This window comes from Aulonocara stuartgranti (assembly GCF_965226115.1).
Source record: "Aulonocara stuartgranti genome assembly, chromosome: 12".
NCBI lineage: Eukaryota > Metazoa > Chordata > Actinopteri > Cichliformes > Cichlidae > Aulonocara > Aulonocara stuartgranti.
This window is the reverse complement of record NC_138948.1, coordinates 35,328,812-35,391,005: the sequence shown is the minus strand read 5'-3', so window position 1 is coordinate 35,391,005 and position 62,194 is coordinate 35,328,812. Positions and strand designations below refer to the sequence as shown.

The window sequence follows — 62,194 nt, the reverse complement described above, 5'->3', positions numbered from 1 at the left end:
TTAAGTTCCTTGTAATGAAAGGAGCAGTTCAAGACCATTCTATTTTTGCCATTGCGCTGGACCATGTGATGAAGTATTTACCATCTCTCTTTGCTCTTGGGAGGTAACATCCGGTTGCAGTTTGGCTACAACACCACAGCTTACCAGTTTTTCAATTTCTGCATTGTTTGCAGCACCCATTGCTTAGATGTTTCTCTATACTCTTATAGTTTGGCAATATTGCCTCTTGGGTTGCTTGGAAAAATGGCATATCCTTTCTCCTCAACAAGGGTTTGGCATACCGGTACAGTATCTAAAGGGCTTTCTGATCCTCCTTGGACATTGTTACCTCCTTTTCACTTTTTTATGGTAGAATGTCAACTTGCCACTGTTTTTCAACACGCCTCTGAAGCTCAACAGATAGGGGGCTGCAGGAGGCACAGTTGCAGCTCTAGCTGTGACTCAAGAGTCTTTGCTGTGTCTTGCAGTGTCCAACCCTTGCAGCTGTCCCCCCTAGTGATTCAAAGTGCACAGGTTCTGCAGGGTTTATAAGGTGCAGCTGCGAAACTTGGCTGAAGGTTTGTAGGCGTAAATACTCGAGAAGTCTGTAGATTGCTTGAGGAAAGTAGCTGGATATGAATGTTGAGCTAAATCAAAACGCTAAGTAGTGAAGGCATGAAATATTTGCTAGTTCTCATGGAAAGGTCCTCAGGAGTGCCTGTTAATCCTAGCTGCTAAGCTGAAGATGAACGTAGCATGGTGCAGTCAGAGCCATCATGCAAGACAGCATAAGTGTCCAGTGTCATGTCTCCATGTTTCAGTAGGACTTTGATCACTTTAAGCAGAACACAGGAGAGGTCTGAAGGTTTGTCTAGTTGGAGGACTTCGGTGGCAGAGCTCACCAGGAAAGTACCTTCCTTCACACTCTTGATGTTGACCTCCTGTAGGATCCCGAGATGTTTGACTTGATGTATGGTGCACACTTTCTTCAGGTTGCACTGTACTGCTAGATGTGATCTTTCACATCACCAGCAATGTTGGTTTGTCTTAACCCAGTCTATGATTTGAACCTTATCAAAGGATTTGAATGTTAGTCCTCTGTATTGCAGTATGGACAGTAGGCTTTCAGTGGGCCTTTCTTGCTCTGAGCAGACGATTTGCAGTTCAGTAGCTCAATAGACTGCTTTGCCAGCAGATTCTCTGTGCCATGGAGTATAGTGGCTGTGCGTGTTACTGGCTTTGACTCTTTCAGGTGCTGATTTATGGATGGTCCTCTCTCTGTCCTTTTGCTATAAACTTACCAAGTATCTAAATGTTTCCATGTTTTCAGCTTCAACCAGTCACATGTGTCTCCAAAACTCAAACCTCATTTCAGCTGGCACCTTACGAAGGAGTCATGACATGTGAGAACCGCAAATCAGTTTCACTTAACCATCCAGACCAAGGGTCTTCAGTATACCAACAAGAGCACAAATCTGCAGCACAAAATTCTCAAAAGTCCCCACATCCCCACGACGGATATCTGGTGCATCCATGACACTTGCAATCTTTCTGTGAGTTTAACTGGTGGGGCTGGAATAGAAGGAGTTTTACATTCTCTTTTGTGCAGTTATGTATGATGGCTGGTATGCAAGGGAGGAATGAGGTTTATACTTGTTTTGTTTTGTTCTTTTGTTTGTTTGTTTTGTTTTACTCTTTTGCTTCGAGCTCTATCTACATGAGCTGCATGCTAAATGATCTTTTGTTAAAAGGCTTGGCATAATAAGCATGTGCTTCAGCCAGTACCTTTTTGATTAGCCTCATCTCGTGCATTCTTACTTTGTGGTAGATCTTTATTCTGTATTCATTGAGAGATTTGAATGCTAATCAAATAAATAAATTTAAAAAAAAAAATACTGGAATGATGTTATGATGGGTTTTTGTGCTGCTAAAGAATGGTGCTGGTCCCAGATGGTTGGTGGGTGCTTGAGTCTGATAATTGGGATGGACACTGGCAGCTAACTGCCCATACAGGCGAGACTTCTAACTCTACTGGATGATAGGTGGATGGATGAATGCTCACACTGTTGGGCATCACCTCAAATCTCTTGGAACCCTGACGGAGTAGGTACTAAAAAAGTACCAGGTATCAGGTACTATCACCTGGCTGGTGGCTGGTGTTTTTAGAGACACGGCTGCAGCCTTTCAGCTTGCAGCCGAACATACACACTACTAACAACAACACTCAAGACCCAATACAGCCTTTTAATACAGATGATCACTGATGCTACTCAGGTGTGTCCACCTTGCCGCAGCTGCACCACTGACCACACCCCGCCACATAAATATTAATGGAAGTGACTTGAGCCACATGCCTCTATGTCAAAGTTGCTAATGGTAACATTACGTCCAGCAGTTCATGCAGCAAGTCCTCCGGCAGGCCAGGCAGCAAATCCTCCGGCGGAGGTGGCAGGTGATTGGTTGCAGTTGGTGAGTGAAGATGCAAAGTGTTAAGGAGAAAATCCTGTATAAGCGGATGAAGGGAACTCAGTAGCCAGGGGAGACCGGAAACCAAGCAATACTTCTCCTCAGGATGATCCAGCCACTTTTGGGTCCATTGTTTGGTCACATTGTTCTGTCATGATACGGCTGTGTGGCAGGCAGGATGTAGACCCAAATGCAGGACTCGAACTCAAAGTGTTAACCAAAGGAGGCTGCTTTATTGCACTTGCAAAACACCATGAAAAAACACTTGCAAAAAACAAACCAAAACTCGAAACTAAATGCTAACAGAGCTAGGGAACTCGGAAGGAAAAACGCATACACATAGGAGTGGTGAGGGGACGACGCGACACTGATAGAGAGAAACCCAGGGCTAGGAGCACCGCTGGGAGTAATAAGACATAACATTCAAGGGAAAACAAAACTAGACACGCTGACATGAGACACGGGACCGTCAAAGTAAAATGAGATGAACACAAGAAACACAAAGGAAGCACAGAGAACACCTAAACACTGGAAAAAACAACAACAAACCTGAAAACTCTAAATATTAATAAACACAAAACATGAACATGGAGTCACCAGACTCCAGACCATGACACTTTGAGCTCTACTTTCTACTGTCCTCTACAGTCATTTCATCATTGTTCATTAGCACGTCTTTGAAATTACCAGGTTTTATATCATGACAGACATCACAATTTCGGCATCATTAAACTGTTCTTTGAGACCCTCTTCAATCTGGTGACAGATGCTGTTATAACTGATGTCTGATCCCTGGTGTCCAATCTGGTGACTATCGCCCTGTAGCCCTCACCTCAGTAGTGATGAAGTGTTTTGAACGCCTGGTCAGAGACTTCATCATTTCTTCACTACCAGACACACTGGACCCACTACAGTTCGCTTACCGTCCAAATCGTTCCACAGACGATGCCATCTCTCATCTCCTCCACACATCACTCACTCACTTGGACATTAGAAGGGGGAATTATGTTAAAATGCTCTTCATAGACTACAGCTCTGCATTTAACACCATAATTCCCTCCACACTCACCACCAAGCTGGAGCATCTGGGACTCAGCTCATCTATGTGTCAGTGGATCTCCAACTTCCTAACTGGCAGACCACAGGCAGTAAGGATGGGCGGACATGTCTCAGCCTCCAGAGGTGTGGACTCGAGTCACATGACTTGGACTCGAGTCAGACTCGAGTCATTAATTTTATGACTTTAGACTTGACTTGAAAAAATGTTCTAAGACTTGTGACTTGACTTGGACTTTTACACCAATGACTTGGGACTTGAATTGGACTTGAACCGGTTTACTTGAAAAGACTTGATATTTTACCCCAAATATAAAATTTAACATGCATATTATATAGAGATTGAAAATGTGACGTCATTCACGGGTAGAACCGCAAAGGATTCTGGGAACTCGTGGCAAGCGGTACTAGCGCACGCAGGCTTTCAATTAAAATCAGTCACACAGCGATAAAAAGAAACACAAAAATGTCAAGAAGCCGTTGTATTATTAACTGCAATAGCCGGTCGCATGACAGCCACGGGAAGCCGACGGGTAAAGAGATCGGTTGTTATCGGATTACGTCGTTGAAGAGAAATTGTTCGAGCCATGTTTCCGAAGTAACAAAGACGGCCTGGATTGCAGCCATTCAAAGATCAAATATAACGTCCCAGAACCCTCCAGCTCACAGGTTAGTCTGCTCCAAGCATTTACACAAAGGTCAGTGTTTTTTAGTAGTTAATACGTCACTTTCATAACATAACTGGTGATATAGGTTACAAGCAAGTCTGGCGCTGAACAGAAATTGTCACGCTATGCTCCTTTATTTATTGTGCATAAATAGTGAATTGTCCTGACACAATATTGCGTTTCGCTTCTGTTATTATGGTACATTGACAAAAACATATACTTTTATTCACAGGATAAAACAGGGTTTTTGTATCACTAATTGCCCAGTACGATTACAGCATACAATATTGTTGTCACTGCTACATTTCTGTGATGGGTACCAGAAATTATTTCCACTACTAATTAATTACCATTGAGCTCAAAGGTCCTATTAATAAACGGTTAAGGAATGTGTATTTATGGGGACAATTTGTGAGACTGGTAAACTTATGATACGTACGATGGTCTTTCGTTCTACACGGTGTATTTCAAGGTCCTGCACCCATCCGTCGGTAAACTGTACCTGGGCTTGTTGCAGTGACCTGAAGTTACTAAACTTCATGAGTGTATGCACTCACTTCAAGAACCGTATGATTATAAATATGCATATAAATATGCTACAATGAGATAGCTGACTTCATCTAACTAGCAAATGTTGTCCAGGCTACGTTGGTGATACAGTTTTTTTTAATGTGTATGATATTTTTGTCATGCGATTTTAAAGCTGGTCCTACAACCGCATCCAAGAATAACATGCAGCTTATCTCAGAACTGTCGGTGAAAATTATTCTTGGAGCTAGGTTTAATTGAGCTGCATTTTAAAGAGGTGCAATTTCACAATTTGTGTATATTTTCTAAGTTCACTATTTTGTCATGTGTTGAGAAAAACACAGATTTTAAAATTACATGGTCTAATATTTACATTTAGCATATAACTGCAACATTATTTTTTCGTTTTTTTTTTTTAAAGACTCGAAAGGACTTGAAATTCAAAGTTTCAGACTTGTGACTTGACTCGGACTTTTACACCAGTGACTTGAGACTCGACTCTGACTTGCCTGACATTACTTGAGACTTGACTTGAGACTTGAGGATAAAGACTTGAGACTTACTTGAGACTTGCAAAACAATGACTTGGTCCCACCTCTGTCAGCCTCCACCACTCTCAGCACTGGAGCCCCCCAGGGGTGTGTTCTGAGCCCCCTGCTGTACTCTTTGTACACATATGACTGTGTGGCCACTACCAGCTCCACCACCATCATCAAGTTTGCTGACGACACTGTCGTGGTGGGCCTGATCTCTGATAACAACGAGACGGCCTACCTGAAGGAGATTAGGAATCTGGAGAACTGGTGCCAGAGGAACAACCTCCTTCTAAACGTCAGTAAGACAAAGGAGCTGATAGTGGACTTCAGCACTAAGCAGGAGAGGAACTACCAGACCCCCGTCATCAACGAGTGCCCAGTGGAGAGAGTGGACAGCTTCAAATACCTCGGAGTTCACATCACGCAGGACCTGTCATGGTCCTGTCACATCAACTCCGTGGTGAAAAAGGCCCGACAGCGTCTCTACCACCTCAGACGCTTGAGAGACTTCCAACTGCCCTCCAAGGTGCTCAGGAACTTTTACTCGTGCACCATAGAGAGCATCCTGACGGGAAACATCTTAACCTGGTTCGGGAACAGCACCATGCAGGACAGACGAGCTCTACAGAGGGTTGTGCGGTCAGCTGAGCGCACCATCCGCTCCGAGCTCCCTGACCTGCACTCAATCTACAGCAGGCGGTGCTGGACCAAGGCCAGGAAGATCGTGAAGGACCTCAGCCATCCCAACAACGGACTGTTCTCTCTGTTGAGGTCAGGAAAGCGATTCCGCTCCCTGAAGACCAACACAGAGAGACTGAGGAGGAGCTTCTTCCCGCAGGCGATACGGTCTCTCAATCACACCACCACACAGTACTGACCCACACATATAGTTCTTACACACACACTGGACATTCTGGACATTGTTTTCACTTCATCACTTAAATCACTGCTGCTGTTATTGTGTATATATTTATTTATACTTCTTGTGTATTTTGTTCATACATTCTTATATAGTTCTATATTGTGTATTTTGTTGTACAGTTATTTTATTTTCAATTTAATTTATATATTTTATCTTATTCTTTCCCAGTGTGTTGTACAGTTATTTCATTTTTAACCTTAATTTATATTTTATTCCTTCCTAGTTAAATTTACCCTTTTTAATTTTTCATATTTATTTCCTATCTTATTCATAGCCTTTTCCTTTTTTGTTTTCTTTAGGTCACGAGCAGTTGTCAAAGCATTTCACTACATATCGTACTGTGTATGACTGTGTACGTGACAAATAAAAATTTGAATTTGAATTTGAATTTGGTCCATGTGAATCTGAAGAAGAAACACTCAGTGCATCATGGGAATCCCTTAGCAGCCTACACCTATTGCAGCATAACTAAGGGAGGATTCAGGGTCACCTGATCCAGCTCTAACTATATGCTTCAGAAAGGAAAGTTTTAAGACTAATCTTAAAATAGAGATAGTGTCTGTCTCCCAAATCCAAACTGGAAGCTGGTTCCATGGAAGAGGGGCCTGAAAACTGAAGAACTCTCCCTCCCATTCTACTTTTAAATACTCTAGGAACAAAAAGTAAGCTTGCAATGCGAGAGGGAAGTGTTCTAATGGGGTGATTCGGTACTATAAGGTCATTAAGATAAGATGGGGCCTTATTATTTAAGACCTTGTATGCAAAAAGCAGGATTTTGAATTCAATTCTGGATTTAACAGGGAGTCAATGGAGGGAAGCCAATATCGGAGAAATTTGCTCTCTCTTTCTAGTCCCTGCCAGTACTCTTGCTGCAGCATTTTGGATTAACTGAAGGCTTGTCAGGGAGTTTTAGGACATCCTGATAATAATGAATTACAGTCGTCCAGCCTAGAAGTAATAAATGCATGAACTATGTAACCCACCTAAAATTGCATCATGAAATTAACTGCAGTTCCCAAAGAATGTCAGTAGGTGGCACTCTGAGATTGTGTAGTGCTTGTGAACTTGAATCGTTATCGCGAAGGAGAACAACGTTAAGGCTACAAATGCTGGTCGGAGCAACTCACCAGGAATTTTTCCCTATTTCTTGTAAAAAAAAATGGATTTTACTCTTCCGCTTGTTGGGAAATGCGGACATTTTTGGTTGATGCCGATGTACCTCTTTTATGATCCCTGTTCATTTCCGGTGAGTTGACTCACTACGTTAGCATAGCAAGCTAATCGTTAGTTAAGTGTAGTGTAAATTCTATGTGTTTTTTAAGTGCTGTATTATCTTTGATACTCTAAGCCAATCGGAGATGTTTTTTTCTGAAAGCTAGGAAGTAAGTTTTATTTCCTGTAAGGAGATGATAATCAGTCAATGATAATCAATGATATAAGTGACCATTTACCAGTCTTTGCATCTTATAATTGCCATTATAAAATTAACAGAAATGAACACAAGATTATTTACAAAAGAATTCGAACAGAGAAGACATTTAACTGTCTTAAAAATTAACTTTTAAAGCAAGAAACTTCTTCATGTTCATGTTTATGAACACGAAGAAGTTAATAAACCTTATGAAGCATTTTTAAGAACACATTAAACACACATTAGTAACACATTACTTGGTAAAAACTGCCAGGTGATTGAAATCAACAGGAAACACAACTATGCAGGAAGACCATGGATGACTAAAGGACTGCAAAATGCCAGGAAAAAAAGAACACCCTATATCTTATATATATATATATTTTATTAAAAGGTTAGAACACAATAAAGAAAACACAAAAGGTATATGGAATGTCATAAACAGTACAATCAAAAATGAATCAAGGAACAATGATTACCCTGGGTACTTTATAGAAGGGACAAAAAGCATTAACAAAATGAAAGAGAAAGCAAATTGTTTTAATGAATTCTTCGTAAATATGGGGCCAAAACTGGCAGAGGAAATAAAGGCCGATGGAATAGAAAGGAACACTGGTGAAAATATTGAAAGGAATAGAAGCTCAGTGTTTCTAAGAGCAGTGGAAGAGAATGAAATATATGACATCGTTAGAGGACTTAAGAACAAAACCAGTACAGATTGGAATGACATTGATGTTGTAACAGTAAGAGAGTTGCTGATTATTTATGGTATTGGAAAACCGTTAAAATACGTTTTCAACTTGTCTTTTCAAAAAGGTTTTTTTCCTGAAAAAATGAAAGTTGTTCAAGTTATTCCAATTTACAAAACAGGTAAAAAGCATCACTTTGCAAATTATAGACCAGTGACTATTTATAAAAAGTTTATAAAAATTTATAAAAAGATTTGACAGTTTTGTGGACAAATGTGAATTGCCTACATAATAAGAAGTACACACTTGGAGTTTTTTTAAATTAAAAAAACTGTTCAATACCAGGGCTGCCACGATTAGTCGACTAGTCACGATTACATCGACTATCAAAATCGTCGAAGACTAATTTAATAGTCGACGCGTCGTTTGAAGCTTTGTAAGATCCCAAAAGACACAGGAATAAGTAGTAGGATTTAAGAGTGTAATAACGGACTGAAACAGAAGATTCCAAAAATGGCAGCAGCTAGTTAGTTTTAATATTACTCTTATTATTCTTTCTGGGTCACAAAATAAATGTTTAACATATTTCAGGAGAGAATGTAGCTGTGTAAACCTCAAATATGTGCTCAGTTTATCAAGACACCACATATTTTCAAAAGCGCCCCGACATTTTCGGAGACGTCTGTTACCCACTAGCTCGATAGCTAGCCGGGGTTCAAGGCTCGCTAGAGCCGGTGAGAACACCAGACTCCTGGCAAACCATTTTCAAACCCACCGCCGTCTTTCGCTACTCAGGTTAAACATGATATCCAAGTCACTTAGATAACTTAAAAATGTTATTGTTTGGCTTTTTTCAGTATTTTATTTGTTCCTGAGTAAATTGGTTTGGCTGAGATTAAAGTTATAGTTTTTACACAGCTGAATAAACGTCAAGCAGACAGCTGATCATCAGAAGTGTGAGATGCTTGAGAATTTACTCCGGTGCCCTGTTATATTTTAGATAGCAAGGAGCAGACGGCTGAGTTTATTAAACTTCACCGAAACAATCTGCAAATTTAATTAAAATTTAATAAACTATCATCTTGTCTTTATTTTTTAGTTAGCACATACACTTAAAGCTGTAAGCTAATGATAGTTATATTAGAGCAGATGCATGCTGGTGCAGTAAGCTCTGTGTTGCATGATCTGATTAGTGGACTAATCGCAAAAATAATCGGTGACTAGTCGACTATCAAAATAAACGTTTGTGGCAGCCCTATTCGATACTGTCAGTCATGAAATTCTAATAAAAAAAATGGAAAGTATGGGTTTAGGGGAGTGGTTTTGGACTGATAAAAAGCTATGTAGTGAATATGCAACAATATGTACAAATAAATGAGTAGGAATCTAAATTGATGGATGTTGCATGTGACATACCTCAAAGATCAGTATTAGGTTCAAAAGAATTCATGGATTCTTTATTGTCATTCGCATCACATGTTTACATGAGGTGTAACGAAAATTACGTGCACGTGGTCCCGGAGCGAAAGAAACAGAATAAAAAGAAAACAGAATAACAAGTAATAAGTATTTCAAATAAATTAAGTGCAGCAACCTGAGTATTATAAATGCAAGTATTAAAATAATACAAATAAAATAAATAGAGTGCAACAACCTGAGTACCAGTATGGAGTATAGATATAGAAATGTAGGTATAAATACTTTAGCAGCAAATGGCATGATGTCTAGCATTGATAAAGTGACGATGTCAGTAGTGATTAGGTGCTACAATAACAGTTCTTGTCCATTATTGACTGAGAAGTCTCACAGTTTCTGGAATGAAGCTGTTTCTCTGTCTGGTGGTTTTGCATTTAATGCTCCTGAGCCTCCTGCCTGGGGGGCAGAAGGTTTATTATGTATAAAAATTATATTTGCCAAGTATCGAAGATTCTAAAGTTTGTAATATTTGCAGATGACACAAATATATTTTGTTCAGGTGTGGAATTGCCACAGGTTTTGGAGGTGATCACACAGGGATTAAAGATATTAAAGAAGTGGTTTGATATAAATAAATTATCATTAAATCTAGATAAAAGCAAATTTATGTTATTTGGAAACCATAAGAAAAATATCGAAGTAGAAATATGTGTTGACAATGTATATTTAGAAAGAGTAAATGAAATAAAATTTCTTGGTGTGATCATTGACCACCATCATTGTTAGGGGGAAATTGGAAAGGAGGCATTGCCGTTCTGGGGAAAACAAAGCAAATCTTGGATCAGAAAGCACTTCACTTATTATACTGTGCTTCACTACTACCATATATGAGCTATTGTGTAGAGGTCTGGGGAAACACATGCAGAAGTAATACACAAACAATAACTATAATGCAGAAAAGGGCCATTAGAATAATAAATAATGCAGGGTACAGGGAACATACAAATGCACTCTTTATCAAAATGCATGAAATTCCAAGACTTGGTGAAGTTTGAAACAACGCAAATAATATATAAAGCAAGAAATAAAATGCTTCCAAAAGACATCTGTAAATTGTTTATAGAAAGAGAAGGGGGGTATAACTTAAGAGGAAAATGGAATTTAAAAATACAAAGTCCTAGAACGACAAAGTATGTCTATCTCAATAGCGGGAGTTAAATTACGGAACAGTCAGACCAGAACAAATAAAAGAAAGTAACAACATAAACTAGGGCTGGGCGATATGGCCTAAAATTCATATCGCGATATAATTTGAAGCATGTGCAGTAACGATATATATCGCGATATATTCTTTTCTTCTGTATAACGTATTTTCCGCACTATAAGGCACTTAAAATCCTTTAATTTTCTCAAAAATCGAGAGTGTGCCTTATGTATGAATTCTGGTTGTGCTTACGGACCTCGAACCGATTTTGGCGTGCAGAAATCTGTTAAAAAATGTTTTAGTACAACTTTGTTAAGCCGCACTGCTTGATGGATTGTCAGAGCATTACAGCTGCCGTAGTGAGGAGCCTCGCGGAGTAATCTGGGTCCAAAACTCCGTCTGCTTCAGGTCCCAAAGTCAAAGGAACACTGAGAGTTAAAAACGGTCTAAATTCTTTCATCTTTAATAAAATTATCAGCGTTGCTGCTTTATCAGGTGTAACAATTAAGTTTAACATCCATGCGTCCATGAAAACAGAAGTTATTACATTTAACGGAGTTAGAAGTTAACAGGAAGTTAGCTCGCTAGTTTACACCTAAACATGACATACCATGTTCTGACTGAGAGATTTTTTAAACTAATTCAAACGTACAGCTCTGCTACCACTTCCAACATAAATGAAAACAGGAAACTAAACAGCAGTGGCGTTTGTAGGGTTACTGAAGTTGGACTACCTGGTATATAATGTTGTGCTACGTGATTGCTAGCGACACAGCTATTTAAGCATAACATTAGCACAGTGAAGGATGAAGGATGAACGCCAACTTTTTTTTATCACTCATTAAAACTTAGTGAGGGATTCTGGTGGTCAGGGACAAATGCAATCGCATAGCAGGATGCTATACACGGGCCAAACTTCAGTCAGGAGAACAACTAAGATTATTCATCCACAATACGAGGTTAGTTATTAATATACTGCAACAACATGAGAATAGAACAGCTGCGAGAGAATTCAACATTAATGAATCAATGTTACGGAAGTGGAGGAAGCGCAGTTTTTGGCTTTCCCCATATTTCAAAAGTGCTTCATCTCTTTGCTATGACTGTCGCCCAGCATAATTTGCAGATGATAATGGTTGTAGCCGCTGCGATGCTTTCAACCAAAACAGGCGCAGTTTGATGACATCATCAACATGCGCCATCGCGATAGAGTGATATAGTCAAAATCTCTATCGTTGGCCAAAATTATATCGTTTATCGTTTATATCACCCACCCCTAACATAAACCAGTTTAAAATAAAATATAAAAAACAAATCTTAAACAAATATAAGAATGAAGAAAACGGGGTAAACCCAGGACCGTAATTGAAGTGATGTTTTGGTTTGTTTGTTTCATTATTTGTGAATCTAATTTACGTATTCTGTCTTTATTTATATGAAAGAAATGATATTGTCATTTTTTTGTTTGTTTTGCTGTTGTTTCATTTGTTTGTTTGTTTAATTTAAGACTAAAAGAAAATGAAATGAATGAGATGTAAAATTTGAGGGGGTAGGGGCAAATAAGTGTATACTTCTGCCTACTCCTTTTCAAACAAAAGAATTGAATGATATTATGTAATGATGGTGAATGTACATGTTTGAAATAAAAATGAACTGAAGTGAAATAAATATGACCAGTCTTTGAATAAATAGTACTGCGACCACGTTTTGTACTTCTCTCGTGCATCGATGAGGTGCATTCTCACAATTCAGTAAGCGCTGGATTATTGTTACTGCTGTTCACAAAAGAGGAGATGTGAGTTAATTTTGTGTGATAAGTGCCTATGGAAACCGTTTTAAGGTTCTTTAATTCTGTTATTATCGATTGCATTAAGTTGTCATTTACGAAAATGAGAGGTGTATGGTCACTAGTGTTGATTAAGTTGTTTTATAATATTAATGCAAAATGTGTTCACTGCCCTGTGCAGGTTGGTCTTTTTGTTGGAGTGTGAAATTGTGCGAGTGAGACCAGTAAATTCACCTGCAGCGAGCCAGGATTCAGGATCCCAGCTGCGATGGAGGAAGGTTTGCAGCCTACTTAGAAGTGACAGACGCGTTACTTCCTGACAGATAAGCTTATGAGATCTCAAAACAATACACTGCCTGGGTAGTACTACTAACATTAACACTATCCACACACACTTCACACACCTGAACAGAAAAGACTGAAAAGAACTCTGAACTGAGTACACAGGCTGACAAACATGGACTATTGGAATTTTCTCATTGTGAATTGTTGAATGACTATTTATGGTTTTGTTTAAATAAATGTTAACTGTTCTTTTAGCTGTGTGTCACGTGCTCCTTAGTCGATTTCTAGAGAACATAAACCCAAGATCCTAACTTCCTCTACGTTCTGTAGTGGTAAAGTATCATGTGTTACAACTAGGTTTTTAGCGTCACGTTGAGACAGGATATTCCTCATTTCAGAGATATTGCACAAATGGAAGAAAGCAGTCCTACATATTTGTTTAATATGTGCATTGAAGGACATATCCTGGTCAAAAATTACTCCAAAATTACTTTCCTGCAACCAGGAAAGAAATTACTAGCCAGGGAGACGTGGCTAGTCGTTGCTCCATTATTTATTCCAATTCAAGCTCATGCAGTCTTTTGTTACTTTATAGTAGTACAACTGTGTATTTACTTTTTCCAAAAATAGCTCACATTATGATGATGATGATGAAGCTTTATTTGTCACTTGCAGTTGCCTGCAGCAAAATTGGACCCCTTCTGACCATACATACATTACACAAACATCACATTGGGGAGACAGGTCAGAACAGGGAGCTTACAGAAAAACAGTGAAATGTACAACACAATAGGGGAGTGGAGGAGGAAAAAAGAGAACTCTACTCAGACTGAGCTCCTGGTAGGGGATCAGTATGAGAACAGAAAACAAAAATTCCTCAGCACAAAAAGCACATGAATCTTCACACTGTAACACCATGAAAACACATGACAAGCAACAGGGATGGGTAAATGGGGTGAGAGGTTGCCGGTGTAGACAGCAGCATGATTCCACACTGGCCCGATCAATCGCCGTCTGCATCGGGTGGGTGCAACCATTGGAGGCGTTTGGAGGGGGGAGAGGGGTGAGTGTACATCTGCGTCAGTGTACGTGTGTGTGTGTCCTGTTCAACTTGAGAGAGAGTGTCCTTTTACCTGGTTAAGCAAAGTCAACAGTCCTGATCCGACGCAGGTGTCCTTGAAGGATACGATCAGAGAGAATTTCTTGTTCAGGAGCCAAATGAGTGAAGGAGATGATTGTTTGGGTTAATGTGAACAACTGCATGCAATTTCACAGTTGGTCTAATGTCCATCACTGGTCACTTGATCTGTCAATTTCCCATTGCAGAGCCGTGAGCTTCTCTAAGATCTTATCCATATTGCGTTCAATAAACGCAGTGTGAGTACTCAGAGATTGCCCATCGTCAATCACGTCGGCCAGCCTTGTGGGACCGCTTTCTTTGTTTTCGATAAGCCAGGTTCAAGCCAGCTCCGATCAGCCAGAACTCTGTTATCATGGTTCCAAATGGGTAGATCTCGTTCAACGTCCTCTATTGAGAGTGTCGCCAGACACACGACGCAACCGACCATCAAGTATCCGGCAGCAAGGGGCTCTGCAGGACAATCAGGCTCTCCCGAGCCCAGGCTTCTCATCAAAAATAGGGTGTCAATTTCGTTAAGGGACCAGTTGATCAAATTCATAATTCTTTAGGTCTTAGAGAACAAGACTGAGAGACTCTCTGAGGGTTAGAAAGTTACACGAGAATACACAAGGACATGAGAAGCCAAGCAGGAAAGATAAGGGAAGGGAGAGGGAAAAGATGCAACTGCTTCCGTCAAGAGCGAGATAGGATTTCACATATTCTCAATACGTGTTCCGTTATCAGATAGACAAAGAGAATGAACATATTCCACTGTCATAGACAAAGCCGATTTTCTTATGAAACTCGCTTCAAAATGAATGCTAAAAAGATAATCCATAAATTTCGAAAGATTCCGAAAGAATGGTGTAATCACTACCATCTTGATATGTGCACTGAATTTAAGTAAATACTTTATGGCAGAAAACAAACAACTAAAACAACACACTATAAAGGTGGAGCCGATCAGTAACATTACAGAACGTTGAATTTACTAGACTAAACAATGTTTCTGTGCTTTCAGTTTCTGACCTTAATAACTAATCTATGCAATATATCGGGTGTGACTGCTTTTATTTTCTGTTTCTGGTACAATACTAGCCTGCAAGCAGGAAAGAAATGATAAGGCAGGGAGTACATGTAACATTATGAGAAAACAGTGCTGAGCATGCTTCTGACTACTAACAACAGGCCAAACCATGGTCTCACACTGCCACCTACTGGTACAAAAATGGAGCATCAGCTACAAATATCCCAGACTAGTTACCAGGTCTATAGTTAAAACTAGTTAATTTAGAGGATTTTCAAAAGAAAATATCACTTACATTTAAAGTAAAATAGCTGAAATATAAGTTAATTCACATAAATGTGATTAGACGTTAGTGGCTATCACACACACACACGTTCATACTGTTGCTCTTTGATTAGATAACTCTATGGCTGCTGTCAATATACAGGCGAAGCTTACGGGTTATGCAGCCAACTTTGTAAGTTGGATCATTAAGTCTATGAATCACCCTGTTAAGCACAAAAAGGTGCTTACACAACTGAAAAAATCTGCTATGTCTTTTCCACAGGGGACTCACCTTTGTATAGCAGACCGATATAGATTGAAGACTGGTTGGGTTGGCCAAATAGTCCATTCCAACTTTAACTCTAAGACAGAGGGGTGGCCATCCTTATGGGTAAAAACGTCCCATTTCCTGTATCAACCATTTTATCTGATCCTATGGGTCCTTATTATGGGTCCGTATTACTGTGGTTGGCCAACATTATGGACTTTATGGACAACTTTATGAACTGATTTAAGCCAACATTTACGCCCCCAAATGGGATGATGAAACCTTAATTGTCTATTAATTCTCGTGAATTCTGGATATGACAACACACAATCTCATTTTAGCTGGAGGTACAAGCTGTGTGCTCTCTAACCTAGAAAGAAGCTCTAATAAGGATACTCATCCAGGGCATGCTCCGACTATATTCCTGTCCACAAAATGTTCTATTGGATAAATTCATTTGTCACTGATAAATGTCCTCTTCCACTTATTGAAACTTGCAATTATCAATCTATTGTTATTTCAGATCATACCCCCCTATTGATGAGATGGGGGTTGGATGCCTCACTGCCCTCCGCCTCTGGCAGTGGCCCTTTCTACTAAGGAGGCAAGAGTTCTGCATGTCCTGGTGACCCTCCACCTGTTTCACAGGTGGGTGCAGCCTGATCTATCTAGTGAAAGTCTAGACAGACCAGACCAGCTCAACCACACAGACACTTCCTACCCGATTTGAGGACAAAAGCAGAGTATGCAATATGTGGGACAAACAAACACACACACACACAAATGGCAAATGTGAGATCATGGGAATCTAAGCAGCTTGAACCGAAAGTGACTAAAAATTGTCAAGGCTGAGCAGGACTCAAGCGCAGACTACGAATCACAATAAACATTTTTTTTATTTACATGACACAGAGTGCACTATATACAAGTGGGGAGAAGGGGTCCAGCGAATCCAGAGGTCCATGGAGGGTGGGGGGCTCCACAGGCTCACTGCAACTGCCACACTCACGAACAGGGTCTCAAGGCGGGGCACGGAAAATCTATATACAAGGACAAAATGTTAAATGCCAAGCAAAGCACAAAGAGAAATCAAAATATTTCCAAAGCTAGAATTGCACTAACGAATGTTACACAGTAGTCCAGCGACAAAGGGCTCCAAGCAACTGCCTTCAGAAGTGGCTGGTAAACAGGATGATGAACCTCAGGTGAGAAATTGCTTGCAGGTGTGAGGACAGCAACCGGGAGCCCATGATTAGGTCCACCCAGGCATCGCGTTGTGAGCAGGGAAGCAAGAAAGAAAGTGAGAGAAACAAAAACAAATACATATACATGTAGCGTAACTGGACCATGACAGTAATATTTCAGTTTGATCAACCATCTCAACAAGTTCAATTACTTTCTTTTCAAGCTGCTTACACTACATTGACTTATGTTTTTACACAATCTCAGAAGAGGAGAGCCACTGAGGGAACGCCTTCCGCCCTCCAACGCCTCCACCATGACCTCCACTTCTGAGAGGAATTGCCCACAGATCAAGCATGGAGTGTGCCTGAATGGACATACAGAACTCCAAGGTTCGGCCCAGTGTTGAGGGTTTTCCCAAAGGAGAGGGCCCGGCGGGCGGTGCCTCACAGCCCTCTGCCTCTGGGAGTGGCCCCTTTCTACTAAGGAGGCAAGAGGTGGCCAGGAGTCTGTCAGCGAGTTCTGCATGTCCTGGTGACCCTCCACCTGTTTCACAGGTGGGTGCAGCCTGATCTATCTAGTGAAAGTCTAGACAGACCAGACCAGCTCAACCACACAGACACTTCCTACCTGATTTGAGGACAAAAGCAGAGTATGCAATATGTGGGACACACACACACACACACACACACACACACACACACACACACACACACACACACACTCACTCACAGATCAGTTGAAAGGGACAGAAGAAATGGCAAAAGTGAGAATATCTCACACACACACAACAGAGGGGGAAGAGATAGAGAAATTGGCAAATGTGAGATCATGCTAAGCAGCTTGAACTGAAAGTGACTGGAAATGTTTACGTTAGATCAGCCACCCATCCATTCTCTGCTGTGTTTCTTTTCCAGTGTCACAGGGCAGCTCGAGCCTATCCCAGCTATCTTAGGGCGAGAAGCAGGGTGCACCCTCGACAGGTCACCAGTCTGTTACAGGGCTAACACATAGACGCAGAAAACCATTCGCACCTATCACCAATTTACACTCTTCGATTACCTATTGCCACTAACTGCAGGTCGTTGGACTGTGGCAGGAAGCCGAAGTACTAGGAAAGAACCCACGCAAACACAGGAAGAACATGCAAACTCCACACAGAGCGACGGTAGAGCTGAACTCAAGACCTTCTTCCTGTGCGGTAACGGTGCTAACCACTGTGCCGCCCGCGTGTGAGCAACCGTCTCCCAGAAATTTAAAAAAGTTCAGTTACTTTCTTTCAAGCTGCTTACACTACATTAACTTTTGTTTTTACACAATCTCAGAAGAGGAGAGCCACTGAGGGAACGCCTTCCGCCCTCCGACGCCTCCACCGTGACCTCCACTTCTGAGAGGAATTGCCCACAGATCAAGCATGGAGTGTGCCTGAATGGACATACAGAACTCCAAGGTTCGGCCCAGTGTTGAGGGTTTTCCCAAAGGAGAGGGCCCGGCGGGCGGTGCCTCACAGCCCTCTGCCTCTGGGAGTGGCCCCTTTCTACTAAGGAGGCAAGAGGTGGCCAGGAGTCTGTCAGCGAGTTCTGCATGTCCTGGTGACCCTCCACCTGTTTCACAGGTGGGTGCAGCCTGATCTATCTAGTGAAAGTCTAGACAGACCAGACCAGCTCAACCACACAGACACTTCCTACCTGATTTGAGGACAAAAGCAGAGTATGCAATATGTGGGACACACACACACACACACACTCACACACACACACACACACACACACACACACACACACACTCACAGATCAGTTGAAAGGGACAGAAGAAATGGCAAAAGTGAGAATATCTCACACACACACAACAGAGGGGGAAGAGATAGAGAAATTGGCAAATGTGAGATCATGCTAAGCAGCTTGAACTGAAAGTGACTGGAAATGTTTACGTTTGATCAGCCACCCATCCATTCTCTGCTGTGTTTCTTTTTCAGTGTCACAGGGCAGCTCGAGCCTATCCCAGCTATCTTAGGGCGAGAAGCAGGGTGCACCCTCGACAGGTCACCAGTCTGTTACAGGGCTAACACAGATACAGACAACCCTAGACACTTAAGAGCATTTCAGAGTTTCTCCACAAACTAGGATTTTGGAAAGAGGCCGGAGCACGTGGAGTGAACCCCCACAAACACTTTGAGGACATGAGAAGTCCATACAGAAAGACCTCAGCCTGATAGTGGAGTTGAACTCAGGACCTTCTTGCTGTGCGGGCAACTATATTAACCACTGTGCCACCGTGTTGCCCTTGTTTGTTCACCCATCAATGAATTCATTTACTTCATTACTAAGCTTCTTACCTTTACACATGCACCCACACACAGGGGAAAGAGCTAGAGGAAATGGCAAATGTTAGATGATAATCTCTCTCTCACTCACACACACAAGACAAGAGGAGAGAGAAAGAAGAAATGACAAATGTGAGATCATCGCACGCACACACACACACTCTCACAAACACACAAGCACACAAACAGACACACACAGGGGATAGAGATAGAGGAAACGGCAAATGTGAGATCAAGCTAAGCAGGTTGAATCAAAAGTGACTGGACATATTTACGTTTGATCATCGGTCTCCAAAATGTGAGTGAAGTTGGCCCCCCCACCTTCTTCAAATCCAACAAAAGTGGTATCAAACGTTTGTGCTACGTTTGTGCTGCAAAAATTTTCGTTTGTGCTGCTATCATTTTAAAGATATTAATAAAAATTTATAGAGGTCATCAGAGGTCAACCAGCCCCCTCATATTAATGGAATCAAGCAAAATTGGTGTCAATCAGTTGTGCTATGTTTGTGCTGGTTTGTGCTCCTAAAATTGTTGTTTGTGCCGCTATCATTTTAAAAATATTAATAAAACAACGTCTTGATGCGTGCTTAATCATCCGGGTAAGTAAATTCCAAAAGGTTGATTCTGTTCATCTGGACACTTTCAGTGGGAGAAACGTTTCGTCACTCATCCAAGTGACTTCTTCAGTCTCAGCTGACTGCAGTTTTCCCCAATCTTATAAACAGTACATTTGACCTTTACATTTTCATTAATGTCTTTGAAAACAGAAGCAGCACAAACGACAACTTTAGCAGCACAAACCAGCACAAACATAGCACAACTGATTGACACCAATTTTGTTTGATTCCATTAATATGAGGGGGCTGGTTGACCTCTGATGACCTCTAGAAATTTTTATTAATATCTTTAAAATGATAGCAGCACAAACGAAAATTTTTGCAGCACAAACGTAGCACAAACGTTTGATACCACTTTTGTTGGATTTGAAGAGTGAGTGAAGTTGGCCCCCCCGCTCACGTCTCCAAGACATTTAAATGGATGTGCTGCAGGGATTGTCATAACATAACCTGATTAACATGTTATCTGCTGACTGTTAGGGGTCGACAAGCAAAACGAGCTCCTGGTACAAAATGCCTTACTGTTTCCCATTACCACAAATGATGCAAAGGTTGCTCTCCACAAATGTGGGCATAGTGTGCTATGAGTGCGTCATAAAACTGTAGAGATAGAGCTTATGTGAGATGTTTGTGTGATGCTATAACAGAGCCGCAACAAATTTTTTGAAGTGATCAGCAATAGCTGTGAAGCTATTCATTACTGAGTTCATGTTTGGAACTTTGATTTCTGTTTATTTTTCTGTTTGTTTTCAATAAATTGGATGCTCAAAAAATGCTTTTGTCCAATTTCTGCTTGTTGCATGTTGAAGCTCTACTTGGAACCTTGTTAAGATCCAACCATGCAAAATATGACTTTTTTATTTTTTTGTTGCAATTTTTCAAGAGGTCTTAAACTTTTGATCGGGACTGTATCTCTATTCAGACCAGCTTGATTGTGACATCACAGAACAGAACCTCCCTGCAGTCTGTTGTTTTTATTGTGTGTGTGTTTTTTTTAAAATCTGCCATTGCTTTAGATATTTCAACCTTTTTGAAAATTATTTTCTTTTGCAGTTAGGATCCTTATTTGCTTTAAATCCATCACAGTACAGCAAACTAACCTTTTTAAACACAACCGAGTATTTTCCTGCAGCCTTTAAGTAACACAGTCTACCTAAGTTTGATTTGTAGCACGTTTCACACTATGTAAAAAACATAATGTTACCTGTACAGACCCAGTATGTGATTTAAAAACACGAGGACTTACACGTGATCTTTAAATGAGGAGTCCTTACCTTTAAATGTAACGTCTCTTCTTCCTCTCCTGTCTTGTCTTTCTAAACCTTCTTCTTGTCTCAGCTTGATTTCTTGTTTCTTCGTGTCAAACACCGCAGCCGGCGATTTGGCTACCAACGCACTGTGCTACACACTACACACAGTTTGTGTGTGCTGACATTTGTTGAGCTGATAGAAACGCTGCATTTGAAATTATCTGCCAATTAAAAAAAAAAAAAAGTCACTCCCTTTATGCGTCTTCCTCTTCGGATAGGTAGATCCCAACGTACCGAAGCCGCAACTTAGGGACACATGCCGTTTTTCCGGTCTTGTGGCAAAAAGAAAAAGAAAAAAAGAAGAAAAAACCCCAAGTGTCCCACTCTTAACTCCTGACCTTTTCAAATGTCCACAAAGTCCGCATTGACTCTACAACTTCCTTTATCTTCGTTCCCATGGTAACGAAGGGATACACATATTTATAAAGGAGAATGCGCTTCTATCTGATTCTATCTGAAAAACCGTTGAGAAGTGCTGTGGTTTTTAGCCCCACTTATTTGCGCTCTTCCTCTCCTTCATCGGGTGCAGCTTCACCTAGGGATGGATGGACACACACACACACACACACACCCACTGCTCCACCCCTCCCCTGATGCTGCTCAGCCACAAACCACACCCCGCCACAGGCACGTGCAGAGGGGGGGCTAGAGGGGCTTGAGCACCCGCCCCTTTCCTGATGGGTGCCCAAAGTGCCCTTTTGTTGAGGCAACTTTTTTAAAAAAAATTATTATTTTTTTTATGTGTGTGTGTGTGCGTGCGGAGTCTTGTCTGTGCCCATCAACAATAATATTTAACTATTAATCACAGTTTTGCTAAATAAAAGGATCTGGCTTGCATCAGTCACATGATCACATTTAACCAATGATCGCCCTTGACGGCAGAACGCGCTGGTTACGAGCCGGGAACGAGCTCACAAAGAGCACGCGCATTTGTTGCGGTCCGGAGCTGCAGGAGAAACACAAGTTAACTCAGAGACACAGACTGATGCGACAAACCCAGTAAGTAGGTGCACAGCGTGCACTGTAGTGTATAGCACCCAGGAGTATTAGCTTATTACGTACACGTTGGTAAGTTGTCTTGTGGCAACTGACGAACTGAAACAAACGAGCGTGCTGTGTGTGCAACAGCGCGACAAACATTACCTGTCCTTTTATTAACTGCACAAGCAGTGCTGGTCACAGCTGCTGGCTACCTGTGTAAGGCTGTCATGGATCTGTAGCTCTGTCACCGTTTTAGGGAACATATTTAGTTTTAAAGTAAGTTTCCGGGCTTTTCCTGCCTTTCTGGAGGGATTATATTTCACTAAAAAACGATCTAATATGCATGTCCACATAATAATTATTATAATTATAATATATTAAAAACACACGCTGTATTTTAAAGAACATACATTAAGAAGCAGATTATATTAGATTTATATTTTAAATAAGACAAAAGTTGGATTTTACAGCAGTAAAATGATTGTATCTCTGCAGTTTAAAAATGTAATAAGCTTTGCCCCTGCACAGAGTGGATAGTGAAACAAATGGAATCATCATAAATACATTATTTCATATTTATTACTTCCCCCTCCTCATTGCGTTATTATTGTAGCTCTAGTAATAAATAATAATGTAAGGATTCTGGATCAGCACCGTGATGCCCATAGTATATACAGTATATACAGTATTCTGAAGAAGGTCTAAAATGTCACTGTGTGTGCGTGCATGTGTGTGTTTTATTTAGATGGATTTTTTTTAAAAATATTACTCATGATATAACATTGTCCAGACATGCCTGGTAAGGACATGAGGAGGAAACAGCAGGAGCTGTGTGAGGCTACTAAAGGCAGTGCTATAACATTTTTCTGTCATCATTTTATTATAGATTAAGTGCAAGAGTTGTTAGGTGTGGATAATTAGATTATAGTTTATTGCAATAGCAAGTTGTGCCTTCAAAGGAGCTTGCAAAGACTACGATGACCTGGATGACTGAGAACCTTCACAGACAAGTTGTGCCTTGTTCTCACATAGCAAGTGGAGAGTGATATATGAAATGATGGGATGGAAGGAAGAAGAGAAGCAAAGAGTGATTCACAGGCAGAGCCTAATTTATTTCTCACAGTTTTTTGTTGCCTTATGGTTCCAAGCGCTGTCACCAATCTTTGCATTTTGTTATTATCTCATGACACTTGTTTAATCAGCTACCATCTCTCCTGTGGACTTTTTAATGTCTACGGTCTCAGATCAACACAGCCCTTCTCTTCCCATATTAGATTCTTGATGAATGTGTGTTGTTGTTATTCAACCTGGTTCAATGTGCCCCTTTTTAACTTTGAGCACCCGTCCCTTTAAACCTCTCTGCACGGCCCTGCCCCGCCACAGTGCTTTTCAGATTTTTAAAATGTAGTTAATGAATTATTCAGTGTGCTTCAAACTAAACTGTTTATAAAACCAACAAAACCCCTAAAAATTAATCTTAACTACGTGTTTTGTCAGTTACTCAAAACATTTTTCTAAATGAGATAATATGTGGTTTGTGGCTCAGCTGCAGGGAGGGCTTTGGCTGGTGGGTTCAGGGTGTGGTGTCAGGGGATGCTGACCCACACGGCTGTTCTGCATCATCTGATCATGTTGGGACTGTGTGCTGCACGGGAAGAAGGTGGCTGGAAAACTGCACAAGCAGAAGAAACCAACGACAAACTGTAAATAAAAGCATCTACGTGCTTGTAACATGCATGCTTTACACCCTAACTGTTTATTAAGCATAACAAGGTTTTAATAAAATAGACATTGATTTCCTTAAACAATTTAGAAGAAAAAATAGCAGTCATCATAAAGCTAACAAAAAAAAACACGGAAAAAATGCCTGAATAGCACAAGTGATTAATGCCATCAAGCTAATGCTAAAGAAGCAGCAGACAATGACAGGTCAACATAAAATAACTAAATCTTAAGGAATGAGTAATAACATAATGTATGATTAACTATATTTCACATTTATGAATGAATTACATTTTTCAGGTTTATTATCATTATGATTCAGACATAATGCAGCTGTAAAGATCACATTTAGTAGCAAATTTCTCATCAATAGAACCCAACACTAATTATATTTGATTTGGAGAGAATTAGAGAGATAGAGAATTATAAAAAGGGAATTAAAAAACACAGCATGGTACATTATTACAAATAAGGCACTCCCACATCAAAAGTAAAACTTGGAAGCTTTGTGTCTCTGTCATTATTTCTTCTGCCATACAGCTACACCGCTGGAGCATGGTACACAGAAGTCGCTTTAAAAAAATACATTTAGTATAGCTCTTCAGGCATAGAAAACATAACTTTACCTTACATCGAGGACAAACAACAAATTTACAATTCCACTTGCTGTACTCAACCAGGAGGTGAGACAGGGACGGATAGAAGGACATCCGTGGACTTCCTCCAATGAACCAAAGGTTATCTGGGCAGGTTTGTAGTGTTTTTAGTGATTTTCACAGCAGTCTTTCCAAGGCCGTGGACTCTCCCATTCCCTCAAACACTGCAAGCAGAATTCAAACGGCTGTCCATTTACTGCTGTGCACACTTTACAGAGGACATTCAAATCTGATCCATTCTCTCTTATCACAATGGATCTGCATTCGGGACACTACAGGGAGACCTCCCTTATGGGGATGCTGCTGACATATTATAAATTGTTATATCTATATTTAGCCTAATGGTAAGGAGAAATATTACTTTTTTCCACCGTCGAGATCCTTTGAGATCAAAGTGGATCAACAGCTTCACCAAATGAAGCACTATAAAAACTGCACAGGAAAAATATCCCTAACTTCACCTGTGATCACACGGTAGTTTTCTGTTGCAAAGGGAGCAAAGAGAAAGACTTCACTGAGTGAAAAAGGATGAAGATACAAGCTGGTGATGATCCAGTGCACCTGGTCTCAGGACGTGAAGAAAAAGCCTGATCACCTTCTCCACAAAAACAAGGTGAGCTTAATGTTATGATTGATTTTAGCTTTTCAAGTTATGTATGTTACTTTCATAATAGTCACAGATTATATTGCAAACGCAGTGATTGCTGTTATGTGTATGATGACCAAAACGCTCTAAAAAACTGTTATTTCTTGCTGGCTTTCAATGGAAGATTATACCCATCCATTCAATTGAATTTGTTTTGAAGTCTTTTTCTGCTTTGATTGAGCTTGAAAGTCAAAAACACCACCAACAAAAAACTTTTAAAACTGCTTTTTGTTTCCTTTTTTCCTTTGAAGAAATCCTGAGCAGGAGGAACCAAACAGCTAAGAGCATCTTGACCACAGTGGGGGAAAAGGTGTGCACTGAGGATGATTTTGAAATATTAACTTTGTTGTCACTGCTAAGGAGTTTTGGACACAGGAGTGTGTTTAAAATGTGTGCATCTTCAGTGGTGTTCAGGGAACCTGACATAATAGTTTTTGACATGTTTAAATATTTTGTGAGGTTCATCTCTGTCCTCTGTTGTGTGTGTAGGATATCTTATGGCTGAAGTCCGGCTGACTGTTGCTGGGAAGCTATTGGTGAACGACTCTGCATCTCTATCTGAATATGGGCTCAAGCCCTCGTGCGTGGTGCAGATGGTGGTGAAGGTCCACAGAGGCTGACAGAGACCAGCAATATGATACATCCAAAGGACAAAATGCATCATCTTTGCTAACTGGCACTGAACTGTGTCGTCTTTGATCTTTGGTTTTCTTCTACACTTAAACATACAGCTCAATGAAGCATTAAATGTAAGCGACTGTATAACTTACTTGTTATAATAGTCTTACAGAGTAGGCCTTGAGATGGAGAGGATAGATGCAGCTTCAGTAAAAGACATTTTCAGGGAAAGAACATTTTCCAGTTCCTCTTTGGAAATTTGAATATTGTGAAAAATGACTTGAAAAAACATGTTTTTAATAAGGCTTGGAGCTAAATGTGGAAAAATGTTGCTACTAATTCCAGCATCATTCAGTTTACAAACGGCGTCCCATTGAATAACTGGAATCCCCCCTCCCCCATTTTCACATAATGTGAAGCCATCCAGTGGGATGGTTCACATTTTTGAAACTCCTGATATTGCGTGAAATCCCTTTATGCACACTTTGACTACAAGGGGTAGCCGACAAGCATTAAAAAAGGATAATGTTTTTAAAAATGGGAAGAGCAACCAAATTATAACATAACATTAAAGTGAGCATGTGCTACACACCTCCTGCATGAATCAATAAATTCAGATATATTTAATCAGTGATGCAAAATCTTACAAAACATGCTTTGGTTTTGTCGAGTGGACTCTTGCTGCCTTTAGCAGAGAGTGCTAATTCTGGGACTGGTGGATGCTTACAGCACACAGTATATGAAGAAAACTATAAAGATGTTTACATACAGCCTATAAACATGGAGTGATGGTAATACAACCACAAATTTGTTTCACAGCTGAAATTAATCAGATAAAAAAAACCCATTATTTTTTAATGCTGTGCCACTGGTATTCTATTTGTACTTGTCTAGATTTATACTCCTCTACACCTCTTTAGATGCTGTATTGCTTTAAAACATTGATGTGAAGATACCAGTGCCCATTCTGCTGGTTAAAAAAATAAGAAGGTAATCTTTAAATACACCAAATGTTCAGGTACATCCTGAAGGGTGCAATATTCCACACAGGCAGGAGGGGTCACTGTTTGAAAACAGTTGCAGGTCAGCTAAAGTACATACAATGGCATAACACTGCAAACCAGGGATACTGGTTAAATGACCATAGGGAGATTTTAAATGGAAAAAACTAACAAAAGATCAAAATACGTATGTACATATTACTCACAAATCATATCAAGTTTGAACTCTTTTTTTTTTTTAGGGAACAGAAGTCAAATTAACCATGGGTTCAATCTGGTTACAAAAAGCTTTCTTCACATTAATAAATACATTACTCATACGTCACCTGCATGTGGGTAAATCCTAGAGTCATACAGGAAGCAGCGGAGCCAGCTTCCTAGGCCTATACTGATATGTGTGTGAGCACATGGTTCCTGACAGTTATTTTGTATCCGTAATCATAATGCAACAATCAAAAAGAGAGGTGTTTGGATAAACTGTTATTTATTTTCAGGCTGTTTTTTCAAGATCCAGTGCATTTAACAGTGCATTGAAACATTTGATGCTGTGACGCAAAATTACCTAAACACCAATGAAAGGGTAATCAGAAACTTACAAAGTAGCCAGTAATCCTGGTGATGACTCGTGTGAACTTAAATCCACGGCTAGGTGTACTTTGATCTGGTGGTCTTTGTTGCATTCATTAACAACCAGCTGCAGTACTCTGTACAGCTTTACAGGTATTGATGGAAGCATGATAAATGCAAAGAAAAAAACTCTCAAGATCTTGCAAAACATTTGTGGGATCTTGCAAAAGTAAGTTTTGACAGAATTTGTTCTGTTTAGTGTGGTGCACAATAGCAATTTTCTAAGATCACACTTTAGCAATAAATTGACTTTGTGAAGTCCTTTATCATTCTTATTGTCATGGGCATATCCTATTATCTTTTTTCTATACATTAGATTTTATTTGTTGTCCCGTATACCAATTTGTCATTCTTTGTGAAATGCAGATGCATAAAACAGTTCTATGCAAAACATGCATGCTACTTTCATGCTGCACATTCTACAACAAACACTTATTTTGTGTGCATTTGTCTCTTTCAAACAGGTGCCGGTCCTCACCTCTGCAGTGCTGCCGTCTCCTGTAGCGCTGCATGGTTCTAAGCTAAGTTTCCTTTCCTTTTTCTGTTCTCTTAGATTTGTCCTCAGGTTGGAAGTGTCTGTGTTGTGCAGCTGGTCTGGTCTGTCTCTAGACAGTTCAGGCTGCACCCACTAGTTAAATGGTGGAGGCTCACAGCGACATACTCAACACAGAAGTTTCTGAACTCTGCATGAGGGTTTCTCCGACGAAGTGAGGGCCGTGAGGCACAGCTCCCCGTCCCCCGGTGACCCTGCTAGGTCCACCTTCTTAGGGAAACCCTCTGCAGAGGAGCTGACAGAGCCAGGAACTTGTGAGTTGTGTGTGTCCACTCAGGCATCATTCATGCTTGTTCTGTAGGCAGTTCCTGTCAGAAGGAGGAGGCGCAGCAGGAGCATCGGGGGGCGGAAGACGGTGCCTCAGTGCCTCTCTCCTTCTGACATTGTTAAAGAAAACACAACAAATTTATAATTATTTATAACATAAACGAGGGAGCGCTGTTTACAGATACTGAGAAGTATAAAATCTGAATCCTTTCTCTCGTTTGCTCTGAGGCGCGGGGGGGAAATATCGACAAGTCGATCAACATCATCTACAGATACATTCGACATCTCGAAAAATGTAAATTGCCACTTGATTCGTCCATTTGGTTGAAAAACCCGACCGTGAACAAGGAGCGAATATCACACCGGAAACTAAGCGCTATGCGCCGGAAGTAGCATATGCTAAGGCGCACACAGGTCTAAGTTATAGGTCTAAGTTCCCCATAATGCACTGGGTGTTTCTTCTTCACTCAACATGTGTTAGTAGACCTCTCTGCATTCAGCCCGTCTGCCCCTCATCTATCGATGGATGTTTGTTAGAGGCTTTGGTTCCCACTGTCGCTCACAGACGGTCACCTAATGTTTCCCTGTGTAACTGCAGGGTCTTTGCCTTATAACATAGAAGTAGCTTGAGGTAACTGTTGTTATGATTTGATGCTGTGTGTGTGTAATAAAGCTCCCTTACTGACAGTGGGTCACCACAGCTTGTAGCTCCATGTATTTGATGTGGCACGTTTGCCCTCGCTGACACAACCCTAAAGGGATTTGTGTGTATGAATAAAGTTTATTGTTCATACAGTTCATTGCCGTATGTCTATGAAAGGCTGAATGAGGGTTGTAGCTCCCTCAGCAGCTGTGGAGCGATGGCTCGTGGTCACCTGATTCAGCCCTGGAGATGTGGTTGGTTAGACACGCTGCTTTAGTTGGACACTACAAACCACACTCACCTGTTTACACAAACACATACACACCTTTTGTGTTACAACCACCTTGTTACACTCAAACACCAGATGATGCATCTGAGCCAACTAAGGATTCACTGAGACTGAAGAAGCTCGAGATCATAAGAATTTGAGGCTCAGCTGATACAGTATCATAGGACAATCCAACCATTGTATGTCAAGAGACTATAGGCAGTAAAAGCTCCATCTGGAGGAGGAACGACGTGGTTCAGAGCGTTGCCTCCTGCAGCTGGTGACATGTTCAGATTTCAGCTCTGTTGGTTAGAAAGTCTGTTTTTGTTTTTCATCTGTGTGTTGCTCTTTCATCCTTTTGTTCTTCCTCTTTCTTGCATCAAGCTGGCTGACTTCACCACTGATGAGGTAACCATGAGCAGTAAGCCTCGTGTCGCTCACAGTTACATTTAACATAGTGCGATAAACACACTCAGTCTTTATAAGGTACATCCTCTAAAGGTTCACATAACAGACAAACAGGATAATAAAAATAATCTGGTTCTCTGCAGCGTCCTCAGATGAACAACACACAACATTATTAGACGTCTCAGTATTTGTTACACTGAACACAAATATAAACACAACACTTTTGTTTCCATGAGCTGAACCGGATCCTGACTGGTTTTGCGACATGTGTGTCATTGTGCTACACATGTACGGCATATTTCAGAGTGGCCTTTTATTGTGGGCAGTCTCAGACACACCTGTGCAATATTCATGCTGTCTAATCAGCACCTTGACATGCCACACCTCACAGGTGTGGCATGTTAGACTACTTTTAATTAACTGCTTCAGCCCACTTACAATGAAAATGTAACAAAAAATCTTGTTCCTGACCTGTGCAGTATGTTAACACTATTGGAAGTAAAAATAACTCTAATTTTGAAAACACAACTTTCTTTCTTTCTTTTTTTTTTAATAAAGCTCTGACTTGTATTATGAGTCTGTGGTCTGGGAGAGAGTCTGTAACTCTGTCTGCAAAATACAGGATATAATGACCAATGTTGGGCAATTAATTATATAGTTACTTCTTCAAAAAAGTAACCGAGTTATGCAAACAAAGTTTTTTGCAGCTGTTTACCTAAAAATGTAGCCAAGGCGTTTTTTAATTAAACATTTCAAACTATTTACAGAACAATCAGCTGTTCTGCATCAAATCTGATGCCACACAAATTATTTGTGCCACTCCAAAAAATAATTTGTGTCCACTATGAGATGAAGGAGAACAACAGCCTGATACCTGCAGGACAACAGCAGATGTATCACTGCTGTAACACCTGTAACATTCAGCAGTCGCCTCATTGTTCTGACACACACAACAAAACTGCTGACTACACTACACACTCACTACATAAGATTTGCGTTAAACGTCGCAAATCTCTCACATCTCCAAGCACCGCCGTCACTCCTAAAACTTCCTCCCGTTTCTAACCCTTGCCATATAATTTTTGATTGGTCCACATGGTACATTTTTCCACCAATAGGAAAGGGTGGTGGGGTGTTGTTTTTGCTCACAGGCTTTCGAGCGTTTTCCTTATAAAACGGCGTTTTCACCGTTTCTTCCCGCAGTAAATATAAACAACGACAGTATTCAGGAAGAAAACCAAACATTGCAGATATTTTTATCATAACTCTGGTTGTACGCGGCCGATCAACACAATTTAAAAACTGGTATAAAGTCCACACTTTTCCCGTCAGTTGTTCCGTCGGTCCTGCTCACATCTCCAATGGTTGTACACGTTGTCATTAACGTGGCTTCACTCCACATCAGCCGCTTTGCTAAAACACCGGTGTCGGCGCATAAGGACGCGTCAGAGCCTGACAGCGACGTTGATTAGCTGCGTATATACGAATGTGAATCGCGTGATTGGCTGGACTACGGGATAAGGTGGCCTCGTTCTAATCCTATACGGGAGCAGCCAGTCACTGACTAACACTGCAAAACAGGATTGTTAAAGTTTTCATTTTAATTTCAATTCAGGTGAATTTTTTTTTTTTTTTTTGTGCGCGCAACGCAGATTTTCTGTGCAGAGACCGTGCCAGCAGTGCGCAATTGTGTACGCGCGCAGCTTAGAGGGAACATTGCTTGCGAGTGTCGGGTCTTTTGTGTTTGTAGAAAATGTTTCATATCTCTGAGTTCAGCTCATGGAAAACAGGAGCAAAAGCAAAAGTGTTGCGTTTATATTTTTGTTCAGTGTAAATGATAAAACATCAGGTTTGACCCAGAATACAGTTTGGTCCACATGGTGGCGCTGTGAAAAGTGCGCGCTGTACTGGTGGCACCAGTGTCCCCAGCCCACAGACCAGTGCTGCCACTAATCGAGTTTCATTAGCAGCATCTAAATGCTGTTTAAAGGTGGACTTCATCTGTCACACAGGAGCAGTTTGGCTTCGCTTTGCTTAAATAATGACCTGGTGTATTTCTGTATACACACCTGCTAAGGATCAGGTGACTTTTATAATAAAAGGTTAATACGTGAAACCTTAAAAATAAAAAGAGCTGTTTTTAGCAGTATTTAGGCTGCAGTCTGTGTATTATGTCCATGATATTCTACATTACAGTAAAAACAGTAATTATATAAAGAACAGATGGATCAGGATCCTGTCTGTGTCTTTACTATGATCTCAGCTGATAATGAGGCTTGAAAGAGACATGTTTGAACTTTTGCATTGATCAGACAAATAAGCCTGCATGTTTGCATGAGCTTTACCTTTAACTGTAAAACATGAAGCCTTTATTATTAAAAAAACAAAACCCTTTTGGTGTCATACGGGTAAGAAAGCAGCGAAGCGTTTTTCTCTCTAACAGACCTTTCATCTGTTTTCTCTGCCGTTGCTCTGATGGGACCTGCAGGGTGTTTTTGGTGACGTGGAGGTTTGCACAGTTGCTGCCTGTGGTGTGTGTAGAAATGTTCATGTTCTAGTCCCACTGTGAAGCACATAGACGTGTCCTGACTTCCTGTCTGTCCCACACTCTGTTGTCTCTGTTTGTTGCTGCCAACAGTACAAGTCATCTTTGCAGATTTTACTGAATTAACAAAAACATTTTTACTGAAAGACTTATTCAGTAAACACGTTTGTTACACTGAGACTGAAAAAGAGATCCCTGTTTACGCTCATAGAAAACGAGCCTCTGTTTTACTTTATTGAAATCATTTCTAATCACAGACAGGATCAGCAGCGTGCAGCTGCAGTGAGGTGTTAGTAGAGGAGCTGTGTTTGTGAGCTGTAGTCTGGATCAGGTCTCTGTGGGAGACTCGGGTTACAGTACTTCTGAATATCACACAGCACATTTCTTCAGAATCGGTTGCTGTTTGCTAACATTTGACCTTTGCCCTTTTAGGCTGCCCTTCTGGCGCCCGTCGATGAGGACTTGGGATCTGACAAGAAGCAAACTGGGGGAAGCAGCAGAGTACCAGACTTCCCTCCTCCAGCAGGCCGGGAGATCTTGTTGCGCACCTGTGTGCCGCGACCAGCAGCGTACTCCAAGGCGCTGCCTCAGCGGCTCTTCTGTGTCCTGATGAGGGAGGAGTTTAGGTTGGCCGGAGCCTTTTCCACAGACACGTCCTTCTTTTAAGTCCTGTGAACAATTCACACCTGGGATAAAGATAAGTGAAGGACACAGGATGGAGACTTTCACATAAAACAATAAAGCTGAATTGAACTAAAGTGAATAATTTGAAAATGACTCAGTGTTTTATCAGCGACACGTTACCGCAGCCTTTTAAGATCACTGAACCTGTTACTTCAAAAAACAACATGTAATGTTGAAGGGGACAAAGAGTTAGTTCATGTTTGACACTGATGTTAATCAAAACTTCCAAGATCCAGGTTGAATAAAACAGCATTAGGTGTGTGATTTCACTCTGCTCCACACACCTGCGTGCTCCAATCAGAGACACCAGAGGAACAGGTGATGAATGTGATGGGGAAGCATACGCAGGTGTGACATACAGAGCCGTGGGAATTACAGGACATTATTACTGTTGATATATTCTCAGCGATCAGCTGTTAGTGAAGAGCATGAAAACCTTACTGCACGTCGGTCAGCTCAACTTAGCTCGCTGGATAATTTACTTGTCAGCTTGAAAACATTTAACTTTAACAAAATGTTCACCAACACGGGTCAGTGTAGGTCACTGAGTCATCCTGCACACTAGCCCTGCCCCGCCCACCTGTGTTTATACACCTCTGCAGCCCCTCCTCCTTCAGCCGGGACATTTGTTCTAGCCTTCATTCATAAACTCGGCTTTCTAACATGCAGCTAAAGTTCAGTCTGCATGCTCGACCCACATACTCCTGGTAGCTGAAGTGAAATACTGCTGTGCGTAAGGGTCGGGCGGGTGACCACGTCACCTGGTCATGGGGTAAATGCTGCGGCCGGGTTCAACTCTGACCTGAGGCCCTTTATTTCTCCCTCCCTGCTTTGCTGTCTGGTCTTCATTGTGCTATTAAATACAGACAAAAAAGTTTGTTCTCCTCCTTCCATCACCACCTTTGTTGCATGTAGAAAAGTGTCATATAGAACCAGTCGTTACTTTAATGGTCTGAACTAAACGGTCGGGTGGCGCCAACAGCGACTAAGAATTTTTTGGGCCAACAGGATTTGTGTTTCAGTCCCTGATAAACTGACCCATCCTCTAAAAAACAAAACCCAAAAACTATATTTACAAGATAAATGATCAGAAATAGTAACGACAACAAAAGCACAGGAATCATAGATCCAACGGGACAGGCTCGTTACAATGAAGGAAAACACTGAGCGACTGTTGAGGCCCTTATTAGTCCTACAAAACATAACAGAAATGTTACAATAAAACACAGAGGCCTTTATTGTCACGTCCATCGTACTGTGACTCCTCAGCACATTCATCTCCAATCAGCAGCTTCCTTCACTGACCCAATCACAGGTCTCAGGCCAGCTGTTGTACTCAGGTTTGGATTATTTGCTGAGGTTTTAGATCTCTGGACCAAAGCCTTTAAAAGGAAACAGTTTCTCAGAGGTTACATCAGTAAATATGATCTCACTGTTACAGTGATCATTCACATCTCTGATTAACCTCTGAAGAGACACATTTGGTCCTTAGCGACGCCTCTGTCACAGGCGTCTGTCAGAACAACAGCGTGTGTTTGACACAGTCCATCATGAAGAGAAGCAGTTTTTCTTCTGAATTAGTGAAATAACTGGTCTGTAAATTACAGTAACACGAGTGTCATTGTTAAAACACAGTTTATGAAACACTTAATTTGTTGTTAACTTATTGACAACGTAAACATTTGCTGGTTGCCACTGTAACTGATGACTGTGTGGTCACATGACTGAAAAGTAAACAAATATCACAAAATAAAGAAATGCCTCCAACTTGTGTTACGAGTAGTTAGTGTGCAGAAACACGGCTGCAGGGTCAGCCCTCCCTCCACAGTCGCTCATCAGGCTGGTCGCAGCGCGTTTGCCTGTCTACTGATGTCTGCATGAGCAGAAACACCAATTTGAGTGATGTTATGTAATTCAGGATTCAATCAATGTGTCAGTGTTTGTTACTTTGTTACATTAATTTTTTAACCACGTTATTTTGTTGTGGGATGAACTTCTGCAAACAACAACATATGGCAACAAAAAACAAAACTTGCAGTTGGAATCGATGGAGCTGTGAGATGATGGGATGTCGACTGGTTCACTAACCATTAACATTTGGGATATTAGGATAACAGTAGCGTGTAAACATAAGCAGTGCAAACACTTCCTATAACGACACATTTACAGTCTAGTTTGGGGAAAGCTGAGGAATTAGGGTGAAGAGACGGTGGATGTTTAACCCTCCCTTGGTTTGACAGCTCGCTCAGCCAGCGAGTTATGAATGATGTTCTTGATAGACTCCGCCCCCGCGCCTTCTAGGAAAGTGTGGTGATCTCCCTTGATGACGTGGACCGACACCTCGCCATCACAGACCTGAAGAAAGACGCAGTACACAGTTTGAACATTGGAAGGCTCAGACAGAGTTTATAGAAACACACACAAGCGCACACACGCACAGTGAAGATAAGTACTACAGACTGATGTAAATGTGCATCGGTACCTCGCTGAGCTTATAGTCAGCTCCCAGGTTTTGCTCATATTCGCTGCTGGTTTCGGCGCGCAGCAGCTTCACGCTGCCGTGGTATTTTGCAGTAGGTACATATGCATCAGCAGCCTTTAGCTTGTAGTAGAAGGCGGAGGCTGCAAAGTGCAGTGAGTCTCGGTCGATGTCCTTGTGAGCGGAGGTGATTAGGTCCACGGCCACACTGACGCGTGCATTCAGGTCTGACAGCGGGAGCAGAGTCTCCAAAAGCTGTAGGATGTAACCATGGAGACGACTGTAAGTTCATAGCAAACGTTACCGCGTGCTCGTGGAGATATTGTGTCAGGGTCCTGGGACTGGGCGACCCAGGATCCCTGAGCAGTCATGTATTATTATTATTATTATTGTTGTGTATTTTGGTGTTGCTCCCCCTTCCCTGTGCTTGTGTATATGTGTGTGTGGGTGGCTGAGCACTTGTTTATAGGCGGCGTCAGGCCTGGAGGGTGTGGCCCTGCAAGGGGACTGGCCACACCCGAAGCCACACACCTGCTGCTGATCAGGCCTCGTCGGGGGAGCTACTTAAGAGAGTCTTGGAGCTCCCACCGACGCGGGATCATTGCTTGGGACTCCACGTTAGTTACCCAGTTTAGGTTTTGGTCGTGTAGTGTATGCCTGCCATTGTTCAGTGTGCTGCCGCTATTGTTTCCCGCAGGAGGAGCGTGGAAGGCTTAAGGAGCAGCGAGCACCGGGAGTGCAGACACGGGAGCAGAGAGCACTTGGAGGACACGACACGGGAGTCTGGGGAGAAACACGGGGATTTATTGTTGTTTGATATCACCCTCTGTAAATAAACACTGTCTATACGTAGAGCACCGCGCCTGGGTCCTCCTTCCCCACTCCTTCCACGGTGTGCCATGCCGCACCGTGACAGAATGATCCCGCCACTTATGGACCCAGCGGTCTCCGAGGAGAGGCTCAGGAGGGAAATTATGGACAAAGTGTACCGCATGTGTGAATTATGGTGGGAGAAGCCTGCGGAAGGTTTGCGTCACGCCGTGAAGAGGCGGCTGCAGGAGATGCTTTTTGAATTCCCCTGGCTGGTGGACTCCCTTAATGCGGTGGTCCTGGACTTCCTACTTTCCACCCTCCACCTCCACTCTCCTCCTCAGGCTGCCCACCAGCTCGGACAGCTGGTGGATTCACTGCCTGAGACGCCGGCCCCGACGCCGACACGGAAACTACGTTCGCGCCGCCAGCGTTCCTCACCGCAGCTAAATCCACAGACATCTCAACAGCCGGCTGTGGTGAGTCATATGGACAATTCATCGTCACTCACCTCGACTGTTTACTCTGGGGCTATGTTTATACGGTCAGCTGCACAGCCGGTAGCCAAAGCGCAGCCCGCGGCCCAGCTGGTCGCTGTACCTCAGCCTATCGCCCGGCTAGTGATCCAGCCGTCACCTGCTGAATTATCCCCCGCGACATCTACCTCACCGCTTACCGTTTCATCCTGTTCACCATCCACATCACACGCTCAGCCATCTTCTCCACCAGCAGCAGCCTCCATTCCACTGCCCACTCCAGCGGCCTTGTCCGGAGAGAGCGACCTCACCCGCGTCCAACACCTGATGGACTGGGTAACTCACACCACCAACACAAGGGCAAGAGTGGTGGGGTTAAACGCCATCGAGGCAATCCTGGAGGGAAACCCCTACCTCGGCCAGCTCAAGGGAGTTTCCGCCTGCCTTTGCACCCTGCATAAAGCCCGGGGGGTAGTGCAAGCTCGGGAAACCTCAGACTTCGTCCAGCTGCAGCAGGAGCTCAGCATGCCCGAGCAGGAGCTCAGCGAGCCGGAGGAGCCCGCACCGTCAGCTGAGGCGCTCAGCGAGCCGGAGGAGCTCAGCATGCCCGAGCAGGAGCTCAGCGAGCCGGAGGAGCCCGCACCGCCAGCTGAGGAGCTCAGCGAGCCGGAGGAGCTCAGCATGCCCGAGCAGGAGCTCAGCGAGCCGGAGGAGCCCGCACCGCCAGCTGAGGAGCTCAGCGAGCCGGAGGAGCCCGCACCGTCAGCTGAGGCGCTCAGCGAGCCGGAGGAGCTCAGCATGCCCGAGCAGGAGCTCAGCGAGCCGGAGGAGCCCGCACCGCCAGCTGAGGAGCTCAGCGAGCCGGAGGAGGAGCTCAGCGAGCCGGAGGAGGAGCTCTCGCTGCCGGCCGAGGAGGAGCTCGCTCGGCCGGAGGTCAGTGGACCGGAGGGACCTCCACGTCTAGCGCGGCCTCCTCGCCGTCCACGTCCGGTGCGTCCATGTCAGCGATCGGCGCGTCATGGACCTGTTGCCACGCCTCGCTGTTGCTCACCGGAGCAGCGCCGCCGCCACCGGACCCGTGGCAGGCCACCAGAACCGTTCCACCGCCACCGGACCCGTGGCAGGCCGCCGGAGGAGCAGCGCCGCCGCCACCGGACCCGTGGCAGGCCCCCTGAACTGTTTTGCTGCTGCCGCCGGGGCCGTCCGCCGGAGCTGCTACGTCGCCGCCGTTGGGCTCGAGGTAGGCCCCCTGAACTCTCTTGTTGTGTTGATGGGCCGCCTGTGACTGTTTGTGGCGTCTTTTCGTTTTCTTTTTGCACCGCTGCGGGATGCGCGGTCTGACTCTGAGACTGTGGACTGGGTCGGTTTGTTGTTTTGTTGTTTTTGCTTGTTTTGGTTCTGGCCCTCCGTCCTGGTTCCCCCAGCCGCCCGCCCTGGGTTGGTTGTGCTGTTTTTTGTTTTGGTTTTGGGGTCGTCGGGAGCCGACCCTTAGGGGGGGGGGTACTGTCAGGGTCCTGGGACTGGGCGACCCAGGATCCCTGAGCAGTCATGTATTGTTGTTGTTGTTGTTGTTGTTGTTGTTGTTGTTGTTGTTGTTGTTGTGTCTTTTGGTGTTGCTCCCCCTTCCCTGTGCTTGTGTGTGTGTGTGTGTGTGTGTGTGTGTGTGTGTGTGGCTGAGCACTTGTTTATAGGCGGCGTCAGGCCTGGAGGGTGTGGCCCTGCAAGGGGACTGGCCACACCCGAAGCCACACACCTGCTGCTGATCAGGCCTCGTCGGGGGAGCTACTTAAGAGAGTCTTGGAGCTCCCACCGACGCGGGATCATTGCTTGGGACTCAACGTTAGTTACCCAGTTTAGGTTTTGGTCGTGTAGTGTATGCCTGCCATTGTTCAGTGTCCTGACTGCTGCCGTTATTGTTTCCCGCAGGAGGAGCGTGGAAGGCTTAAGGAGCAGCGAGCACCGGGAGTGCAGACACGGGAGCAGAGAGCACTTGGAGGACACGACACGGGAGTCTGGGGAGAAACACGGGGATTTATTGTTGTTTGATATCACCCTCTGTAAATAAACACTGTCTGAAGGAAACTGTTTCCAGGGCCTACTCCGTGGATCGGCTTCCTCCGAGGCGTGGACGTCTATCAGCAGAGAATGTACCTTCACCTATCAGCAGAGAATGTCCCTTAGTCTGTAACACAGTCAAATATATTCTCAAGTAATATTCAAGCATGCCATTCAGCGTGTTAGTACGAGCTCGGGAGCAGCTTGGGAGAACAAGAAAACAGAGACTGCTTTAGATTGTCTTCCCAAAGTGACTCAACTTTATTCACAAGTACAACAGTTTATATAGAGGGTAAAATTCATGAGACAGCAGATTTATCAGTTTAAACCAGTACAGACCAAGATAAGGCAGTGTCTTCCTGCCCATGGGTGAAGAAGCATCCTTTGTGTAGTGTATCAGTTCAGCTACAATTGTGATTATCTCAGCGACATATTTTCAAGGCACAAAACGAAGAGTTCTTACATTAGTGAAATCTGAAACAAACCATTTGGCCTCAACAGGCGTCTAAAAGATTAAGAAACTAATGTAGCTGAGGGAGTGATCTCTGTGGTATTTCAACCTTGTACCAGCCTGTGATTCTCACACATCAATTCTTGGGTCAAAGAGAAAAATAACTAAAACAAAGGGGCCTTATTGAATGACAGAGTTTTCCTGCATAATGTCACTATAAAACAATATCCAGTAAATGCTACCATGGTACTAAAATACCTAACAGTTCCCCTCTTTTATTATTTTTAAAAATAATAACTCAAATAGAAAGGAAAAATCACAAATGTAATAACATAATATAAAAAGCAAATCATAAAATGTAATAGTTCACAACCTAATGTTCAATATACACATCAGGAACATCATTGGTAACATCTGGCACATCCTCAGGATCAATTTGTGCTAATTGCAAATACATTGAAGTAGCTGTACTAGTAGCTATATGGGTTATCATTGAAAATGTGGCTTGCAGAAATGTGAACAGGGTTGCACTTTACAATACGAAATAGTAAATAAAAATCCTAAGGTTAATGCAGTAGATATGATTAATAACCTAAATATATAAAAAAGACAGTTCTTTAGTCGTCTCCTGGCCTGGTCCCAGGTTCGTGTGATGACAATGGGCATTTCATTTTCTCCATTATCAGGATGAAACGAGTCTATCTTTATCAGGTTAGACATTGTGTGGTACTCTAGGCTTTCTGTTCCTGCTGGATGTTCGAGTACCTTGTTGTTGTTCAGGCGGGGGATCAAAGGGCTTTCTGAGTCTTGGCTCTTTCCGGCGTTGTGTGTTAATCAGTGATTGTGTGTGTGTAGGTGTATTGGATCCGGGCGCTGGCTCGCCTGAGTCGTCATCTATAGGTGTATTGAATCCGGGCGCTGGCTCGCCGGAGACGTCATCTACTTGATCCGACGCCTTAGGTGGTTTGGTGGGGCTGGTCTTAACCCTGCTGGCATGAATCCACTGAGGTTGTCCGTCTGTGAGGATGCTGGTTCTTCGTCACTGCCAGTACAGTCTGGGGCTGGAACACGCGCGGCCTCCCAGAGTGTCCTTGGTTTTAGTGACTTCTCCAACACGCATCTCCTTGTCTCCACTTGTGGAACCGTGGAGGGGAAAGGCTGAGAGAGACAAACTTTCTGATAGTTATTATTCAGTTTTTCTACCAGGTTGTGAACATCAGTGGACAATGCAATATACATCACCTTCTACTAGCGGTGCCCCTCTGGAAGCTGACCATGGTGTTGGAAATAGTCTTATTTCAAATGGAAATAATTTGGTTACTGCAGATGGAGTCATAATGTATGAAATGGAAAATCTGGTTGTGGTAAATGCTGATGTTTTGCTTTTGGTTTTCCTACATTAGTTCGTGCACATGTTAGACAGGTTGCTAATATGCTTTTACTGCATGTGATGTTTTCTCAATTACAAATCTTGATTTTATTGCCCCTATTACCCCTCTTTGTCCGACATGACTCACACAGTGAAAATGTCGGGCAAGGACTGGCATCAGGGAATATGGGAGGGCAATCAAACCCTTAAGATTTTGTATAAGCCATCTCTGTCATCTAAGGTACAGTCATTATTCTCCCAACAGGTGTAATCACATGCAGAGGCTTGCTCTTGTATAAATTTTAAATCAACATTTGTCTCTAAATAGTCTGGGAGTGTAACAAGTGGCAGCTGTAGGGGCACAGATAATACTTCCTGCGGAGGTGGGAGCTGTGACGCAGCTGCAGCCTTGGCTGTCACGTCTGCTAAGGCATTACCTGTTGCTTCGTCTGTGTCAGCTGTACTGTGTCCTTTCGTTTTTACAACTGCAACGGCCGATGGTAGCTGTATAGCCTGAAAAAGTCTTTGCACAAGATCAGAATTAGCAATTTATTTTCCATCAGCAGATCGAAATCCTCTCTGTCTCCACAATGTGCCAAAGTCATGCACAACGCCAAATGCATAGCGGCTGTCTGCGTAAATTGTCACATGCTTATCCAAATGTAGCTCACAGGCGCGTATTAAAGCCATGAGCTCTGCTTTTTGTGCTGAGTGAAATGGTAATGAGTGAGCCTCTAGTATGATGTCAGGCACTGTTACCACTGAATAGCCACAAAGAAATGAGTTGTCACTCGGCCTTGAACAGGACCCGTCCACATAAACCGTGGCTGAGTCTGGGATAGGTGTTTGCTCTAAATCTGGACATGGTGCTGTGGATTCCTGTATACGTGTCATGCAGTCATGATCGTCAGGGTCGTCTGAACCATCCTGTTGGTCAGAGGAACACAGCATACGAATAAGTAAGTGTGCTGGCGAATTGGGTGTGCTGCTTGCTGTTATAGTGAGATTTGCTGTTGAAGTCAGTGTAGCTTCATAACCTGAGCGACGTTGTGCGGTCATGTGTTGTATAGTTATGTTTGCTAGAATGGTCGTGACCTGGTGATTGGTGTGTAGAATAGTGTCATGTGAGAGTGTGAGCTTCTCGCAGTCCCTTATCATGATAGAGCAAGCCGCTACTGCTCTCAGGCAGGCCGGCATCCCCTGAACTACTGCTGGCAGCACCTTTGAGTAGAAGGCTACTGGACGGTAGCCACAGCCATGCTCTTGGGCCAATACACCTGCACAGGTTGTGCCGTTCTCTGTGACGTACAGGTGGAACGGTAAGTGGTAGTCAGGCAGACCCAAACAAGGGGCGGAGGTCAGCGCTCCCTGTAATGCATTGAAAGAGGCAGTCATTTCTGTGGACCACAGTATTCGAGGAGGCTTGTCTTTTTTACAGCATTCACGCAGAATGTGGTCATGAAAAGAACAGTCTGGTATCCACTGTCTGCAATAGTTCACCATGCCTAGGAAGGACAGCATTTCCTTCTGTGTAGTGGGCCGAGGGACGGAGGTCACAGCTTTGACCCTGTCTGCAGTCATGGAACGTTTTCCGTGAGACAGTGTGAATCCCAAATATTGAACAGAAGTCTGACAGTACTGCATTTTCTTTGCTGATGCTTTGTGGCCAGTCTTTTGGAGGTGCTGGAGAAGCATGTGTGTAGCAGTTTGACATAGTTTTTCACTCGGAGCACAGAGGAGGAGGTCATCCACGTGTGGATCAGGGTGCAGCCCTGGAGGAGTAAAGCTGTCCAGGGTAGCACAGATCACCATTGAGAAAGCAGCAGGGCTGTCTATCATGCCTTGAGGCAGACGAGTCCAAGTGTACTGCTTATTTCTATGTGTGAATGCAAATAACGGCTGTGTGTCTTCATGCACAGGTACTGAGAAAAAGGAGCGGAGCATAAATCCACCACGGTAAAATGTGTATGCAATGCATGTCAATATGCTGTGAACATCTGAAAGGAGAGGTGGCAGAGGAATGTTGACTGCATTAATTTGCCTTAAGTCTTGTATGAAACGCCATACGCCAGGTTTGTTAGGCTTTGGCACAGGATTGACAGGAGTGTGGGCTTTATTACTCCTGTAGTCAATAAATCTCCTATCATGACATCTAGGGCTGCGGCTTTTTCCGTGGAAATGGGATGTTGCTTGACATATACTGGCTTGTTGTGTTTTAATAGGTGTACGTGATAAAGTGTACAGTCAATAAATCCTATATCATTCTCACTTTTAGACCACAATGTCATATTCTGGTATTCAGCTGGCAAGGTAAGTGCAGAAATAGTACAGTCGATAGGGTAGGTTAGATCTATGTGACGACATGGTGTAGTTATGTCATAAACTATGTCTGAGTTATGTGACAAAATCACTGTTTGACCTTAGAGAAACAAAAGTGTGGCTCCCAGTCATGGGATTACCTGGTAGTGGCGTCTGTACACGTTTTTTTGGCACAGTGTGTGACATAGAGTACCGGACAAAAAGGATGTTGAGTTCATTCTCTGCTGAGGGTCCAGCTGACACAGAGGATGTTCCTTCTCCATCATGTCGGTACATAGGGCAGAGAAAACATAAGCTGTTATCAGTGTCAGCAAACATTTCACCCTTTATGTTAAATGAAATACACAAATTCATTTTTGCTCTGGGTGTCTGCGGCTGCTGGAAAACTGAGCCACAATAAAAACACATATCTCTACTTTTATCCTTCCGTCCTCTGAAACTTCCTTGCTGTGCTGGAGCGGGTAATCCTGCATACATTAGTTTCTCACTTTCCTCTGAGCCTTCTACATCAAAATTCAACTTTATCTTAACACTTTTAGCTTTCGTGGTAGTATCTGCACTGGCCTTCAGTTTTACTGACCTGTTTTCTGGCGATAATCGTTCGGGATAGGGCTCCGGAAATAAATTAGAATGCATTGAACTTACAGTCCGTAAGTTGTAAACAAAGTCAGTCACATAAGCACTTCCACACGTTCTGGATACGTGATCATGGACGTCTTCACCGATTCGCGGACGTGGGTTACACGTAACCGGAAATGGGAGTTGTACTGAGCCGTTATTTGAGACTTTATTTTGTATTTTATTAATTTTTGGTTTTACAGGTACTTTAGATTTTTTATCGGACCTGTCTGTGGTCTTTGAATAATTCTGACCCATGTTCAGTGATTTCCAGAGGGGTTTACACGCTAGGAGGATTTAGGTTAGTATTTATTTTTGCTGTGGCACACCTGAGGTTACTTGATTTTTTGCTAGCAATTTTATCTTTTTAGTGAGCAACTTCTCACTTTTTAACGAGCAACTTCTCGTTTTATGACCCCAGGCAACTTCCTGTGTCCTTTCTGCTGGTGAGCAACTTCTTAGTTTATGACAGCAGGCAACTTCCTGTGTCCTTTCTGCTTTTATTTACAAAACAACAGGCAACTTCCTGTGTTTCTATGTGGGCCACTAAAGAAGGCTCCTCAGTGTATCCCACTTGTTACTATGTGGGCCACTGAAGAAGGCCTCGTCAGCGTATCCCGTTTCTATGTGGATCACTGAGAAAGGCATAACACAGTCTTATAAAATAAAAGACGAGTGCCTACCTTCGTCAGGATCCCACTTCTGACACCAAAATTGAAGGAAACTGTTTCCAGGGCCTACTCCGTGGATCGGCTTCCTCCGAGGCGTGGACGTCTATCAGCAGAGAATGTACCTTCACCTATCAGCAGAGAATGTCCCTTAGTCTGTAACACAGTCAAATATATTCTCAAGTAATATTCAAGCATGCCATTCAGCGTGTTAGTACGAGCTCGGGAGCAGCTTGGGAGAACAAGAAAACAGAGACTGCTTTAGATTGTCTTCCCAAAGTGACTCAACTTTATTCACAAGTACAACAGTTTATATAGAGGGTAAAATTCATGAGACAGCAGATTTATCAGTTTAAACCAGTACAGACCAAGATAAGGCAGTGTCTTCCTGCCCATGGGTGAAGAAGCATCCTTTGTGTAGTGTATCAGTTCAGCTACAATTGTGATTATCTCAGCGACATATTTTCAAGGCACAAAACGAAGAGTTCTTACATTAGTGAAATCTGAAACAAACCATTTGGCCTCAACAGGCGTCTAAAAGATTAAGAAACTAATGTAGCTGAGGGAGTGATCTCTGTGGTATTTCAACCTTGTACCAGCCTGTGATTCTCACACATCAATTCTTGGGTCAAAGAGAAAAATAACTAAAACAAAGGGGCCTTATTGAATGACAGAGTTTTCCTGCATAATGTCACTATAAAACAATATCCAGTAAATGCTACCATGGTACTAAAATACCTAACACTGTCTATACGTAGAGCACCGCGCCTGGGTCCTCCTTCCCCACTCCTTCCACGGTGTGCCATGCCGCACCGTGACATATTGTTGTTTTCAGAAAAGTAAGTGACACATAAGATCTGTGATGTTCATTAATTATGTATATGAAAATGCAAAATGAAGATGTTTTGATATTCAGGAGTTACAAATGTCAGCTTTCAGTGAGAAACTGTACGAAGGTTTGATTTAACCGCATGTTTTACTTTAGTCTCCATAACAGCTCCAAACATCACATCATTGTTGAGTCAAACCTGCACCACACACAGACTGTGCTGGAACAGCAGCTCCAGACTGTGTTACAGTCACCATCTTTACCTTACAGGCGCCGTGAGGCAAAAGCTCAGGTTGTGTGGCCTTTAACGCTGATGCCACATAAAGGAATACTTGTGTGTGAACCTGTGGGTCAGAGACAGTATACCTTGTTGTATTCAATGCCAGTGAACTGCTGGATGAAGGCACACAAGGCTTCAGTCTCAGCCTCAGACTCGTTGCCGGGTGTTAGCTTGGCTCTGTAGCTCTGCAAATCAAAAACACAGTTAAACCTGTTCACATGCAGATCATGTGACCAGAGCTCATCCTTCAAAACCAACATCACACACGCTATACAGCATATACATGAAATAAAGATGCGCGAGTGTTTCTCTGACCTGTGTGTACGCTGCCACATATGAATGTGAGCCATCAAAGAGAAACAGGAACTCCACAGGCTGATTCTGGGTCTGCAGCTGAGAGCACATTTCAAATGCTACACAGGCACCAGAAGAATATCCAGCGACTCTGTACGGGCCGTCCGGCTGCACCTGCCTGACGCAGCTCACGTAGTAGGCAGCCAGGGACTCAATGCTATCCAGAGGAGCAGCTGCAAAGGAAACACATGAGGGGAGTTAGTTTGGCTGCACAGTGACATAAACAGCTGATGCACAACATGTGAGTGACAAAGGTCTGAGAACAGAACCACAAACTTTTAAACTGTGAAACAAAGAAAACATGAAATCACATCAGGTCTTTGGTTTTCCTCAGGCCATTATGGAGGGAGCTGTATATGTACAAGTGTTTGTAGTTTCACCTTTGAACAGTCAGACTTTCAGCTTTAACACATTTTGCTGTTTAACAGTTACACACGTTTTGATACACATGATTGTGACACCTGGTGAGGACGCACACTCATCATTTGATGACAAGTAAGGACACGTAGTTTCCACGATGGTTCAAAGTGTTGATTTTGTGTTTTAAAGTTTTTCTCTGTGACTGTAAAGTCATTTTAATATGAGCCCCATTATGCTGACAAACCCACGCAGACGATGCACACAGCTCAGCAACACCAACAAGCCTGAAACTCAAATGACATGAAAAGTTATCCATGAGGCGCCAAAACACAACAACAGCTGCAGCAAAGGCTCTTTGTACTGTAAGATGAAGATCCTACAAAAGTAGAAGCCTCACAAACCACATGTAGACTGGTTGTGCAAACTCCCACAGACCCTGCAGTCGAGAGGATAACAAGCTGCTCCAGTGATCATGACCAGGACACAAACTGCTTCCTCCTGAATCAGAGGCCTGACTGACAGACACACCCTGGCATAGAGGAGGCTGAGGAGTGTGACAGTTGGAGCACACGCTCAGGTCTAGGTCTTTAAACAGGGGAACCACCACCCCAGTGTGCCAGTCCAGAGGCAGCATCCCAGAGCTTCACGCAGCGCCGTGTCAGCCAGGACGGCCCTGCAACACCCAGATCCTTCTCATCAGCCTCAGGTCTGTCCTAAATCCTAGCAGGAGCTACCACGACGCGTACCACAAAATGCATCGCACTGGTTCTTCCCAGTAGTTGGAACTGGTTGTCTGCTTGCCAATGAATCCTGCTTATTGGTCCCACTTGTGCTACAATCAGGACGAATTGTAGTGGGTTAGGGTTAGCTGGATATGTGCTGGATATGTGGTGGAGGGTAACTGCAGGAGAAGAAGCTAGTGGGGGAGTAGAGCAGGGGAGGATGTGGGTCCCCGGGGCCTGCTGGAGGGCAAGGGCCATGCCCGATGTGAGTAGCAGCAGGGCCAGTGCGCCCAGGAGCACATCTTTTTCGACCGTAAGGGAGACAGGAGGCCGACTCACTGCCTCGGCTAAATGGAGAGGGAATTTCAGAAGGGCCAGGGCACAAGCATGGACCTTTTTCAGCTGTAAGGGAGGCAAGAGCAAGGTGTGACGTAGGTCCCCGGGGCCTGCTGGAGGTCCAGGTCCACGCTCGATTTGAGTAGCAGCAATGGCCAGTGCACCAGGAGCACATCTTTTTCGACTATAAAGGAGACAGGAGGCCGAACAGGTCTCTGACCCTTCAGCATAGACAGGTGGCTGAATGGGCCCCTTGGGCCCTCCAGCCGAGACAGACAGCTCAAACGGGTTCCTCTGACCCTTCAGCGGAGACAGACACCGAACCAGCATGTGTGGAGACCTCTGGCAGTGTGGACACTGGCTGGAGCTTAGTGGCACATTGGCTTGGCTCAGGCAGTGGTATGCAGTCCTCAGAGGGCTGAAAGTGTTCTCCAACACATCCAGCAGAGGACAGAGGACTCTACTAAAAAATCCGACTCTTCTAACCTATCAGAGGCTGCTTAAGATCAGAATGCAATCATCTGCAGTTTTCTTCTTAATTAACAATAAACTTAGTGTATATGTACTCCTAAATTTGATGAAAGTGATAAATAATAGACAGCTCTCTCTCTCTATATATATATTCTGACATTTAACTAATTCAAAAGATATTTCAATATTTATTTATCTAAAACAAAACAAGTTAGAATAGCCTTTATTGTCATTGTACAGAGTACAACGAAATTGGAGTGCCACTCCCTTGGTGCAAGTTTCAATAATAAATATAAATGTAAAATATAAAAAGTACAAAAAAACAATCGTAAGTACTCAAACAATAGTTTGTACAATATATACAGGATAGCAGCATTAATATAATGACAGTATGAATAGCAGCATAATATAATGACAGTGACGGTATGGAATAGGTTCAATTGTTTTTGTTCTTATTTACTACGGTGATAGCTCTGGGAAAGAAGCTATCCCTGAATCTGTTTGTCCTGGTTTTATGTGACCTGTACCGTCGGCCTGACGGTAATAGTTCAAACAGTTGGTTGCTGGGGTGAGAGTAGTCCTTGATGATATTGCCAGCTCTGCTGAGGTACCGAGAGTTTGCAGTGACCTCCATGCTGGGCAGAGAGCAGCCAGTGATCTTCTAGTTGCAAGGTCACTCTAAATTGATGTTTAACAGAAAAAAAAAAATGTTTTTATGTTTTTTCCCTAAAGTGTATGTAAATATCTGGTTTCAGCTGTGAATATACTGCTGTGTATTGAAATTCCTCTTGTTTTGCATAGAAATATACTGAACAACATACAAAGCATAATATATAAAATAAAATCTACCTGAGTTTTTTCTTTGAAAGAAGCCACTTATGTCAATTGTTGTGTTCATCAGTACATAACTGAAACCGATTACAGTGCTTTTGTGGCACCCCTGTGAGGGAATGACCACATTAATGTTATTTTGTGTAAAACACTCATGTAACGGGACATTTTTCATTGCTATATGTATTTATCTTCAGTTCTTTAAGAGGATAGAAAATCCATGTAATAGGGATTCATTTTATGTTAGAAAGCAGTGAGGGCGGAACTTTGGTGCTTGCTCCGGGGTTTGGGGGTGCAGTAAGTGGAGCCCACCTTCCGCTGCTTCCTCAGACACGTTCTGGAGGAAAGCAGAGACGCATCGTGTCTTCCTTACTCCGCTCTTCACCTGCTTTTACAGGTCGGTAAATGGTGCTCGCACCGAAAATGTTGTTTATTGTTACCATGGTTACCCACGTTAACGTGAATGAGAGAGTTAAGGCGGTCCGCCCGAGTTAATTACATGTAAACGCGGGAGAAAACCAGAGGAGTGTCCCGTGCGACCGCACCGCGAGCCCGCTCGTTAGGTGGAGCGCTCGTGAAGCAGAGTCAGTGCGCTCCTATGCTCGGTGCAAACGTGTTGTAATGCTCCAATCGAATCAGTTCTGTGAGATGTGAATGTTAATAGTTATGTTGAAAGTGACTGAGTAGATTAGCTAGTGTAACACAAGCACTCTGAGCAACTCTGTGTAGCTAACAGAGGCATTCACGGGTTAATTAAACAAGCTGTGTTTCATGATGCACTAAATAGTGATTTTGCCAGTAAATTACTGGAGGGAACAAATGTAATGTATTTACCAATGCTGTTATTGAATATAACTGTTTAGCCAGTAAGACACTGCAGAAGACAATGTGATGTGTTTATTGATATGATAAAAGAATGTAGTTGTTATGGAAAGAAGTGTGAACTTAAGAAACTGAACCAGTTAAAAAGAGTATATTTCACTGATGTTGTGAAATAAGTAAATGTAATTGATGTGAATGAGGAACCAGCTGAACAGTATATTGAAAGCTCATGTTTAGTGTTTTATAGCATTTATTTGTGTGAAATAAATCAGACTCAGACACGTTCTGGAGGAAAGCAGAGACGCATCGTGTCTTCCTTACTCCGCTCTTCACCTGCTTTTACAGGTAACATATTGTCATCGTGGTCTTCATCCTTGGGACCCGTAACAAATCTTGGGGGCTCGTCCGGGATCGGCGCCACCTTGTGGTCGGGGCTGATCCATAAATGACATCTGGGACCAGGACGCGAGCTGATGCTGGCTGAGCGAGCTGAGAGTTGGAGCCGAGACTGATCCATCGTCGTGCTGAGTGGCCCATTGAGAGGGACAGCAAGGAGTTGCAGCCATGGCCGAGGGAGGGAGGAAGAGCCTAGTGTGGGACATTAGGAGAAGCCTACTCACCCTGTCAGTGGGAGAACTCTACAAGATCGCTAAGAAGGTGGGTCCAGCGGACCCGGGTCAGCCAGAGCTCGACGCAACAGACCAGGAGGGCTGCTTTGACCACATCAGTTCTTTCATGTACAGTAAGCCACTGCTTGAGGCAGAAGATGGTGGGATGGTGGACTTGTTAATGTTAAAGGACTTCATTGATGATGTGATTGAAAATCGACAAGTATGTGATGATAGTGTGTACGCAGATTCACCTGTTACACAGACACTTACACAAACTCTGCAACCAGCTCACCCCTCAAGTGGCATGGGTGATAGTCCTACGCAACCTGTTCCGGTGACCACGATAGCTAACATGGTTAACCGGCCGCCAGTTGCAGGTACAACTAGTCTTACTGGACTAGCTAGCTCTATCTCTGATATCACTAACACTGAGCTGCAGGAGATGTTAAATAGCTATGAGGCGCTTGGTAAAAAACTGAGACAAAGTGTAATGGTCCCCACTGAACAGTCACCTCGACAGCCAACAGGTTTGCTAGTTCAAGCTAACCTAACACAGAGCGACCCATTTCAACCCAACCCACCCGGGCAGTCACGGGCCCAGCCCACTCGTGAGGGGATGATCTCTCTGAGAGACCTCTCTTATCTCCAGAGAAGAGAATTTAGAGTACAAGGGGGTCAAGTTGGTGACCATTCATCCGACATTAGCTACAACAACATTTGCAAACAGATGGATGAGGGGATTAGAGAAGGCTTCCCTGACGCAGAGATAGTTCGTGGAGTGCTCAGGATAATAAAGCCTGGAACTTTTAAAGATATGCTAATCAATAAAGACGATTTGACTGTACTTGAACTGAAGGGGTTCCTCCAGGCCCACCTGAGAGAGAAAAATAGTACAGAACTCTTTCAGGAATTAATGTGTGCCAGACAAGACGAGAGTGAGACACCACAGCAGTTTCTCTACCGGGTGATAGGGTTGAAGCAGCGGGTCCTCTTCACCTCCAAAATGTCTGATGCAGGCATAAAGTACAGTCCAGCTACTGTTCAGGATGTTTTCTTGCACTCAGTCTACCAGGGGCTTGGGTATAAGCACAGTGACATTAGGCGAGAGTTAAAACCTCTGTTGTCAAGCGGAGAGGTGAGTGATGAAACAATTTTGCGCCACATAATGAGAATCACTAGTGAGGAAAGTGAGAGGCAAAAGAGAATAGGCTCGTCCCGTCGACAGAACACAACTAACGCACATAGTGCTCAGTCTGAGCTCAACACCATCCAGGAATGTAGTAAGCAAGACCGACCAGTTGACATAACTAAGACTGACCCGATTAAAGAACTCACAGCTAAAGTTAATGAGCTCGCTGGGCTGGTGGAGGCAATGAGACAACAGACTCTAGCACGAGCCTCAGACCTAGCGAACCCATACTCACAAAACAGGTCAAGAAACAGAAAAGACAAAACCTTTGGGTGTCCAAACTGTGTTGAACAGAACCGTCCAGATTGTTGCCATTGCTTCATCTGTGGGGAAGAGGGTCACAGGGCGGTTGGCTGCTTAAAAAAATCTAAGAACCAGGGAAACGTGAACCGGTCTCTGCAGCGGGGCGCCCAGTGACCGAGTCCAAAAGAGAGCCCCACAGTGAGCGCTTAAGGGAGGTGAGGACCCAACCTAGCCTTAACAGTAGCAAACCCAGTCTCCCCTCACCAGTCACATCAGGAGTTAACCGGCAGCAGGGTGAGGCACTCGCTACGTCTGGTGTTATGACACCCCACACTAAACGTGGGGCAGTTGCTAAGCTAATCGGTAAGAAAGCTCTCATACAGTGTAATTTGAATGGCTTAGCAGTGAAAGCACTACTTGACACAGGTGCTCAAGTTAGCATCATAAGTCGAGATTGGAAAGACAGATACTTGCCTGACTTAGTCATGCGACCTCTGTCAGAGATCATCGAGGAAATTGATGAGTTGAAAGTGTGCGCAGTCAATGGGGAAACCATACCATTTGATGGCTGGGTACCCATCATGATCAACTTACCGGGGGGTGAAGACCCCAGCCTCTCCGTCAGTACTCCGGTCCTCGTCAGTACTTTGCCAATGGACAAACCATTGATCGGTTTCAATGTCTTGGAACAGATCATTGAGGGGCAACCAGAGCGGTTGATACCTACTCTTGTTACCTTGCTGTGCAATGCCATCTGTCTTCCCCCTGAGAAAGCTGAGGTGGTCGTAAGCTTCATCCAGACAGCAGAGCCAAACATGAAGCAAGGGCGCTTGAGAACAGGTGAAAGGGATGTGATTATCCCTGCTGGACAGGTCACCTGGGTAAAGTGCCGGGTTCCATCATTCATGAATCCACCTGATTGTTTGGTGCTGTTTGAGGCTGATGAGGGTAATCAGGCCCTAGAGCAGTTGGATGTTTGGACGGGGTTAGTTGAAATACAGAATCCAGCTAAGCCGTACGTCGCCATTGCACTGAGTAACGACACCAAACATGATATCACCTTGACGAGGAAGACTGCCCTGGGCACCCTACAGCCGGTTGAACGTATTGTGGAGGCCGAGGCCCCAAACGAGTCCCAACCTACCGTAACAGTTCGCGAGGTAACGGTGGAGCCAGCTGAACCTCTCCCAACGTCATGGCATCCGCCAGTGAACCTTGAACATTTGGAGGAGGAACAAAAAGAGATTGTGGAGAGAATGTTGTTCGACGAGTGCAGGGCCTTTGCGAGGGATGGGAATGATATTGGTTGTAATCCTGATCTGAAAATGGTGATAAACCTAAAGGATGACATACCAGTGCAGAGAGCATATACTTCCATACCTAAGCCGCTGCTACGGGAGGTTAAAGAGTACGTGCAAGACCTCCTGGTGAAGGGATGGATAGTAAGATCCAAGTCCTCTTATGCTGCTCCCATCGTGTGTGTACGGAAGAAAGACGGTTCACTCCGTCTTTGCATAGACTACCGTCTATTGAACCAGAAAACTGTTCCGGACCGACACCCACTACCTCGGATACGCGACCTGCTTGACACCTTAGGGGGATACTCCTGGTTCAGCATCCTTGATCAAGGCAAGGCTTACCACCAGGGGTTTGTGGATGAAGGCTCCCGCCATCTCACCGCCTTCACCACACCCTGGGGCCTATACGAATGGGTGAGAATCCCGTTTGGGCTCACTAATGCACCCGCCGCCTTCCAGAGAAGTATGGAAGAGATCTTAGGTTCGCTGAGGGATGACTGTTGCGTACCATACCTTGACGACATCCTCTGTTACTCACAGTCTTTTGAAGCCCATGTCGAGGTGGTCCGCAAAGTTCTTCAGGTCCTACAGGTCCACGGTGTGAAGCTGCGGCCTGAGAAGTGTGAGCTTTTTAAAGCAGAAGTTCGTTACGTGGGGCGCTTAGTTAGCGCTGAGGGCGTCAGGATTGACCCAAAGGATCTGGAGGCTGTCTTGGCCCTGAAGACCAAGTCACCGCAGACGGTGGGTGATCTGAGGCGGGTCCTGGGCTTCCTTAGCTACTATCGCTCTTTCATACAGAACTTTTCGAGGATAGCTCAGCCACTGTACGAGCTACTCCAGAGCAAGTCTTCAGAACGGCCCACTCGTAGCCATCAGAGTAAAACCAAAGGGCCTCAAATGCCATCAAGGGCGCCCATAGACTGGACTCCTGAGCATCAGAGGGTACTGGAACAACTGGTCGACATGCTAGTCCATCCTCCAGTGCTAGCATATCCAGACTTTGACCAACCCTTTGTTTTGCACACTGATGCATCCGAGCAGGGACTGGGCGCTGTACTCTACCAACAGCAGGGCGGGAAGTTGCGCGCCATTGGCTATGGGTCACGAACCCTGTCGCCTGCTGAACGGAACTACCACCTGCACAGTGGCAAGTTGGAGTTCCTGGCTCTTAAATGGGCGGTGTGTGAAAAGTTCAGAGATTATCTGTTCTATGCACCACACTTCACCATTTACACAGACAATAACCCGCTTACGTATATCATGAGCACAGCTAAGCTGAACGCAGTTGGTCATCGATGGGTTGGGGAATTGTCTGATTTCCGATTTAGCATCAAATACAGGCCAGGAAAAACAAACATAGATGCCGACACGCTGTCCCGCGTTCCTCTGGATGTGAACAACCTTGCGTCAGTGTGCACCGAAGAGTTGTCACATGAGGTGGTGAGAGCGGCTTGGGAGGGAGCAAGAGTAGCCCAGCAGAAAGAAGTTGCGTGGGCGGCTGTCCTTTTAGCTTCCTCCCAGGATGTCATGCTGCAGCCAGGCGCGGCTCTCCAGGAAGTCAAACCTGATGACCTGATGCAGGCACAAAGGGATGACCCCACGATGAAGGAGGTCATCAGACTTAAAGAGTCTAATGTCAGACTCAGTGAGAGTATCAGGAGGTCGTTAGAAGGATCTGCTTGTAAACTCCTCCGCGAGTGGGACCGATTACACCTCGAAAGTGGAATCTTGTACAGACGAACACCCGAACGGAAACAACTAGTCCTACCTCTCCTGTACCAGCCTATGGTCTTGAAACATCTTCATGACCAGATGGGTCATGTCGGTACTGAGAGGGTCCTTCATCTCGCACGAGAGAGGTTCTATTGGCCTCACATGAAGAGGTGCATAGAGGACTACGTCACTAAGAAATGCTGTTGCATTAAACAAAAGAAACCCACAGTTCATGTGCGTGCACCCATGGGCAACCTGAAGTCCAACTCACCACTTGAACTTGTCTGTATAGACTACCTACATCTTGAGAAAAGCAAAGGCGGGTATGAATACATTTTGGTGGTGGTCGACCACTTTACACGGTTCGCTCAGGCCTACCCGACCAAGAACAAATCCGGGCGGACTGCAGCCGAGCGGATCTACAATGATTTTATACCTCGCTTCGGGTTCCCCAACAAACTCCATCACGATCAGGGGCGAGAGTTCGAAAATGAGCTCTTCCGAACTCTTGGGCAGCTCTCAGGGGTTGGTCATTCTCGGACATCCCCATACCACCCCCAGGGTAATCCTGCAGAACGATTCAACCGCACCTTGCTGCAGATGTTGCGTACCCTGACAGACAAAGAAAAGGAAACATGGAAAGATCATCTCCCACAGGTTGTACACGCATATAACTGTACTCGTCATGAGTCCACTGGTTATTCCCCACATTTCTTGCTTTTTGGCTGTCACCCCCGCCTTCCGGTCGATCTGCTGTTCGGCCTGGTTGAGGAAACTGAACCAGTGTCGCACGGGGGGTATGCTGAAAAGTGGCGTAAGAGAATGACAGAGGCCTATCAGGTTGCCACCAAAAATAGCCTTTCGGCTAGTGCTAAGGGGAAGTCGTACTATGATCAGAAGGTGAGGGGAGTGGTACTGAAACCAGGGGACAGAGTGTTGGTGAGGAACTTAGGCGAGCGGGGTGGACCTGGCAAATTACGCTCCTACTGGGAGAACAGGATATATGTGGTCAAGGAACAGGCTTCGGATAACCCAGTGTATGTCGTCCATCCAGAGGGTAATGACCAGGGAAGGACTCGGACCCTGCACCGGAACTTGCTCCTCTTGGTCAATGATTTGCCAGTAGAGTTCCCACCACAACCAACTAAACTAACCTTAAGATCGACTCACAAACAGACCAATGCTCGAGTGAGGGGTAAAGACAGGGAAGGACGGATAGAAAATGCTGAGACCTCTGATTCAGATGATGACCCGGGTAGTGGCTACTGGCTGAGGGTACCACCAATCCAGGCTGAGTTCAGAACAACCGTCCCTTCCGGGAAACAGGCTGTTAGCCAGGACAGATTGGAACCGGGTAGGCAGACGCAGGCTCAGTTTGAAGGAGGATCTGTTCTGAGCCCGAGAGATCTTGAAGAGCCAGGACGAAGGACACCTGTGATAGATGCCGAGGACATTGTTGAGAATCTGTCAGAGGTGGCTGGAGCCCACGAAGGAGGTCCATTAGGAAGAGGGGGTCCCATGGCACCTGAGAATGGAGATGAAGTTGAGACTCACCAATGTGACCGCGAGGGGAGTAACAGTTCGGCAGCCCTTAGCTTGCCTCAGTCAGAAGTGGAACCTGAGTTACCTCGACATGAGTGCTGTGATGAGCAGGTAGGAGACTCTCAGTCTAGCTCACCTGCCCCACTGAGGCGATCCACCCGACAGAGGCGTCCAGGCCAAATGCTCACCTATTCATCTCTAGGTCATCCAACATACCAGTCACGGCCCACTGTAAACATGGTAGATACTTACCTCGTGCCTTCGGCCACCCTGTGGCCCCCACAACCAAGCCTATCTTCATTCCAAGGCCCACCGGTCGTCCAGGTCCCATATATCTCTCTTCTCTACCCCATATGTAGTTATTAGGAAGAAGCCCTAAACTATGGTGGTTGCTTAATCCTAGAGAACCAAACATTCCTAAGTGCTTGAAGTTTTAATTTAAGGGTTTGATTATTCACTGTCCGAGATTTGACGAGAATACAGAGATTGGGAGTGTAAATTTGTTTCAAGTGTCAGGAGCCACTTTTGTTGTAGGGGAGTGTGTGGCACCCCTGTGAGGGAATGACCACATTAATGTTATTTTGTGTAAAACACTCATGTAACGGGACATTTTTCATTGCTATATGTATTTATCTTCAGTTCTTTAAGAGGATAGAAAATCCATGTAATAGGGATTCATTTTATGTTAGAAAGCAGTGAGGGCGGAACTTTGGTGCTTGCTCCGGGGTTTGGGGGTGCAGTAAGTGGAGCCCACCTTCCGCTGCTTCCTCAGACACGTTCTGGAGGAAAGCAGAGACGCATCGTGTCTTCCTTACTCCGCTCTTCACCTGCTTTTACAGGTCGGTAAATGGTGCTCGCACCGAAAATGTTGTTTATTGTTACCATGGTTACCCACGTTAACGTGAATGAGAGAGTTAAGGCGGTCCGCCCGAGTTAATTACATGTAAACGCGGGAGAAAACCAGAGGAGTGTCCCGTGCGACCGCACCGCGAGCCCGCTCGTTAGGTGGAGCGCTCGTGAAGCAGAGTCAGTGCGCTCCTATGCTCGGTGCAAACGTGTTGTAATGCTCCAATCGAATCAGTTCTGTGAGATGTGAATGTTAATAGTTATGTTGAAAGTGACTGAGTAGATTAGCTAGTGTAACACAAGCACTCTGAGCAACTCTGTGTAGCTAACAGAGGCATTCACGGGTTAATTAAACAAGCTGTGTTTCATGATGCACTAAATAGTGATTTTGCCAGTAAATTACTGGAGGGAACAAATGTAATGTATTTACCAATGCTGTTATTGAATATAACTGTTTAGCCAGTAAGACACTGCAGAAGACAATGTGATGTGTTTATTGATATGATAAAAGAATGTAGTTGTTATGGAAAGAAGTGTGAACTTAAGAAACTGAACCAGTTAAAAAGAGTATATTTCACTGATGTTGTGAAATAAGTAAATGTAATTGATGTGAATGAGGAACCAGCTGAACAGTATATTGAAAGCTCATGTTTAGTGTTTTATAGCATTTATTTGTGTGAAATAAATCAGACTCAGACACGTTCTGGAGGAAAGCAGAGACGCATCGTGTCTTCCTTACTCCGCTCTTCACCTGCTTTTACAGGTAACATATTGTCATCGTGGTCTTCATCCTTGGGACCCGTAACACTTTGTTTAGCCGTGGAGGGAAACAACTGAAAATATGAAATAAACACACATGTAAGCTAAGACTCTCTAAAAAAACATCATTGTTGTTGTTCGGATTTTCATTTCCCCATTTGTTGATTCACTCCAAGAGCAAGTAACGTAATATGGGTCAAGTGATCAGTTTGATATCAATCTTTTGTGATACACCGTCATATTTACATTATTTGTACAGTATGAATGATTTGCTTTGGTACCTGGTCAAACTTAAGCTCTCCTCTGTCTGCCTGTCTACACTTCTCCTGCAGCAGTTTCTCCCCCCTCGCTCACATGCGTAAGTGCTATGCTCAGTCACCCAGTGCCTGAGCTCAGATCATACCAAAATTAGGGTGAATTTACGACTGTGCGCTATGTGCTTCGAATATTGTGTGTAGTTTTTTGTTTTATACAGTTGACAGTCAGGCATCAGTAACAAAATCACCAGGCTCACAGTAGACAGATTCACAAGAAATTCATTTGGGCTTAGAAGGAATAAAACAAACAGAATCCTTAATTAAGCTTGCGTTAGATTGCAAAATGGTCCCAGATGAAACAGTCTTAACAACACGAAATGCACAGTTCTTTTGTAAAGGTTCTTTTTATTTGGAAGGAAAAATAAGCACAGACAGAGTCCCCAGAAGTGTCCAAAAAGTGATTTATTAAACACACACAGTTATACAGTGTGGGAAGCCGGTCTTCGATCTTCTCTGCTCGTTACAGAAAGCTTTATAGCCTAATATGACGTCAGAACATTTCCTAGAACTCAGCTTCTCAGAAACCTAACACTTTCTCAGGCTTTATGTTCCCAGATATGGATGAGGGAAAACATCTGGTCTAAACAATTGTGTGTCCGAGTGTGCAGTTTGTGAGATTGTCTGTCCAGGCCAACAAAAGGTCGCTGTCCTCATCTGACTTTACTTTGGGCCGCCTGGAGCCACAGAGATGCTGGTGGTTTTTGCATAATAGAATATTACAGAGGAATGTGTCTTATTCTGCGTGCTCTGGAATACAAGATTAAGCAGATTTACTAAATGATAAATGATACATGATAATGGTGATGATCAACTGATACTAAGTGATGCAGACTAATGAAATAATAATGAAATAATGGCAGTGAAATTACATGTTTTTCTTGACAACTCCTCCTCTTGGGCTCGCTTGCGAGCCCAACTTACACCAGGATTTGTCTCACTCCTCCGTCCAGCCTACAATCTCCCTCAAAGGCATCATGGACTCCGGCGCAGCTGAACCTGCTGAGCCTGAGCTCAGGGCTCTCTCCAGCATCTTTACTAAAAGCCGCCGGACCAGAGGGATGAGACAACATCCAATCATCAATATGACAAGAAAAACAACAAAAGAAAACATGGCAGACATAACAACACTCTTCCATTGCCCAAAGACAGACGTGAACCAGTCTCCCGGTCCAGTGTTCACACCTGATTGCTCATGCATGGTTTTAGATAACATTTTCAGACTCTCAAGCGCCCTAGTAACCGTACCGTCTGGTGCAGTATTGTTGGGTATGAACGTGCAACACATGTCCCCAAACATGGCACAGACACCACCTTTCTCAGCCAACAACATGTCCAGGGCCATTCGATTCTGGATTCCCATTAACGACGTCGGGCCTAATTGTTCCGCAAGGCCTTCTACCGCGTCCCTAGTGAGATTAGAGAGTCTCAACACATTATAATGGACATAGTTAATGCGATCGACATTTTTATTCGGAGTTATCCATAGAAACACACTTTCAAAGCCGGCCGCTATCTGATTAACTAACTTATACTCATCTGGAACTCCCCTGGGAACTCCTATTGAGTCAATCCAGGTTGGCGAGTCCCATCTTGGGTCATATTTGTGCATACTGTTGCGAAATCGATCAACTTCAGACCAGACAAAAAACAACGGAGGCTCCGGAAAAGTGCAATCAAACGATGAGTTTTATTATCACAGGAGAACAACCAACCGTCAGCATACAGAATGGGTTGCTCTGACAAAAATACACTGGGTTCTGGTTTTATAGGATAACATATCACACCTACGTCAATACAGTTCAAAAATACAGGGTGACAGATGGACAAAAGTTCAATTCGTGCAAACAAGGGTACATCACATATACTTTTAATAACTATAAACTGACATATAACTTCTCCTTTCTTCATTACTTGCCTTTTAAGGTAATAACTTCAGGTCTTAGCATTTCTGAGAGCTAATAATTGGACCCTCGTCATTAATCACTAAGTAAAGTACTTTAGCAGCCAGTCTCAGACTGGAGTAGAAGACGCTTAGGCCTTCACTCAAACCTGACTATGTGTATTGTAAGCATGCATGCAATTAACCTGCTATGTTCTCATCTCCCCTCAACATGTATCATCTGGACACTCTCACCAGTGAAGCTTAAAACCTTCTAGACTGGAACATCAACTCTTAACCAAGCACATTTATGCATTGTGTATAAAATGAACTCAACGTATAAAATAGAAAGGTCAATGTGATGACAGACATATTCAATGCAATATAAACCCTGTAAGAAATATTACTGATAAGTGATACTGTGAAACATGTTATTAATACATTCTTCATAAGGCAAATTATATGGTAGTAATAAAAGAATCTCTGAATCCCAACATTCCCTCTTTTGACATTCCCACAGGAATGTCACCATACTTCATGTTGTATCACTCCCTGCCCCACTCTATGGGTTCCAGGTTCATCTGGTAGATGCCCTCAACCCAGCCAGGGTTCGTAACCCTCGCCACTATCTTTACCAACAATCCTCTGACACAAGGAATGATACAACAACCAGCGATGACCAATATTCCCAAAAATACAGCCAATGAGCACATCACTGATATAGCCACACCATTGTCCAAACACAGATGTCATCCAGGATGCCAGCGGGTTTTCAATACCTGGGCCCTGTGCTTCGTACGTCGCTTACTACATCCAAGATCAAATGAAACATCCAAGACCAAATCATCGCGCTAACTCTGAGCTCGCTATTCCGGTTCCCCGAACACACCTGTTGTTGACGATTAGTATAGCTGGATGAAGTAATGTGAGATCACTGGGTGGCCCAACAGGGGCTACGCATCGATAGTAGAAACATTGATCGGCAACCCTTTGATTGGTCGGCGAAAATGTCGAAGGAGCGCGCTCGGTATTTTTCGGCAGCAGAGCAAGAACTCTTGAGTGAGGGATTTCAGGAGTTTCAGAGTTTAATTAAAACGCAAGGGAACACTGCAAAGGCTGCAAAAGCAAGGAGAGAGGGCTGGCAGAAAGTTGCTGACAAATCAAACTCGTAAGTAATTCAATAATAACAATAATAATGGAGTGGATTTATATAGCGCTTTTCAAGGCACCCAAAGCGCTTTACAATGCCACTATTCATTCACTCTCACATTCACACACTGGTGGAGGCAGCTACGGTTGTAGCCACAGCTGCCCTGGGGCAGACTGACAGAAGCCAGGCTGCCATATTGCGCCATCGGCCCCTCTGGCCAACACCAGTAGGCGGTAGGGTAGATTTATCATATCACACCATATTATCCAATATTATATTACATTATATTATATTATGTTATATTATATCCTCTTTCACATTAGAGCCACAACAGGACCCACTAGAACATGGGAACAAGTAAAAGTGAAATATAAGAATATTCTACAGAATGGTAATATTTATCACTTATATTGCTTGTCGTCTCTTGGAAAGAGACCCTGGAATACTCTGTTTGTTTGTTCATAACAGCAACCAAGAAAAGGGCAGAGCAAAAAAAGACAGGTGGTGGTCCTGCACCCCCTCGTCAACAAGTTGGTTAAGTAAATAATACCCTCACGGGAAAATCGATATCTCTCTATGAGCACACTGTCGCGCTGAGCTAAAGGATCCTGTCTGTCCCGCAATATACGCTGGATTCTGAGGACTCTCCTTATCAATCTTGCACCTTCCGCAATGGGTTGCTCGCGTAAACGGACAGGATATGACTGCGACAGACTTCCCAAATCCACCTTCGCTTTTATAGCCGTGGTCTCTCATCTTGATTACACGAAGTAATTTACAATTACTACTCTGAAATATGAATTACATCTGTAATAATCACATACATGTAATAGAATGTTAATAGTACATTTCCCTTTTTTAGGGAATGACCTGTATGTATCTGTGTGAAATCAATAAAAGGATCAAGTGCTGCATTATCTTTAGTTACATTGATGTTATTTATTTATGGTGAAACAGTGGTGGAATATCGCTGTTGCTTTCGTATGAATGACGCGGACATACCTGCGTGGCCGCGATCTAATCCTGTTTACATAAAGTAAACCTGCTCCCCAGCAGGTTTACGCTTACGGCTCTGTTGCTATGACAGCAAGTCCCGGATGGGCTTCGGGGAACCGAACGATCCAGGATCACGCGAAATCGTCAACAATCTCATCCAGCTAACTCACTTAGCGCGGTACGAAGAACAGGCCCCTGAGTGCTCATGCATGGTTTTAGACAAAGTTTTCAGGCCCTGCAGAGCTCGGGTTACTGAGCCACCTGGGGCAGTATTATTGGGGATATACGTGCAGCACATATCTCCAAACATCGAGCACACACCTCCCCTCTCTGCCAATAACATGTCAAGCGCCATCCTATTTTGAACTCCCATCAGAGAACTTGGACCCAATTGTTCTGCGAACCCCATCATGGCGTCCCTGGTTAGGTTAGAAAGTCTCAGCAGATTGTAATGAACATAGTTAATGCGGTCAACATTCTTATTAGGTGTTACCCAAAGGAATATACTCTCAAATCCTGCAGCTATCGGATTCACCAGCTTATATTCGTCTGGAACTCCCCTAGGCGAGTTCAGGCGAGGATCATAAGCATGTGTACCTTGGGTCCCTCTTTTGACCAAAACATGTCTCAGACGTCTGGCGGCTAGAGTACGTGTGTTGCGTTGTGGAATAGCCTTTACCTGATTCCCAATCAGCATGAGTGGAGCTCCTAATCGCACCATCGCA

The 62,194-nt window shown here is 43.7% G+C and overlaps 4 long non-coding RNA genes across 4 annotated transcripts; 3 read left to right on the top strand and 1 right to left on the bottom strand.

Annotated features, from left to right (window-relative positions):
• The first annotated feature begins 7,139 nt into the window (after positions 1–7,139).
• LOC309719803 lies at positions 7,140–16,219 on the top strand. Its single transcript, XR_014280324.1, has 3 exons — positions 7,140–7,401; positions 12,843–13,021; positions 16,149–16,219. It is a non-coding gene; the product is annotated as an uncharacterized lncRNA (long non-coding RNA).
• A 14,546-nt stretch (positions 16,220–30,765) lies between these two features.
• Positions 30,766–32,750, top strand: LOC309718878. The gene is made up of 2 exons (XR_014280104.1): positions 30,766–31,062; positions 32,425–32,750. It is a non-coding gene; the product is annotated as an uncharacterized lncRNA (long non-coding RNA).
• A 1,095-nt stretch (positions 32,751–33,845) lies between these two features.
• Positions 33,846–35,418, bottom strand: LOC309718876. Its single transcript, XR_014280102.1, has 2 exons — positions 35,159–35,418; positions 33,846–35,031 (listed from the first exon to the last, which is right to left on the bottom strand). It is a non-coding gene; the product is annotated as an uncharacterized lncRNA (long non-coding RNA).
• A 129-nt stretch (positions 35,419–35,547) lies between these two features.
• On the top strand, positions 35,548–36,007 carry LOC309719708. Its single transcript, XR_014280300.1, has 2 exons — positions 35,548–35,772; positions 35,853–36,007. It is a non-coding gene; the product is annotated as an uncharacterized lncRNA (long non-coding RNA).
• The last annotated feature ends 26,187 nt before the right edge of the window (positions 36,008–62,194 follow it).